This window comes from Dreissena polymorpha, chromosome 5 (genome assembly GCF_020536995.1).
Source record: "Dreissena polymorpha isolate Duluth1 chromosome 5, UMN_Dpol_1.0, whole genome shotgun sequence".
In the NCBI taxonomy this organism is placed as follows: Eukaryota; Metazoa; Mollusca; class Bivalvia; order Myida; family Dreissenidae; genus Dreissena; species Dreissena polymorpha.
The window spans coordinates 126,976,719-127,048,807 of record NC_068359.1 but is presented as its reverse complement, the minus strand read 5'-3'; the positions used below and the strand labels follow the sequence as shown (position 1 = coordinate 127,048,807).

Sequence of the window (72,089 nt, the reverse complement as noted above, 5' to 3'; positions counted from 1 at the left end):
CTATTGAAACTTTAATTAAGTCGAATTCATTTAATTTTTACATGATCTGTGTAATTTTTTTATAAATAATTTCATTTGTGACAATTCTCATCCCCAAAATTAATATATAATGCACAAGACTGGCAAAAGAACTAATTATAATAATATATTAATTTCTTAAATATCCACATTTAGGGATTCGTATTGCATCAATATGTTAAGAAATACCATTATGGACATACGAATATTGCTATATATTTATTTTAATCGCCACATACACAGATGAGAGAGAATATTGGTATTGGGATCGATATACTTGAGACAGCTTTTTAAATATAAGTCCAGAAACGGGACGCTATAACGGACATGTAGCCACCCCAACGTGTGCTGTTAAACTTAATAAATGTTCTAATAATCATTCCATCAATCAACATCATGCGTATACATGTACATGCTGAAAGTCTTATTGTGATTTACGAGACATCTGTGGTCATTCTACATTTTATTAATGTGCACCATATACATTTTTAATCATCTGGGAGCCGTTTCTGGTACAATGCGTAACCTTACGGACGAAAATGTACGTACGTATAAAGTTACGTACGCTTTTCTGAATGCGTAAGTGCGTTTCTATTAACCGAACGTAGCGTAAAACCAAGTTGCTATGTTTGAATAATCTCTAAACAAAAGTCTGGTGATTGCGCGGACCTTAAAGAGAACATTTGAAGAAATTCATAAAGTAGATTTAATTTGCTTTCTCTAACAAACTTTCGGTAGACTAAATATTTATACATTTATCCTTAAGAAGTACCTTATAAAGAGCAAAGTTCTTTCTCTTGTTTGCGAAATTGCGATGAAACAAGGGATCAACTGTAAAAAAGTTCAATCTCTTGATTCTTTTAAAATTAAGTGTGGCCATTCTTTGTTGTGCTGGATATGCTCTTTGTTAAAACAGAAGAGATGATTCTTACTGAAGCAAATCTTTTACGAAGGTTAGTCAGATATATTTCAAACTGGAATTGCTTGGGCAAACTGGAAAAAATGGATGGATAATACTGAGAAGACATGCATGTGTATTGTAGCTTACACATCTGAATTTACAGAAACATAATCAAGGAGTTTCCTGACAGGAATTCAATTTACTGGAAGGGTATCTTTGATTATGTTTAGTGCGTCACTGAATTACAAATGGAATGTCCTATAATGAGAAGAACATCAGCAATGGCCTCAGTAAAGAAGGTAGTATTTTTTTAAATTTCATTTACTGATCAATGATAATGTACAGTAGTACAGTATGGTTTTAGAAGAATTAACAAACTCTGTAGCTTGTATTCACTTGTCGCACTTCTAGATAATTTTATAACAATCAACATCATGTTTTTACCATGTTTATATTTATACTTGTGTGCAAAATATTTTAAAAAACAACAACAGGAGCCGTATTCACCAATGTACGTAAGTCTCAAGTCTGAGTCAAAGTCTGAGTTTGAGTTTAAGTTAGAGTTTATTTTTGGTGAATACGGCTCCTGATTTTTACTCATAAATTCATTTAAAATGATAATCTTTTTTTCTGTGATAAATTAACATTGTCCATGAATGCTTCTATTAATTTGAGACAATAGGTATTTGCAATTATCATAAAGTATGCTTCTTCACATATATAATTATATTATATTTTTTGTTCAATATTTAAAAAAAATGCATGGATTGGTAAAATATATGTCAGGTTATGTACCAGCTGTGATTAGTTCTAAATACAAAATTTGAGAAATTGGGATCCATCCTGGGTCATTGGTATGGGGTAATTGGTATGACAAGCGGGCACTTGTGTAAACCTGAATCACTTTACATGCTTTACCAACACAATGACTGAAATATTTGTGAAAAAATTCAGTCACTCATAATATACTTAAACATAATGCCATTCACTAATGGAAATTAATGCATCAATTTAAATTCATGGAAAAGTTTTACACATCTGGCTAAATGTACATATGAACAAAACACAGGGAGAAAGCAAACCATTTTTAAATGTTCCTATTTTTATGAAGTTAAATTTTACTGGTTGAATCATGTCAGAATGACACAATTTATTCTTGCAAGTTCCTAATAATTATGCTATTAAAAATATGTGTCCATATACTTGATATTAAATTTCTATTACATTTAAAATAATCAGTAAAAATTGTGCTATGGAAATGTTTTTTCATGTGTTTGGGAAAGATACATAATTATGAGAATATGTTAAATCTGTTGGTTTTTTCAGTTCAATTTTTTTTTCAATTTATTTTTGAACACATACACTGATACCATATATGTCCGCAAAAAGCTTTATTTAGTGCAAAACAAACAACTTCTTTTGAATTTATTTTGTCTTATAAGTTATGTTTTTGACAAATAACTTAATGTGAATATTATGCATAACTATGGTGTTAAAAGTGAAGAAACAAAAATGGTATTATTTAAATTATTTGATTGCAATGGTAGTAAATGCTCTTCACAACACAAACATTGTCTATTTTATGTTTCTTATTTATTTGTACAAGTTAATGGATTTAAAACATTAAATAAATACATTTACTTATAATAATAAAGACAGTATACCTTATTCTAATATTTCCCAACAAAAAATGGTATAAAATAACTGAATGTAAAAAATGAGAAAATTCGCAGCATTGCTTTGTGATAAAATAAAGTCGGTTTTGCAATGTTTACAGCATTATTATAGAACTTTAAATGGTATAAATGGACATTACAGTATGTACAAAAACACAGTATAGAGTTTAAAGAAATGTGTTCAAAGATATTGGAAAAACAATTGATTGTTGATAGTTTTCTGTCAATCTGTGTGACCACCTATAAAGAAAAAAGGTTCTAAATAACTTCTTATGACATAACAATTTTATTTGAACATATAAATCAAACAGCATTTAATGTGTCCATATGAAAACTAATAAATAATCTTAAAATTAGTAATTAAATATTTCAGACAGTAAAGATTAGCAATGACCTTAGTTAAAATTTGACACTTCTTCTTCATAGCAACTGCGTTTAAAATAATAAAATTAAAGATTTTGAATGTTGATGATACCATATATAAAACAAAATGAAATGATTTTGTATTGTTCCCATGGTTTGTGTTCTAAAATTTCTTTGTAAAAAACTTAAAAACTCAGAAAAAATGATTGTAAAGCATACAGCAACAACAACGTTTTGCCATCAATATGATATTAATATGATTGATTACCGATGAAATCTGATAATAAACAAGAGCACCGCATATCTGGTGCCACGCTGGGCTGTGAAAGCTTGTCAGAATTTTATATTTTTGTAGAGGTCACAGTGACATTGACCTATAACCTAGTGACCCAAAAAGGCTGTGGCGTTTAGAACTCATCAAAGTGCATCTACATATGAAGTTTCAAAGTTGAAGGTGGAAGCACTTTGATTTTAGAGCCAAATGTTAAGGTTTTTACACATTGCCTACAGCGGACTGGCGGACGTTGGACAACTAGCTGGCTATGACAATAGCTCGGGTTTTCTCTCTCCGAAAACAGCCTCGCTAAAAATACAACTCTGAGCATCTTACAATTGTTACTTACCAAAAACAAATCTCATTGGTTTAAAAGTCATAGTATTTGACAGTTTTTGTATAAAATGACATATTTGGTACATTTCAATACATGTTTTCAGTAAATTTACTTCAACAGTGAAAACTTTTCAAACCTACTTTAAAATTAGCCATTATTAATATTCAGATAACTTAAGTTTTAGTTGTTACAATAACCATTGCGCAAAGTTAGCCAAGTGTGTGAGCCTTGACCTTTACTTCCAGTTAATAATTGCAGCGCTTAAACAACTGAAGCTTGATTGGTCATTGTTGGCCCCGTACTACTTAAAAGTACCCGGGGTACAGAGTTTTATTCCTGCCTAAAATCTGATGTCATCAAACGCACTTCCGAATACGAAACAAAATCCTCTTTGAACAAAACCTAATTCAATATGCTTTTTTGAGTACGAGTTTCGATAATATCATCGTGGAGGCCATTTCACAGAATGTAAACAACAACATTATTAATTTGAAAATAGAGCCAACAACAGCAAATTTAGCCTAAGTATTCCTGGATATGTTTAAGTATATTTTCTGTACCCAGGGTATATTGTAGCATACATAAGAGTACCCAGGGAACTTTCAAGTAGTACCAGAGCTGACAAAGACCAATCTAACTCAACTGAGCTAACATGTCGACAGGTTGTATCTCACAGTCTCCACAGTATATTTTATTTTACGCAGTTTTGACAAAATGATATATGCATGATATTATTTCCAAAGAAATGGATTTTGATGCAGAACTTCTGCTTAAACTGTAAATGTGCAAAATTCAACAATACAGTGACAACCGTATACACATTTATAAGAAGCGCTGTTGACCTATCAATTAAAATTGTATACGGTAATCTACGTTTTTGTAAATAGTTGCATTTATATTATACTGCTGTGTCAATAAATGACAATTATACAGTAATCTGTGCTAAAATTAATTGCATTAATATTAGCACAGACTACTGTATAATTGTCATTCATTGACACAGCAGTATAGAATAAATGCAACTATTTACAAAAACGTAGATTATACAATTCTAATACATAATTCTTACAGAAAAAGTATACTTTTACCCATGTTAACAATGAATCAATTCTATCACTCAGCAAACGTCACATTCGTTGAGTTCAACTTGGCGTCTTGTGATGAATAAAGCCTTGTTCAAAACGAAAGTTGAATGAATTGTTTAAAAGGAAAATCGAACAAATCATAACAACAATCGATTCGAACATGTAAAATTTCCTCTTTTAGCAAAACTCCATTCCATAATCGTACACAATAGATCCTGCACAATCAACGCAGGATTTCCGTTTCAGTATCTTCACATGCCCTACCCACAGGCAGCAGTATCATAAAAAAAATAAAAAAAAAATTGCCCCCCCCCCGGACTATACCAACCCCCCCCCCCCCCCCGTGCTTACCCCAGGGTTTCCAGATTGTTAAATGTACACATATTGTGTATGTTTTAACTTTCCAACAACGAATATTGACAAAAAATAACAGTTTAAAAAAATACCCCTCTTATAGGTATTATATATACACAAGGTATGAAACGCACTATATGCCTATTGCTGAAAGATTGTGGAACACTGGACGTGACCTTTTTCATCGAAAACAAACATGTTCCCATGCAGTTGCCGACAAAATGCAACTGGATTCGTTAAAAGACAGTTAAAGCAACTTGATTACACAACTAACCGATCTCCTGCTCGGCTAATAACTTTAATATTATCTTTAATATACTACTTTAATATATTTTAATATTATTACCCCTGGGGTAAGCTCGGGGGGGGGGGTATGGTCCGGGGGGGGGGATTTTTTATGATACTGCTGCCTGTGGCCCTACCAAGATCTTAATATAGATACAGGTTTAAATTAACTAAAATGATGTTGCGCTCGTAGATTTCATAGTCTACGTTCGGTCAGGGACCTATACAAACTGTGTTTGTATATGTCCCTGGTTCGGTTCTCCGAAATATCGGTGCATACGCCGCCATATTTACGCTAAATTACTGAGTTACGTGAGCCTTTGAGCACACGTAACTTTACGTGCAAAAATACGGTAAACGTAACTTTACGAAGTTTATAGAAACGCTACTAACTGAACGTTTTGCACTTAAGCATGATTTTTGAACGTACGTAGTTTTAAGAAACGGTCCCCTGGAGAATTTTCTAATGCTATGGGCTGTGGCGTGTATGGGTATACATACATGCAAAAGAGCGCTGGCGAAACAATTATTTGATAATAGGAGCTATCTAATTTACGGCCGCGATACGACTGTTATACTGTTAAAAACGGCGAACTGTTAAAACGGCGAAAAATCTAAGTAAAAAAATCTTACAAAGGCACTTTCTGCACATGATGCAGATTAAACTTCTAATACATGCATATTTGAATCTAAATGCCAGTGAAAAATATTAAATATTTGTGCCATCAATTGTCTCTTTTTTCTTTATATTATTAACCTCAATTATGGTTATAAGTAATCGCTCGTTTGTTTTCGTGCATTGCCGTAATGGATGATCTTAAAACGCAAGTAAAGATATAGTGTCATGAACCTGCTTTGCTTTACATGCGTTGCGGCAATTTTTATTTTAAAATTTATAGTTGTTCAACACTTATGATAAGACTGGCTATAAATAGTAGTATAAATAGTTCCAGACTTTATACAATGCGGTCTTTTATATATGGCAAGGAACCAATACTTCTCCAACTGTGGTTAATGACATAATGTTGTTATTTAGTTACTTTCTAGTAAGTATCTGATCAAATTGAAATAATCACGATTTGCTAAAAATGACGTACTGTGTGAAAAAGGGGTTTAAAGGGGCCTTTTCACAGATTTTGGCATATTTTGAAGTTTGTAATTAAATGCTTTATATTGATAAATGTAAACATTGGATCTTAAAAGCTCTAGTAAAAAATCAAGAATAAAATAAAACAAGAGCGCCGCATGACGGAGCAATATACGCCCGATTCGTGTGCCATTGGAGATGATACACTGATGATTGATGTATTTGTTTTGGAAATAAGCAAAAAAAACAACAACTAGAGCTTTGTCACTGAATGTGACTTATACCCCCATACCACTTTGACGCAGGATAAAAAGTTGTTTAAAAGTTTCGGATGAATACAATTTGAATTAGAGTCCGGACAAAGTGGCGCCGTTGAAAATGCACTAATTGACCCTATGACCTAGTTCTTGACCCGACATGACCCATATTCGAACTTGACCTAGATATCAACTAGATGCAACTACTGACCAAGTTTGGTAAAGATCGGATGAATACAATTTGAATAAGAGTCCGGACAAAGTGGCGCTGTTGAAAATGGACTAATTGACCCTATGACCTAGTTTTTTACCTGGCATGACCCATATTCGAACTTGGCCTAGATATCAACTAGATGCAACTACTGACCAAGTTTGGTGAAGATAAGATTTATACAATTTGAATTAGAGTCCGGACAAAGTAAAATGCACTAATTGACCCTTTGACCTAGTTTTTGACCCAGCATGACCCATATTCGGACTTGACCTAGATATCAACTAGATGCAACTACTGACCAAGTTTGGTGAAGATCGGATGAATACAATTTGAATAAGAGTCCGGACAAAGTGGCGCCGTTGAAAATGCACTAATTGACCCTATGACCTAGTTTTTGACCCGGCATGACCCATATTCGAACTTGGCCTATATATCAACTAGATGCAACTGCTGACCAAGTTTGGTGAAGATCGGATGAATACAATTTGAAATAGAGTCCGGACAAAGTGGCCCCTTTGAAAATGCACTTATTGACCCTATGACCTAGTTTTTGACCCGGCATGACCCATATTCGAACTTGGCCTAGATATCAACTAGATGCAACTGCTGACCAAGTTTGGTGAAGATCGGATGAATACAATTTGAATTAGAGTCCGGACAAAGTGATGCCTTCCGCCCGCCGCCCGCCGCCCGCCCGCCGCCCGCCCGCCCGCCAAGGGGTTTCACATAATACGTCCCGTATTTTATACGGGCGTATAAAAAGGAAAAAAAAGTAGCCGGTACCAGGGCTCGAACCAGTGACCCCCATAGTCCTAGAGTAAGTCTGAAGAAAAAACGCATTAACCCTCTCGGCTATTACGCCGGGTATACACAGTTTAAGTATTTTTTACATTATACAAGAAATCTTCGTAGTTTCGTAAATTTAAACGACAACAACAGAACTCTCCAAATTATTCAATCGTTTCGCGTTGCAACGCTTTATAATTTTTAGGTTTTCAAATCGTCAAAACATACATATAATGGCTATATTGGACTATGGTAAATGTTCAGTAATACTGCTTCCTCACAAATATCATAACTAAAACTAAAATTTGCGAATCTGAAACAACTTTTTTCAATTTTGTCAATTTACCAAACCGTGAAAAGTTCCCTTTAAGGTTCATGTAGAGGCTTCATTTTGAAAAATGTGGGACCCCTAGCATTGAACTCAAATTTGCCACATTGAAAATGTATACATATATGCTTTAAAGGATGTTTTTCCTTCAAAAAGCTACCAATTTTGTACATCAACGTATCATAACATCCACAAAATCAATCAAAATACAAAGCGATTTTAACACTAAAATATACATTATTTTCAAAAATCTGAATCATGTTTATTCCACGTATTTCGGCGGAAAATTATATAACTAGTGAATAATATCGACATTGACGAGGGCAAGTTACGCTTAAATAGTAAAAAAAAGTTTACATATCTAGAAATATCAAAACTCGAACACATGTAATTTCATCACCATGGGGGCAGCCATTTTTAAATTAATAAAATAGAAAGAAACATGCTAAAAACTCACTCATCGCCTAATTGACATTCCAAACGGTTGACGATGGCAAATGCATTGGATTGTAATCTTTCCGTTGATGTTTGCAAACTGCACGATAAGACCTCATAAACACTCAAAAGAATAACTATGTAAGAAGCATTTCACCAATGTTTACAGTCGTTGTCGAATCACATGTACTTTATTATTGCGCATAAAATAGTACGCTTACAGACTGACAGAAAGATCGATACGTAACTCCGTTCAATTCATCACGGTATACTATTCTATTGTTAATATATAATTATACATCGCTTTAACAATCTAAAAGTAGAAATAATTCTTTTAAACGGAGTTTTTAATAACGAAAGTGAAAACAACGGAAGTTGGATGGATATTCTGTGAGATGCACTTCGGCTCTAGAAAAACAATACAAATAAACTAAAAAAGACGTGTGGGGGACAATTTTCAGCTGGAAAATATTTGAAATAGGGTAAGTGATGATATCTCTACGTGGTCATTTCTGTTATTTAGTGCGATCTCTTGCTGATTAATGTTAATAGTTGTTTTACTAGTTGCCACCCAACTGTCAAAATAAGTATGTGTTATCTCAGGTATGTGTATACACATACCCGGTTTTTCTCACCACTGCACGTGGTTTCGACCGATTTGTTTTGCACTTTTTTCTACGGATCACAGCGATGGCCACGCTTTCAAAATGGGTAGAAGGAATCGAAATATAAAAGCAATCGTTTTGTCAATTTCTTTATATTCCTTTACAATTTTATATGCCGTCTGCAATCTATTTCAATTTCAGATGGTTTAAAATTTGCAATTTGGTTGAGAGGTAAATAACAAAATTGTTAAGCCTTTAAAATAGAATTGTGACTCTTATTATCCACCATACCTGGATTTTAAAAAAGTAGTTATGTTTTAGTTATTTTTAGAACTTTGTTTAGGATATTTATCCAAAAAAGGCAGTTGAATAAAAACTCATTTGTTGTTTTATGACAATAATTTTCTGTGAAATGTTGCTAACATGACCTTGTATATGTATATAGCTTTGTATTTATTCAACTTAAGAAAGTGCATATCCTTCCTAACTTTAGATTGAGATTTTGTAAATTAGTGTAAAAAGGTATTGGTTTTAAACCAAAATATGAATAAAGCACACAAATATTGAATGTCAAAATGTGTTTATGTTATTCTATCCGTCTTTAGCTTTAAAATGCTATATAGTTTGACCATATTGTACCACATTCAATGAAGAAAACCCAAAGCGAAGTTTCAATGAATTTCCCCCCCCCCCCATGAACCTCATGTGCGTAAATTATCGTCCCAGATTATCGTGTGTAGCCCGCACAGGCTAATCAGGGACGACACTTTCCGCATAAACGTGATTTTTGCTAAGGAGAGACTTTCTTGAAACGAAAAATATTATATAAGTGGAAAGGGTCGTCCCTGATTAGCACGTGAGGACTGCATAGGCTAATCTGGGCCGAAATTTCAAGCACATGTTTTTGCTTTTAATACTAAAGTATCCGTTATCTGGGAATATTGAACATTTTACTTAAAATAACTAACATTCGAATATATATACTACAAAGAAACGTCTGTGAAAATCGTGCATTTGTACCATTACAGTTTCAAATACTATAAAAGCTTAATGCTGTAATTCTTAACAAGTTATTAAGGGCATACCCTTAAGTAAGATAAGGGCAATATAAAATCTGTAGCCATTAAACAAACTACACAAGGTTGGGTTCTATTTGCTTTATGTTCAACAGTAATAACTGATCATCAACTGAATATTTACAAAAATAAAATTTTAAGGTACCAAAGTACCATGATTGTATCGTAAAAAAAATGAAGAAATGAAATCCGTGTATGTGCAGATTCTATTAAAACAAGCTCTATTAACAGTTATAATAAAAGCCAAACTTATCAGAGACCTTTTAATTTACAAGTGGTACAATGTTTTTTTTCTAGTTTTTAACATGGTTGTGAAGCATTTAGCAGTATATTTCACAACTCCTTTATTTGACAAAATCAAGTTAAATTATCAATATCTTTTTAGGAATAGAACAATGAACTGACACGACAGCCTGTTCAAACATTAATAGACGATCAGCAGTGTATTCGGGACAGTGGAATATAACATACATTTCATCTTCAACACTATACGCACAAACATGGGATATTTAATCATGTGCATTTTACGTTAAAGGTTAGATCTAGTTCGATTTTAAGGCATATACATGCTCGTGAAAGTTGAAAAATGCTGTGTGCATGGGAAATCGATCTGTTTCCAGCCTGATTCGTTTTAGTACATCACTTTCACTTTTAGTCTAACTAACTTGGATATCTTTGTATTTTTGTAAAAATGGTGGCATAGATTGTATTTCCAAAGAGAATGTTGTGCCTACTACTTAAATAAAGAGCGCATTGTTTTCAATACGTAGTTTATTATCAGTACACACAATTAATAACAACATAAACGTTTTAAAATGCATTCTCCTACATATAAATGTATTATACTGCCATCTTAAAAAAGTGAACTCAATTAAAAATATAATGATTGAACACTTATTCTAAGTGTTAGCACTTTCTTTATTCGATTGCATGTGCTACACAGTGGACGGAGCCTAAACGTAGGGGCTGCTCGTTACCTCAACGGTCTCTCGAATCCGCAATATAAAATACATTGCTGCACTGATTCAGAGTGATAGAAAAGATCAATTTGACCGAATCCGCGGCGAAATAGAATCTCCTCAAAAGGTCATAATATACTCAATAGTTTCTTATATAATTCAATGTAAAAATGACAAATTTAAGCGAAAATAAATGCATTATTTTGCACATAGAGACCCCCACAACCATTCATTTTCTTAAAGACCATTCTAAGCAGAATCGATTTATGCAATGCAAGAGATATGTCATGTTCAAGCCAAGAAAGAATGTTGACACAAATCCAAATCGACTGTATTTGCATTTTTTCCGGCTGTTTTTTAGTGGAATGTATCATTTTTCAGTGCAATGTTTTACTCTAGTCTCTAAGTTTATCATATTTCTGGGATTTAGTAGTGAACACCTGTTCATGCCCTACCACTTTCTCCACAAGATAAAACTAGAATAATAGTTTTAAGTGTAAAACATGCCTTCGAGTCAACTATTATACTTTTTAGAGAGTACACCCTACCAATCGGGAATCCTCGGACAATTCCGCCATAAGGGCGATCGTCGGTGTGGTGTAGCCCACTGTCCGAAGCGTTCAGAGAGCACACCCTACATGACCAATCGCACATTCTCGACCCTTTCCGTCAAACATCGGATAAGTACCTCGAAGGAGATAGTATGAATACACATTTCGGAAGCGGTATTGCGGTCTAACTACGCGGGCCTACGCGAATCAAAATTACATAGTAAAAACAAACATGGCCGGTTTTGCGAGTTGTTTACATTTTGCAAAGATGAAAATGGGGATTTTCTATGCTCTGAAGGCCAGAGCAAGTACAAACTCTACAGGAATTATGGACGCCATCGTTGTTATTGTTTTTGTTGTTGTAACATTCTTAAAATGGTATCACGTGGGCGGACTACTTTCAACCCGTATTTCGGTTACAATATACTAAATCTTTTTGGAGTGCAATGCTATACTCTCTAAAAACATGAACATCATTTATTTGAAGACACGGTTCTCTGTAGGGTCACTTGCCATGACTTTATTTTAGTATATTTCTGTGTGCATGTGGCAGGGAAAACATTGTTGTTTACTAGAAATTCACTCTTTTATCTGAAGATTGGAGACTACATAAGACTTTGACAGATGGCGGGAAACCCTCATGAACTGGATAGAAGCCGGTAAATAGATGGCCGTAAAACAGTGACTTTTGATTCGTGGCGAGTTCTTTCTTACATGTCGCGTGACCTATCTTTTTTATTGCTTAAATCAATTCGGCTTGGAATGCTCTTCGAGAAAAGGTATGGTTATGAGTGTCTCTATGCGCAAAAGTTTGACTTTATTTTTCGTTAAAGTTATTGCATTTACATTGAATTTGTGTAGGAAATCTTTTACTATATTGTAACCTTTCTCCCGAGTCCGATTATGATAATCTGCGAGGGGTACCGAATGCCTACATGACATGTTATTTAGTATACTGTAACCAAAATAACGGAATTTGACGAGTATATACGATTGCTAATATTCCAGAATGATCACGTGATCAATATGAAAACAGTATTGCTACATTCAGGATATGAAAGGTATGTTCTGATTTTAAATCACTGGTAACACTATATTTGAAAACAACTGGTTAGATAGCCTGTTAATCATGTTGTTGACGTATTTGTATAATATTTTATAGTTAATTTCGCAAATTTCATGACATAGCGTATAATTGGATTTCTACTTTCGATTTAGGTTTGATTGTAATGACGAACTTCCCGAAGCGTATGCCGATGTTTTGATCGTGGAACTTAACATTTATTTATGATAATAGTTTGCCAGATGGTGTTGGTAACCTTGCTTGATTCAATTAACAACAGCGGAAGTCTTATAGTTCAGGAACTATTGCCTAAGAAAATTAATTTGTTTACGCGGGTGCTGGAGGTTTCGGTAAATGACAAGTTCGGTAAATTGATTTATAGAGTAAAAGCCGTGGAGGTTTCGGTAAATTGATTTTATAGAGGAGGTATACCTACAACGAGGTGTTAATGACACCTATTATCGGCTTACAATAACATTAGGGGCATTTATTTGCAAACTGTGGATTAATTTTGAGTAGAGTAATTAATGCTATGCCTGAGGTAAAGAATTAAGGGAAATGAAAATGCAACCTCTGAAAAACGAATTCTGTTAGGAAATTTTTGGTTAATTTTACGATTTAAATAACGCAATACTGTTGTTTGTTTTTTAAATTGGTGCTTTTATTTAAATAACATAATAGTAACATAATAGTAATAAGAAATAATGATTTATGGCGGAATCAATGTAAGCTCTTCAATTAAGTTTAATGCTATTTTAAAAAGTTTCTTGTAAAATATGATTTAATAAAAATGATTTCATGTTGAATTTTATATTTATTTATATGTTTTATTATTTCTTTCTGGTTTCTGGTTGAGAAAAACACAAGAAAAAACAATATATAAAATTTAACTGACAACTAGGAAAAAGAAGCGAGAAATTTATTTATATACGAAACAAACATATTTGATCTTAGTATTTTAAACCACCGAAACTTAACCATTATATAAACATGAGGTAGTTTGCCAACATAATGAATATGTATCCACGTGGAGGCCACCTCTTGTAAGAGCCACATTATTATATTTTTTAACTGATACGCTTTAATTAAGGTTTTTATCAACTAATTGTTTAAAAACATATATAAAATACAAAACGACCATGACCTTAATATATAATTTACCTCCATCGATTAGAATATTTATAGGTTGCAAGCCTGGATAATTAATAATAAAACTTTGCAAACATCTCTAATTTGATAAAATCAAGTCCGTACATTTAAACCGATAAATTAATTAGTGCCAAACAACTCAATTAATGTACATCAAAATTAATCCACAGTTTGCAAATAAATGCCCCTAATGTTATTGTAAGCCAATAATAGGTGTCATTAACACCTCGTTGTAGGTATACCTCCTCTATAAAATCAATTTACCGAAACCTCCACGGCTTTTACTCTATAAATCAATTTACCGAACTTGTCATTTACCGAAACCTCCATAACCCGTTTACGCTAGCGCAAATGTAAGGTCAGAACGGTCCAATTTCATAACGGCCCCTGTCGACTCAAGAAGTTGTTATGAAAGACCACGCTGTCCAAACATTCACTGATTTACACAAATCTATGAAGTAGTTGCCTTATTCTGATATACTTTACTAAGATGTTTTAATTATGTAAATAAACATAGTAATGTATGAAATGGAAAATAGCCCTTTTTCATTTATTAACTAAGTACCAGTTTGGAGTGCTGCGAGTTATAGCAAATTTTATTTAAAGTAGCCATTATATTTATTATTTATGCCAATAGTCGTTCAAATTGATAATTTTGCTTACTTTTATGCTATAAATCTGTTTATTATTTTCAATTTTTTGTCCTTAAATTCATATGTAGTGTGATATGTTTTAAAACATTATAATATGTTGTTGTTTTTTTCCAGCATAATGCAGGATTAACAATATTTCAATAATACAAACATGGCAGAGCAGCTGCAAAACAAATTGAGTAAGTATAAGATTTTTTCACACATTCTTTTGAATTTAATTAAATAATAAACGATCCACGTTATACCGTATTAAGGATACATATTATTTAGCTCTTAGATATAGCATGTGAATCCTTATTATCTGCCATATTGATGTATACACCGAATTTTTGTTAGTGTAAAGATTTCAAAAGTTTTCAAAACACACATGTTTTATATGCTAATCTATAGTTAAATATGTACTCTTTGACATAACAACAAACAATGCGTTTAAATCGGCAATGTTTTGACCCAATACTTGCTAGAATTAGCTCCCCGAAGTAAGCTGTATCATGTACAATGCCTCTAATAGTACCAGTACTTTATTTGCTACTACGCGCATGAGCTTTTTTGTTTTAAATATTTTAACATTATTTCTTAAGTGAGATACCTTTGACACATTTGTTGATTATATTGATAAAACCTAAACACACACATACAAGTGTTTTGGGTTTAAATAATCAGAACATCAGTCTGGAGTTAACATGATCTACCGGTATTTTCCAATGGAAATACAGGGATTTCAATTGAAGCAGAATCTGATGCTTTTTTATGTTAGCCTTTTGCAATATTGTATCTTTTGACTACTCCAAATTATCGACCTTGCATTATTTCGATGCAAATATTACAATGAAACTAACACAAAATGTTTTTTTTTAAACACAAAGTGTTGTTTAGGTTTGTACAGTATTGTAATCACATGCATACACATCAACATTCGTTGAACAATTTACAAAAACTCTTAAACAAAAGATCTACACTTAATTATTATGTCCCTCAGAAATATATTCGACCCAGGCACATTTTTAGCATGGGATCATTTGACTCTTGGTTTCACTTCTTTATATTCGAAAGCTTTTGAAAACCTTGAAACAGGAAAATATAATAATGATCGTCGTAACGTTAATTTAAAAACAGCAAGTACATTACAACTTCTAAAAAAGTAACCATCCACTACTTCTTGATGGCTGTTTAAGTGGACTCGTTAAACTAACAATACAATGTGGAGGACCGGTACGATGAGGATAAGGGTTACTGTCAGAGTTGTGTTGTGAATTGTTTGATGTATAAACATATATTCAAACGCTTCATGAGTTGGGGTCCAACCAGTAATTGGATAGTCTAATTAAGAATTGAATCTTCAGCACCATTAAATTGAAAACTAAACAACCTGAATGTATGGTTCTTACATGCATATCAATAAAAATGAATATACATGTAGAAATGATCAGATAATATTTTAATTTCTTGACTTTGTGTTCATATTGGTATCACAGGTCCGTACTACAATCACCCAAAACCGCATCCATATTCCTCGTAAATATGGATTTTTGGTAGTTAATACAAACATTAAGAAGAAGATCAAACATATTTGCAAATGTAGAACACATATTTCATTCAAGTGGGACTGCGTTATTTTGCCTTATTATGTCAATATTTGAAAATAACCGCCATAGTGGAAGGCCTTATTAAAAAGATATAAACCAGGCAAGCTGATAAAAATGTATAAATATAGTGGCTGATTTCTGCTATATTGATCTGGTATATTTATTTTTCTTTCGTGTTGGGATGTGTCCGCCGACTGTCATCAAATCCGCCTACACGCTGGGATTATATGACAGAGATTAGACACTGTGTTACAAAAACAACCAATTTTTTGCTTACTCTATATTGTAGTTGTTGGTTTCATTTCGTACATTTAGCATTTGCACTTCTGCATAAAACTTTGTAACTAATGTTATATTGCATTCCGAGGCATTCATTAATTTCATGTATAAACACTATTTTACAGAATAGTAAAATAGTATTGGTGTTTGCATTCCATAAAAGCACAACTGGAAAACCATATATAAGTTTTTCTTTGAATATTTAGAACTTTTGTTATTATTGGACTGAAGCATGTCAAAATTGAAACCCTTCAAAATCCTTGTAAAATCCGAATGGCTTTGTTGTTTCCATTTTCCTACGTATGTTGTTTATTAAACTGAATCCCCGTCCAACCCTATTTTCAAAATAATTCATTTGTGTGTGTGTGTGTGTATGTGTGTGTGTGTGTGTGTGTGTGTGTGTGTGTGTGTGTGTGTGTGTGTGTGTGTGCGGTTTTGTACCAATTAACATCTAGTTGCATTTCTTTTATTTACTCAAACAGAGATTTATTACAAAGTCAGTTACCTTATATATGTGTAACACACCAAGGTTATGTAGCCTTACACTTTCTCACTTTGTTCTCTTGTACTTGTAAATTGATTTTCTAATATTGCAATCATGAGTTATTTTTCATCGAGATAGTCCTTTTTTAATGTTGAGTAGTCAGATTGATTCCAATAATGGATGCCATCTTTTTGTGTGTGCCCTTAAGATGAGGACCAGTGTCGTCGTGCCCTTAACAGGGCTCACAAGAAGATCGTTACAGAGATGGATCCGGATGTGATTCTGGTTGCACTGAAGAAGTGTGGATTTCTCAAACAAGAGGAATATGATGACCTGATGGTATAAACCTAAAACAACTCCATATGAGCTTTTGTATTTAATATTTATAGCTCACCTTAGCAAGAAGTTCTCGACAGGCTTTTTGTATTGGGTACCTTCTTGCAGCGTAAGTTGTCCGCTGTCATTAGGCCATCTGAAATTATTTAGCTCAGTACCAGTAAATTAGTTTTAACCAAATTTAACCAAACATGCTTAGTTTGTATATGATAATAACAATGTTGATATTGTTATTGGGCCATTCAGATCACAGAAGTAGAATTAGAATTATTTCTAATTTTCATTCAAATGAGGCAAACATACCCTTTTATGCTCACAAGAGCGCAAAGTTCTCATGGTGAGCTATTGTTGTTCAACCTTTGTCTGGCGTCCGTTGTCGTGCGGTTTGCGTAAAATTTTATCTCGTTTAAATTGTAGAGGTCATATTTTTCATCCAATTTTGAAGGAACTGAATCAGAAAGTTTATCCATACAATAAATAGACCTTGTTCGGGGTCATGTGCGATCAAAAATAGGGTTAACAGGTCAAATATTTGAAAAACCTTGTAACCACTGCAGAGGCCACATGGGTTGCTGAATCTTGATGAAACTTTGTAAAAATGCTTTTTTGGACAATATCTAGCCCCAATTTGAATATCAGTAACTTACGTTTAAAGATTCATAACCACTCAAAATTATCGAATATTTCGTAAAATATTTCGTTAAATAAAGTTAACCCATAAACAAAAAAATAAAGTTAACCCATCAACAAATCAGTGTTCCTTATAGCAATAGCCAAAATTTCAACGCTAGATGTGGTCTGGTAACATTGATTTAACGAGATACAAAACGCTCGTATTTATTTCTTGTGGGAAAATATATTTATCCCACTTTTACAGCGATTTCGGTTGATTAAAGCCCCATTGATTTAATATCATCTATAATCAACGGCAGGAAATGACGTCAATATTCGACGAAATGATGTCATAAATCAGGTGAAATTATCCAATCAAACTAATTTTGTTTAAATAAAAAGGTTTACAAAATAAAAAATGGGATAAATAGAATAATAGATTAGTGTTGATTATAGATCAGGTTTATCATGCTTGGCACGAAAAACGAAAAAGCACTCGCCAAGGCTCGTGCTTTTTGTTTTCTAAGCCTCGCATGATAAACCTGATCTATAATCAACACTAACCTATTATTCTCTATATTCCATTTGAATTTCCCGAAACGATATCCGAATATTTACGAGCCAACCGACCTAATACAAATCTCAGGCGAGTGCGCTCCAAATTAAATATAAAGATAAAGATCCATAAACAAAGTTATCTATTGCCCCACATACACTTTCATTTTTTTGACGCTCCCTTTCCCTTTTCTTGCTGACTCGCTAAGAGCAGGACGTCCATCCTTGAGCTTCACTAATTAATAACATACTGATTATTCATGAGAACTGCGTCATGCTTATGACGAAAACCATAAGAAAATCTTTTTGCCACTGTAGAGGCCGCTTTAATTATTCAATCTAAAGCTTGGTCAAATGTCATGCCTTGACAATATCTAGGTTAAGATTACATCTGGGCTACGTTGGTAAAAAAATAGGACACTTGGTCACATCTTAGAAAAAACTTGTTCCCTAAATGGAGGCCACATTTATGACTCAGTCTTGATGAAAATTAATTAGAATGTTTATCTTGATAATATGAATGCCATTTTTAGCTCATATATTTTTTGAAAAAAAATTATGAGCTATTGTCATCACCTTGGCGTCGGTGTCGGCCTCGGCGTCCGGTTAAGTTTTGCGTTTAGGTCCACTTTTCTCATAAAGTATCAATGCTATTGCATTCAAACTTGGTACACTTACTAACTATCATGAGGGGACTGGGCAGGCAAAATAAGATAACTCTGGCTTGCATTTTGACAGAATTATGTGCACTTTTTATACTTAGAAAATTGAAAATTTTGGTTGAGTTTTGTGTTTAGGTCCATTTTATTCCTTAAGTATCAAAGCTATTGCTTTCATACTTGCAACACTTACTAACTATCATAATGGGACTGTGCAGGCAAAGTTACGTAACTCCTACTGGCATTTTGACAGAATTATGTGCCCTTTTTATACTTAGAAAATTTGGTTAAGTTTTGTTTTTAGGTCCACTTTTTATGCCCCCCTTCGAAGAAGAGGGGGTATATTGCTTTGCTCATGTCGGTCTGTCTGTATGTCGGTCTGTCGATCTGTGGTTGTCAGATGATAATTCAAGAATGCTTGGGCCTAGGATCATGAAACTTCATAGGTACATTGATCATGACTCGCAGATGACCCCTATTGTATTTGAGGTCACTGGGTCAAAGGTCAAGGTCACAGTGACTCAAAATAGTAAAATGGTTTTTGAATGATAACTCAAGAATGCATACGCGGCCAACAGGGCAAACTCTGAACAATATTACTGAAGCAACTGGACTGTAATCCTAAATCTATAATTATCAGTCCAATAAAACATCATCCTTTGATTAAAATAAAGTGGATCAGTAAAAATATTATCAGAATATGAGATTTTTTGTATATTTTGTATATTAAATATTGTGTTAATGTTTAATTTTGTTGAATAATATAAATATAAGCAGGACAGGGGAGGTAATACACTATTATATCTTTCTTAAATACAGGGGAAACAAATGCAATAAGTTTAAATTTCATGTTTTATAAATAGGGGAAATTTGTTCATGTCAGTGTGTGATCATTTGTTATTTTTTATGATCACATTTATTATTACTTTGACAAAACAACACTTACCTGAATACCACAATGGATTCCACCCAAACAATACCCCACGCCCCTACCAGAATCCTTCCCCCCCTAACCTCACCCCCCAATTATTTTTTTAAACATCCCACATGATACCCCCCCCATCACTCCCCCCTCCCCCCCTACCCCCCCAATTTTTTTTCAAACATCTAATAAATTACCACACCCCACATTATACCCCCCTCTCACTCCCAAATACCCCCCCACCCCATCTACCTCCCCCACCCCCCAACCCCCCACCCCCCCATTTTTTTTTTTTAAAACATCTTATAAATTACCACTACCCACATTATACCCCCCTCTCACCCCCCACCCCCCTTTCCCCCCCATTTTTAACCAGGTTTTCCGAAGGAAAAAAACTGGTTATTAGATTGGCGAATGCGGGCGGGCTGGCTGGCGGGCTGGCGGAATAAGCTTGTCCGGGCCATAACTATGTCGTTCATTGTCAGATTTTAAAATCATTTGGCACATTTGTTCACCATCATTGGACGGTGTGTCGCGCGAAATAATTACGTCGATATCTCCAAGGTCAAGGTCACACTTTGAGTTCAAAGGTCAAAAATGGCCATAAATGAGCTTGTCCGAGCCATAACTATGTCGTTCATCGTCAGATTTTAAAATCATTTGGCACATTTGTTCACCATCATTGGACGGTGTGTCGCGCGAAATAATTACGTCGATATCTCCAAGGTCAAGGTCACACTTGGAGTTCAAAGGTCAAAAATGGCCATAAATTAGCTTGTCCTGGCCATAACTATGTCATTCATTGTGAGATTTTAAAATCATTTGGCACATTTGTTCACCATCATGGGACGGTGTGTCCCACGAAAGAATCACGTCAATATCTCCAATGTCAAGGTCGCCACGACTAAAAATAGATTTAAAAAAAAAAAAAAAACTTACAAAGGGGGTTAATTTTTTTTGGTCATTTCAAAAGTTCAGTTTGAGTTTTCTCCCTTTATCAGATTTTTTTTTCACAATGAAAACCTGGTTTTGTGACAATTTTGTCCTCTGTTTTTTAAACGTCTTATAAATTACCCCACCCCACATTATACCCCCCTCTCACCCCCACCCCCTACCCCCACCACCCCCACCCCCCACCCCCCCCCCAAAAAAAATAAAAATAAATTTAAACATGTAATAAATTACCACACCCCACATTATATCCCCCTCTCACACCCAACCCCCCCTCCCCCCCACCCCCCATTTTTTTTTTAACATCTTATTAAATTACCACACACACCCCGAATTATACCCCCCTCTCATCCCCCCACCCCCCCCCTACCCCCCCCCACCCCCAATCTCCCCCCCCAAAAAAAAAGATTTTTTTTAAATCGAATAAATTACCACACCCCAAATAATACCCCCCTCAACCCCCCCATCCCCCCTACCCCCCACCCCCCCCAATTTTTTTTTAAACATCTTATAAATTAACACACCCCACATTATACCCCCCTCTCACCCCCCACCCCCCTACCCCCCCAACCCCCAATTTTTTTTTAAACATCTAATAAATTACCACACCCCACATTATATCCCCTCTCACCCCCTACCCCCCCCATTTTTTTTTAAACATCTTATAAATTACCACACCCCCCATTATACCCCCTCTGACCCCCCACACCCCCTACCCCCCCACCCCCCCCCCTATTTTTTTTAAAACATCTTATAAATTACCCCACCCCAAATTATACCCCCCTCTCACCCCCCACCCCCCAACCCCCTCAATTAATTATTTTTTTTAACATTTTATAAATTAACACACCCCACATTATACCCTCCTCTCACTCCCCCCTACCCCCTCCCCTCGGCCCCCCCCCTCTTAAAAAAAAAAATACCCCCTCTCACTCCCCCCTTGATCATGACTGGCAGATGACCTCTATTGATTTTCAGGTCACTAGGTCAAAGGTCAAGGCCACAGTGACTCGAAATAGTACAATGATTTCCAGATTAAATTACATAAGTTCAAAGGTCAAGGTCACAGTGACAAAAAACGTATTCACACAATGGCTTCCACTACAACTGACAGCCCATATGGGGGGCATGCATGTTTTACAAACAGCCCTGGTTTCCTAAAGTATCAAAGTTATTGCTTTCATACTTTCAACACTTACTTACTATCGTAAGGGGACTGTGCAGGCAAAGTTATGTAACTCTGACTGGCATTTTGACGGAATTATGGGCCCTTTATACTTGAAAAGTTTCGTGTTTTGGTCCACTTTACCCCTAAAGTATCATAGATATTGCTTTCATACTTGGAACACTCGCAAATAATCATAAGGGGACAGTAACGAACAAGTTGCATAACTCTGGTTGTCATTTTTACGGAATTATGGCCCTTTTTTGACTTAGTAACTTTGAATATATGGTTACATTTTATGTTTAGATCCACTTTACTTCTAAAGTATCAAGGCTTTTGCTTTTACATTTCAAATACTTTCATGCTATCATGAGTGTAATGTACCTGGCAAGTTGAATTTTACCTTGACCTTTGAATGGCCTTGACTCTCAAGGTCAAATTATTAAACTTTGCTAAAATTGCCATTACTTCTTTATTTATGATTCGATTTGATTGATACTTTGACAAAACAACTCTTACCTGACATACCACAATAGACTCCACCCAAACCATCCCCCATGCCCCCCAAAAATTCCTCCCCCGAATCCCCCCTCAATCCCCCCCATTATTTTTTTTAATTAAAGAATATGTAATAAATGACCACCACACCCTCATACTATACTCCCTACCCCCACCCCAAAAAAATAATTGTTATGCCCCCGGTAGGGTGGCATATAGCAGTTGAACTGTCCGTCAGTATGTCAGTCCGTCCGTCCGAAAAAAACTTTGTCATTGGCCATAACGTTTTCACTTTTGAAGATAGCAACTTGATATTTGGCATGCATGTGTATCTAATGGAGCTGCACATTTTGAGTGGTGAAAGGTCAAGGTCATCCCTTTAAGGTCAAATGTCAAATTTATGGTGTCTGTCTGTCTGAAAACTTTAACATTGGCCATAACTTTTTCAATATTGAAGATAGCAACTTGATATTTGGCATGCATGAGTATCTCATGGAGCTGAACATTTTGAGTGGTGAAAGGTGAAGGTGAAGGTCATCCTTCAAGGTCGAATGTCAAATATATGGCGTCTGTCCGTCCGAAAACTTTAACATTGGCCATAACTTTTTGAATATTGAAGATAGCAACTTGATATTTGGCATGCCTGTGTATCTCATGAAGCTGCACATTTTGAGTGGTGAAAGTTCAAGGTCAAGGTCATCCTTCAAGGTAAAAAAAAACAAAATAATTTCAAAGCAGCTTGCTCATGAAGCTGCACATTTTGAGTGGTGGAAGTTCTAGGTCAAGGTCATCCTTCAAGGTCAAGGTCATCCTACAATGTAAAAGGTCTTTTTTTATTTCAAAGTGGCGTTCTCGTGAAGCTGCACATTTTGAGTGGTGGAAGTTCAAGGTCAAGGTCATCCTTCAAGGTCAAAGGTCAAAAAGAAATTCAAAGCGGCGTTATCATGAAGCTTCACATTTTGAGTGATGGAAGCTCAAGGTCAATGTCATCCTTCAAGGTCAAGGTCATCCTTTAAGGTCAAAGGTCAAACAAATTATTTCAAAGCGGCGTTATCATGAAGCTGCACATTTTGAGTGGTGGAAGTTCAAGGTCAAGGTCATCCTTCAAGGTCAAGGTCATCCTTCATGGTCAAAGGTCAAACAAAAATATTTCAAAGCGGCGTTCTCATAAAGCTGCACATTTCGAGTGGTTGAAGTTCAAGGTCATCCTTCAAGGTCAAAGGTAAAAAAAACATTTTTTTTTCAAAGCGGCGCAATAGGGGGCATTGTGTTTCTGACAAACACATCTCTTTTTTTTTTTTCAAACATGGTTAAAAAACACAAATATTTATTTTTATTATTTCATTTTTGAAATACCATCCAACCATCCCACCCAAGAATCCTCCCCCCAATTTCTTTTGCATTTTTTTGCATTTTTGGAAGATAATGCAATAAATGACCACACCCCCACACTATACACCCATCTCCACTTAACCCCTCCCTCCTTTGTGATTGAAATTGAGATAGGTCCCTACACCTTTAAAAAGAAAAATAGATGAGCGGTCTGCACCCGCAAGGCGGTGCTCTTGTTGAATATATCCAAGAGAGGTAAAGAATAAGATCAACAGGGCAAGTCTTCAAGAACTTACAGCTATTTACTCAGGCGATGGCTTAAGAGACATAATTGCCATATTGTCGTAACATAATAAAATTGATTCCATTAAATCATTGACAGTTTTTGTATGACTATTAGATGACAACAGATGAATTGTTTGTGTGTACAATCTGGCTTTATCATGTTTTGTTAGTGAAGAAATATGCAAGTATAAAATTACTTTTGATTATAACTTATTTTTTTATTTATTAGCACTTAAAGTCAGTAACCAACTGGCTTTTCAATACTGCACAATATATGGGAATAATAAAACTCCAGCAATTGTTCCAATGCTTTGAACTCAGCTTTTATCGTTGGTTATGTTGTATGTCATGTTGTTTGTACTGTCCTGCATTGTATTGCAAATTGGCCACTTGCCTTAACATGGAAGAGTAGCGTGTGTAAATAATATTTTCTAGAGATAATTTTCCTTGAGCTTCATTATACATATTGAAACGAAAACGGGACTAGGTAACTACCAAACTTCCATTTACTTCCAAAGCGTGAAAATAATTCCACACCCCCAGCAGAAGTCTGCACAACGCAAGGCAATCAAACTCATTTACCCAGATCTTTGCTTTGATCACTTGGCCCAATCAACACTGAATAAGACTTAAATAATTTAGTGGAGGTTCAAACAAGAAAGTTATTATTATTAGATTGATAAAAACAAATGTTTTATCTGGTAAAAATATTTGCCAACACCAAAGTATAATTGATTGATAAATAATGTTTGTTGGTATTATTAATTATTATTAAGGTGCGAACTAAGACTGGTTGCAAAATTCTTCAATGGTTAGTTGAAAATATATGCAAAACATATTTGAGTCAAATCATTCATTGTTTGAGTTGCTTCTATAGAAATATGATTCATTCTTATTACATTCATATGTTTTTTTGTTAACTTTTCTAAACACTGATTGTTGTATGCTACTACAGCTATGCATACGTTTTGTATGTCGTCCACACCCCTTATTTCCACTTACATTTGTTAAATGGTTTATCTTTTTAGAACCTTCTTACCATTCCAATGAAATGTCGCCTTCTAATCAGTAAGATCAGTCAGAGTGGCGAAAAGGCGTACTATGTTTTCAAAAAATGCCTCAGTGATACCAAACATGACAGCTTGGTTAAAGAGCTGGAGGAAAAAGAGAAAGAGCTGATAATCGAGAGTTCCAGATATAAATCATTGACAGATGAGCGACTGCGAACGCAGAAGATTGAGGAAATTAGACGTGCCAGTTCCCAAGGTAAGTTGCATATGAAATAATTGTAAAGATTCCTGTATGCTGTATTGTTCATATACAATTATGGGTTTCAATGCCAGTTGGTGCATGAAGTTGAAATAAACTTTTTCAGTTCATGAGGCCAAATGGGGTGTTTGATCCGTGTATATAAGTAATATTGGAAAAACAAGTCATGTGCAAACAAAGTACCGAAGATGTTATTTAAGAACATAAATTAATTGAGGTAAAAAAAGCTTTCAAAAATCTCATCCTAAGTTGTGACATGCACACACTGTGTAAATATAGTTTACAAATAATTTCTAAATCGGTAGTTTACAATTAGCGATGTAAACGAAATTCAAAGGTTTTTATTTCTTTAACAAGTCATGACAGGAAGGACATGTGAATTTATTTAATGTTACTACTTAGCAGTTCTTGTCTTCGCATGTAACGTGTGTGAGGTTTCGTCTCTACTTTTCTCAAATTTCTTTTAAAGGGACAGGAATCTCCGTGGATGTTAATGTAGATCGAACTCCTTCAGACAAGCAGTTGGTCGATCTAGCAAGCACAATAGGCAACGGATGGGAAATGTTAGCAGCCTATCTCGACATTTCTTCGGCAAGTCTTGACCAGATTAAGGCAGACAATAGCCGACATGTTGAGCGTGTGTATCAAATGTTTCTGCTCTGGAGAAGACGTAAGACAAACAGTGCAACTCTGAGAATGTTACTGAAGAACATGAAGGAATGTGAGGCTGTGGTGGTCGATTGGGAGGGCGTGCGAGAACGTCTTGGATTTGGATTAGGTATTTGTTCAATGATAAATGTTAACAACTCTTTTTCATATAGAACAACATGCTCACGATTCTCTCTCTGTGCTTGCATTGTGGCCTTGTCAGTCGTTTTAAGTCGTGCACCGTTTTCTTATGCATCGTTAACGATATATATTGTAACATTTCTTGCCATATCGTCACCAAACTATCAAAATATGTCCAATTTATATCATTGTTGAATTTAAAACAAGGTGATGTGGTTGAAAAAAATGATGTAGGTCATAAGGTTTGATAGAAGAAAGAGCTTATTAATCAATTTGAAGACATGTAAGACACAGAAGATAGCTGTTAAAACATAGATACTTATTTAAAATAATATTTAAATATAAAAAATCGTATCCTGATATGAATGGAAAACACAAAATAATGTTAGAAAATCATACATATGTCGCAAACTAGCTAGTTGTGTTTATTCATTACATTTTGAAATTTGTCATGAACATCCAGTGTTATACTTCGAAATTTAAAATGCAACCCACTCCATGATGTTTACTAACAATGGCGGACGAGTCTGGGCGATCTGATATTACCGATAACAAAACAATTACGAACGAATGGCGGCAGCAAAATTGTTTTAATCTTCAACAACAAGTATACATGTATTTCTCTTTAATTGGTATTAATATTTTCTAAAGCATTGGACAGAAATGTTGAAAGTTTTTTGCTTTTAATGTAAGGAAGCAAAAATATAAAAACAGCAACTAAACGGTTAGATAACAATTAGGCTTGATTTAATAAGGGAAAGGGTTGAGTTTTTACACTACCAATAAGTGAATTTAATGTACTCTTTTTGCGATAAATAGTTAATTTCGGTGCCCCTATGAATTCGTAGTGTGTGTTTTTCATTTTGCTACGAGCTGACAAGAACAAGTAAGTTTAGAATAGTTTAATAAATTTAACTTTTGTTATTTAAAAAAATGCGTCAAATTACTTAATATAGAACAATCCGAATGTCTGTTAATTTTGGTATTTGAAGTAAATTTTACTACAAGTAAACTTAAAACATGTCCTGTGTATAAATGCCGAAGTATTGTGTGTATAATATCAGTATTATGCACATTAGGGTTTCGAGATAAAATCACAAACACTGCCGCTATCAAATTTTCAGAAAGAAAATACTGTAGGTGTGAATTTGAGTTTAAATATTTTTAATTTACCTAGACTAGTTTCAATATGTTACCACTGGAGTTTAGCTGCTTCTCTTGGTTTGTGACTTCTACATGTTTTGTTTCTGTTCACAGAAGTGATCGATACCTTAAATGACGTTGCACTAAAGAGGTATTGTTACATGTATTTTAAACTATTATAAAAATAATCAATTGTAATGAAACTGAATATACACAGAGCAGAAATGTGGTGTGAATAAGAAATATAACATTAATATTAAATATTGCATAGGCTATATTCAAATAAATACATGCAATATAACTATACATATGACACACGATTCTTATGCAGAAAAAAGCTTCTTACATAAGTGACATTGATTTTTGTTAAAACTTTTAAGTCCATCATTTTTAGCTCGGCGTTTTCGGAGAAAACCCGAGGTATTGTCATAGTCAGCTCGTCGTCCGCCGTCCGCTGTCTGACATCCGCTGTCCGCGTTTTGCTAAAACCTTAACATTGGCTCTAAAGTCAAAGTGCTTCCACCTACAACTTTGAAACTTCATATGTAGGTGCACCTTGATGAGTTCAACACGCTACACCCATTTTGGGGTCACTAGGTCAAAGGTCAAGGTCACTGTGACCTCTTAAAAAAAATGTTACAAGCTTAAGTGTATTCAAAATTGCACCCTTAGCCGAGCGTGGCACCTGTTATGCGGTGCTCTTGTTGGGAACATATACTTGGTATGATCAGTTTCCTAGCATGGGTATATTGAAAACTATTACCAGATTGTGTTAACTTTCTAGAGGGTACTTGAATAGCATGCTTGCTCAGACCTCATGTTAAAATAAGCCGTATTGTCCGAAAATTTCCCTAAGGAATACCCGACAAGTGAAGCTTCTGCATCCGTGTATTCTGATTGGAAGCCATAGTGTCCGCTAATGAGCCCAATACAGATTGTGTTGCTATTTAGTGGACAGAGTACATTCTTACACGATTAATGCGTCGGCTGGTCTTGAGCTACACTGGCCACATTTGGCATAATACCAATTATTGCATGACGCGGCTCAAATGATTGTTCTCATGTTCAAAATATGCGTTACAAGTGTTTAAAACGGATCATTATTTTGTATGGATATATAAATGTTCACTGTTGAAGGAAAATCATTAAAATGATAATACATGTACATCACTTTGATTGTTTTGACTTTTTTTTATAGTTATTGAAGTGTATGTTTGAACCTTTCTTTATTTTTGTCCCCATATAGTAGTTTGTGGCAAGATCACATTTACTTTTCGTGTCAGATTTAGTCCTTTGGTTACAATTATGTTTATTTAGTTAATAAATCTGTGAACGTTATTACAATTATATTGCTATACACCGCATATAATATAAGTTATCTGATCTCTCTGTTTAAATCAGGATTCAGGCTGTCCTTGGAGCTCCTCACCTGAGCATACAACCGCAACTCCAGACACCAGCTTTGCAGGAAAGTGCTTTTAATGTTTTACGTCGTGATACAGTGATAACCACCACAATTCAGAAGGACCTTCATGACGGGAGACTCATTGAGCTGAGCAAGGAAATGGTCGAAGAGTTAAGGAGTCAGGCTGTCAGTGATCCAAAGGACATAATGAGTGGAGCGTTTGGCAGGGTGCACGTATGTAAGTAAAATATTGACAGTACATATAATTGTGTAATAAATATTGCTTGTCACGCTAAAGATGCGAGTAAAACTGTTAAAGGAACAAACACCGAAGTACAAATGCACTAGGGAATAAGGTCTGATATTAACAGCAAATACCGTATGTTAAAAATTTCAATATTTGATAATCTTTCCGTTGTCTTTCCTGCAACTGCCACCTTTATCCGAACCGAAGTTATACAAAAACGGAAACGACAACAACACATCACATTACACTCTAATGAACAAATAAAACAATATCACTGATTCTGATTTTTTAAGCTCATCCATTTAAAAAAAAAAAATTATGAGCTATTGTCATCACCTTGGCGTCGGCGTCCGGTTAAATTTTTGCGTTTAGGTCCACTTTTCTCAGAAAGTATCAATGCTATTGCATTCAAACATGGTACACTTACTAACTATCATGAGGGGACTGGGCAGGCAAAGTAAGATAAATCTGGCGTGCATTTTGACAGAATTATGTGCCCTTTTTAGCTCATCTATTTTTTGAAAAAAAATTATGAGCTATTGTCATCACCTTGGCGTCGGCGTCGGCGTTGGCGTTGGCGTCGGCGTACGGTTAAGTTTTGCGTTTAGGTCCACTTTTCTCAGAAAGTATCAATGCTATTGCATTCAAACTTGGTACACTTACTTACTATCATGAGGGGACTGGGCAGGCAAAGTTAGATAACTCTGGCGTGCATTTTGACAGAATTATGTGCCCTTTTTATACTTAAAAAATTGAAAATTTTGGTTAAGTTTTGCGTTTAGTTCCATTTTTCAGTAAGTATCAATGCTATTGCATTCAAACTTGGTACACTTACTTACTATCATGAGGGGACTGGGCAGGCAAATTTAGATAACTCTGGCATGCATTTTGACAGAATTATGTGCCCTTTTTATACTTAGAAAATTGACAATTTTGGTTAAGTTTTGTGTTTAGGTCCATTTTATTCCTTAAGCATTAAAGCTATTGCTTTCATACTTGCAACACTTACTAACTATCATAAGGGGACTGTGCAGGCAAAGTAATGTAACTCTGACTGGCATTTTGACAGAATTATGTGCCCTTTTTATACTTAGAAAATTGAAAATTTGATTAAGTTTTGTGTTTAGGTCCACTTTATTCCTACAGTATCAAAGCTATTGCTTTCATACTTGCAAGATTTATGAACTATCATAAGGGGACCGTGCAGGCAAAGTTATGTAACTCTGACTGGCATTTGAACGGAATTATGGGCCCTTTATACTTAGAAAATTGAAAATTTGGTTAAGATTTATGTTTTGGTCCACTTTACCCCTAAAGTATCATAGATATTGCTTTCATACTTGGAACACTCACAAACTATCATAAGGGTACAGTAAAAGGACAAGTTGCATAACTCTGGTTGTCATTGTTACGGAATTATGGCCCTTTTTTGACTTAGTAACTTTTAATATATGGTTAAATTTTGTGTTTCGATCCACTTTACTTCTTAAGTATCAAGGCTATTGCTTTCAAACTTCAAATACTTACATGCTATCATGAGGTTACTGTACCTGGCAACTTTAATTTTACTTTGACCTTTGAATGACCTTGACTCTCAAGGTCAAATTATTAAATTTTGCTAAAATTGCCATAACTTCTTTATTTATGATTAGATTTGATTGATACTTTGATGAAACTACTCTTACCTGACATACCACAATAGACTCCTACCAAACCATCCCCCGTGCCCTCCCCTCCCCCCTCCCCCCTCCCCCCCCTCCCCCCCCCCCTATTTTTTTTTTTTTTTTTTTTTTTTTTTTTTTTTAAGATCATCTCACAAATGACCACCACACCCTCACACTATACCCCCCCCCCCACCCCACCCACCCCCCCAATTTTTTTTTTTTTTTTTTTTTTTTTTTTTTTTTTAAGATCATCTCACAAATTACCACCACACCCTCACACTATACCCCCCCCCCCATTTTTTTAAAAAAAATGGTTATGTTTGAAATACCGTCCAACCATTGCACCCAAAACCCCCCCCCCCCCATCGCCCCCCCCAACCCCCCCCCCCCTGATTTTTTTTTTTTTTTTTTTTTTTTCGCTTTTTTGGAAGATAATGTAATAAATGTCCACAACCCCACACTATACACCCCTCTTCACTCCACTCCTCCCTCCTTTGTGATTGAAAATGAGAGTCCCTTCACCTTTAAAAAGAAAATAGATGAGCGGTCTGCACCCGCAAGGCGGTGCTCTTGTTATACTTAGAATATTGAAACATTTGGTTACGTTTTGTGTTTTGGTCCACTTTATTCCTACAGTATCAAAGCTATTGCTTTCATACTTGCAACACTTATTAACTATCATAAGGGGACTGTGCAGGCAAAGTTATGTAACTCTGACTGGCATTTGGACGGAATATGGGCCCTTTATACTTAGAAAATTTAAAATTTGGTTAAGTTTTGTGTTTTGGTCCACTTTACCCCTAAAGTATCATAGATATTGCTTTCATACTTGGAACACTCGCAAACTATCATAAGGGTACAGTAAAGGACAAGTTGCATAACTCTGGTTGTCATTTTTATGGAATTATGGCCCTTTTTTGACTTAGTAACTTTGAATATATGGTTAAATTTTGTGTTTCGATCCACTTTACTTCTTAAGTATCAAGGCTATTGCTTTCAAACTTCAAATACTTTCATGCTATCATGAGGTTACTGTACCTGGCAAGTTGAATTTTACCTTGACCTTTTAATGACCTTGACTCTCAAGGTCAAGTCATTAAATTTTGCTAAAATTGCCATAACTTCTTTATTTTTGATTAGATTTGATTGATACTTTGACAAAACAACTCTTACCTGACATACCACAATAGACTCCACCCAAACCATCCCCCGTGCCCTCCCCCCTCCTCCTCCCGAATCCTCCCCCCCTAATTTTTTTTTTTAAGATCATCTCACAAATGACCACCACACCCTCACACTTTACCCCCCCCCCCCCCCAATTTTTTTTTTGAAAAACACATATATTTATTTTTATTATTTTATTTTTGAAATACCGTCCAACCATCGCACCCAAGAATCCCCCCCCCCCTCACCCACCCCCCACCCACCCCCACACCCACACCCGATTTTTTTTTTTTTGCATTTTTTTTCAAAATTCTGGAAGATAATGTAATAAATGTCCACACCCCACACTGTACACCCCTCTTCACTCCACCCCTCCCTCCTTTGTGATTAAAATTGAGAGTCCCTTCACCTCTAAAAAGAAAATAGATGAGCGGTCTTCACCCGCAAGGCGGTGCTCTTGTTTATAATATGAAATAATCATAAGGATAATAAAGCGTTTCTGTTTATGTTTTCTTTTAAGGTTTTAGAACGCTACGATATTTAGATTTTTGTTTATGGCATATTTCCAATTGCCATGGGTTTGTGAACCTAACATCAAATTTAAAAAATATTGCCGACTAATTAAGGTTTCTCAGACATTATGAGTTGAAAACAATCAACCATATATGCATTTATGTTAGTAAATGAGGTGTAACAAGTGGACTAAAGAAAACTTATGCACAAACGCGTTCTTAGATCTCACCAGAAAACCAGAAAAGAACCAAATTCAAGTCGTAAGTCATTAAATAACATTTGTTAAAAGACAACGGCAAAAGGGAAATACAAAGTAAGGGCAACGGCATGTTGTCTTATATATCCTTGATCGAAAAATTGAAATTAGTTTAGTTTCAACGCAAACATTTTGAGTACAAGTTCACTTGCTTGGTTGTTCTTTTCAGAACAGTTCTCTGAAATTTTGAACTGATAAAAAACATGTTAAAAGTGAACGTTACGATGCAGTGCAGAACTTTATTACATGTTTTGGAGTTATTGCCAATGGCTTTTGTATGTAGAATATTAATACTACTGAAATTGTTTTTGTGCACATTATTACTATATACATATGTAATTGATTTAAATGATGCTTCATATTATGATGGATTTGAGATAAAGTACTGGGTATAAGGATAATTACTATTCATGAGAACAAGGATATTCACTATTTCTTCAATATTTATGGAGTAATTGTCCTTTGGTTTATTTCTGTTCCAATGTGTATTGCAAAACTCTTTAAGGTAGCGCACCTCTAATGATTTCCCGCGATTTCTTCGAAGGCTGAAGAGCCTACTATTAGGTGCCGTAGCCTAGTGGTTAAGGCGATAGACTAGAAATCTTTTGGGATATTCCCGCGCAGGTTCGAATCCTGCCGACTACGTATACTTTTTTGCGACGCGTTTTATTTATTTTCTTACGTAATTTGATTTAATATGGCATATAAGCTATATTTATTGTTAAATATGTTGCCATTTTTATGCACATTCTTCAATTATTAAAATTAAAACAACGTTATGGCGAAATTGGGTGATTTACTGTTGAAAATACGAACCATGCATGTTGCATTTTTATTTTTATTTCAAAAAGTAAACGGTAAATCTGTCTAGTTCTTGGTATTTTTGCTGTATATAGTGTTTCTATAAAAACTGAGTTTAAAATATGACTAAAATGATACTATTTTGAATTTTATGACACTTTGTTTTTAACCGACCCAATTTCTACTTGGCTGAAATCACTTACATTTCATGTCGCTCTTCCATAGATAAAAATTTGTAAAAAATAAATGTCTGTAAAAGAATAATTATTTCATCTTGTTTAAACTTTAAACACCTTTACAGCATCTGTACACACCAACTGCATGCCCATATTTGGAAATTTGAATGAATTATGGAACTTTTATATACCCCAGGGGTGAAAATAAACTGGACAAAAGCCGAGCGTGGGGGTGGTTTTGAAAAAATCGGTATATGTTTTTAAAAAGCATGGAAAGCCTACCTACAAATTTGCATGTAGTTCAGTGAAATGATGCTGATTAAGAAAATAATTAATTAGATTATGTTTGGATATGTGCCCATTAGAGGTGCGCTACCTTAAGGATTTGAAATAAAACCAATTTATTAACAGATATTTAAGGAAAGTTCAGATGAAAAGAAAAGAATCGGCTCTTTAATACTCTCAGTGTTACTGACAAGCGCCTTTAGTTCAAAACTACCAGAGATCTTCTTATCGTAACAGTGCCTTAGTGTTAATATGGGGATTTTTCGATTACATCATAGCACCCGTTACCAGCGACAACTCAATATCCATAATCTAAGTTATGTGCATGAAATCAACCTTAAAGGGGTATAGGTTATTTGGTAGCAGATCGTTGGAATATGTATGGTAATAAAAGGCATACTTACGCAGTAATTAAACCGTTGACCAGTCGGTGTACAACATTTTTCCTGTACTCAAAAAACAGGTATAAAATACATTTGTGATGTTTTACTATTGATTTAAGCTATATTTTGTTACTGTAACACTGATTCACTAATTACATTTTCCACAAACATATGTTAGAGTACGTACATGTACACCAATTCTTGACTTTAGAAATTGTTTTACCTGAATATAATATTTGGTGTTGTAATATGCGTGAAAGTGACAGTCAATATATCATCATTGTCAAAAGGAGCGACCTTTTTATTAGTCGATTCAAGCTAATAACATGAAGTGTGAGCTCACGAAGAGCACAAACTGAGCTATTGTGATCGTCCTATATCCGTCGTAAGACATCGTGCTGTTACATTGTCAACGTTAAGCTCGTTACCACTCTGAATGCCTCATTTTTTCATCAAATCTTAAATCAACTTGGTCAGAATGTTTATCTGGACCATGTTTAGGCTGAGTAATACTTTGGTAATGGACGTTTATAAACATGATCACTAGGTAAACTCATAGAAAAACCCTTTTTCCCACCCTAGAGGTCACATTTAAGACTCGGTTTTGATAACACTCGGTCAGATTGTTTATCTTGACAATATCTAAGCCAAGGTGGAATCTGCGTCACATGCGTCCATACACAAGTTCACCAGGTCAACTTGTAAGAATCCCCTAATAAGAGCTGTTTACTGTAACAGTTTCCTTTTATCAAGTAATTTATTTGAATTACCTCTTACAATTTATTTCCTAAAAATGTTAATCAAAGATTTGAAAGCTTGGTTTGGAAAATTGTGTTTAAATTGTTAAACAAATTAATAACAAAACCCATGCGAAAGGGTTTGTTTAAAAATGTCATCAGGCCTCAGCAATTAGCCAATATAGACCCTGGGATAAACTTTGTGATCGAGAAGTGTCTAAATATATATTATATAAATTATGTTAACTCCTTGATTGATATTCAAATCATGATCTAGGCAGGTTCTTTTGTCAACATGTTGCAAATATAAACCATTTTTAATGATACACGTACAACACATAAGCTAAATATATATTTTGGTATTAATCAAGTGGTGTGTCATGTAAAATAAATATAAATGCAACTATTTCATAAAAATGCTCAATGTCTAAGAGTATTTTTATGTTTTATTTTTCAGCCAGAGAAGCAGTTCCAGGATTCAACCTGAGAGTGGTTCTCAAAGAAATCAACTTAGAGCAGCAACCAGGCAATCAGACAACAAAATTAGCATCTATTACAAATGTATGTAGACTTACTATCTCTATTACATTATGTTATACTGAATATTTGATCTTCAATCATATGATCTGGCAACAACGTTCATGTAAAGTCATTTAATTATAGTAAGCTTATTTCTTAGAGATGGCAATCATTCAAATCTTCATTATAGGAAGAATGAAAATTGACAAAATTTATGTCAGGTAAGTTCACTTCAATGACAGTACATGCAACAAAATACTAAACTTATAAATTATCAATGCTGTCTTTTATGCCTAAGAATGGTCAGTGCAAAGAATTGGGGGTTCTAATCAGTTTGCAGAACCATAACCATATTACAGAATTTATAACAAAACATAACAAACGTCTCTCTTTTATTTGGGAACATTATTATAATTGTTATCATTTTCACTCTCATTACATTTTCAATATTTACATGTATAATTTTTTCAGGAAGGCATTTTGAAATACCAATACTTTGTATTTTCATGAATTTCCTCTCTCAAAAAGATTAATCCTTCTATTCTACTTCACTGTCAATTTTATTATGTCCCCCTTCGAAGAAGAGGGGGTATATTGTTTTGCGCATGTCGGTCGGTCGGTCCGTCCGTCGGTCGGTCCGTGCGTCGGTCCGTCCACCAGATGGTTTCCGGATGATAACCCAAGGAACGCTTAGGCCTAGGATCATGAAACTTCATAGGTACATTGATCACGAATGGCAGATGACCCCTATTGATTTTCAGGTCACTAGGTCAAAGGTCAAGGTCACAGTGACTGGAAACAGTAAAATGGTTTCCGGATGATAAGACAAGAATGCTTTGGCCTAGGATCATGAAACATCATGGGTACTTTGATCATGACTGGCAGATGACCCCTATTGATTTTCAGGTCACTAGGTCAAAGGTCAAGGTCACAGTGACTAAAAACGTATTCACACAATGGCTGCCACTACAACTGACAGCCAATATTTTGGGTAGGACATCATATATAAGTTTTAACGTCCATCTGCGGATTGTACTGTCCCGATTCCTGGCTTGGATGGATTTTTTTGAAGTTTCCGCTTGTTTTTTTCCCGCCTTGCTCAGACAATGTTCCAATTACAATTGTATGTCCCGAAACCACTAGTTTAAATCCAAATAGTGTCGTTTCTGTTGATTAAGTTCTTTTTAAGATTATAATTCCTAAAACGATACAATACATCGCTTACAATGCAAGCATCTCGGTCAAACATCAGGGTAAACATTCAAGGTCAAAAGAAATATTTTTAGGATATTTTTAAAGTAAGTGGAAAAAAAAGTAATGATGATCGTAAAGAGTCTATCACACGTAATGATTAATTTTTTGCTGATAGTTGAAGATACTTGTTGCGGACATACTCTTTGACAGTTCAAATGCGTCCTGGTCATACTTCACACCCTTTTTAAAATGAAACTTTTTTCGTTTCTGTCTTAAATCTAATATATTGAATCAATGACAATCTATTTGAAACATCACGCTTTAGTATACCGGCACATATTGGTAGTTCGTTGTAGTGTCATGGTAATTTCAGGTCTAATTGTCATTTGATAAAAAACAAAGATGCTGTTGCTTCGAAATGAACTATATTATTTTATATAATTTGTTAGATTGCGGCAATGTGAAATTAAACACTATTATCCCTATGTACATTTTCTAGGCCTCAACTTCAGATCAATGGTCAAAATTGATTCTTAATTTGTCTGTGATTTTATTTATTTAACAACTGGATTATACAAATCGAGGTTTAAATGCTTTATAAGTGTATTTGTCGTTGGAATGTTTACTTTTACATCAATTTTACATTTGACACTCGGAATGGTAAACTCAGAAAGACAGCATTCAGTGCATATGAGTGAGGTCTTAATCTCAACTCACAATTATATTTCGAAGATCGAAAAAGATATTTGCTTGTCCCAATTATAACTTGGTCATAGATCTTATTTTTTTTTTGTTTCATATTAGCTGCGATTTAAATCTTGTTTCAAGGGGAATGTTTGGCATTTGTCTGTCTGAGTCGGACATCGTACCTTGGTATTATTAAGAGTTGTGTTTGTCAAGGCTATACTCAAATTTCAAAATAAAATAGAATAGCATCAATATGTTCAAATAAACTTTTACTACCTATTCAAGATATAATCACGTGTGTAGTTGATTTGTGGCATTAATGTTGTACGTGTATTCATGTTTTGTTCATATTGCCTTTAAGGAAAAGATTGCAGCTCGGTTGATGCATTTTGGAATTGTGCCATTGCTAGCATATTATGATGACCACAAAAATCAGTAAGTTTCAAAGAGTGCAAACATATTTTGTAAAAAAACGCTTTACAAAAGTGAAGGTATTTTGTCGTACTTGTGAACTAGGTCATTATTCTATTCAATCGTCCATTTATATTAATTGAGAAGTTCGGATGTGTTTAGAAACATGGCCTAAGGTTAAGGACGAGGTTAATATAAATCGATCATCTTCAACATTATTCTGTGCAGAACGAACAGTATTGAAATTTTTTTATTCACCAACCATAAAACACTAGTTTTTTATACGCCCGTATAAAATACGGGACGTATTATGTGAAACCCCGCGGCGGGCGGCGGGCGGGCGGCGGGCGGAAGGCATCACTTTGTCCGGACTCTAATTCAAATTGTATTCATCCGATCTTCACCAAACTTGGTCAGCAGTTGCATCTAGTTGATATCTAGGCCAAGTTCGAATATGGGTCATGCCGGGTCAAAAACTAGGTCATAGGGTCAATAAGTGCATTTTCAAAGGGGCCACTTTGTCCGGACTCTATTTCAAATTGTATTCATCCGATCTTCACCAAACTTGGTCAGCAGTTGCATCTAGTTGATATATAGGCCAAGTTCGAATATGGGTCATGCCGGGTCAAAAACTAGGTCATAGGGTCAATTAGTGCATTTTCAACGGCGCCACTTTGTCCGGACTCTAATTCAAATTGTATTCATCCGATCTTCACCAAACTTGGTCAGTAGTTGCATCTAGTTGATATCTAGGTCAAGTCCGAATATGGGTCATGCTGGGTCAAAAACTAGGTCAAAGGGTCAATTAGTGCATTTTACTTTGTCCGGACTCTAATTCAAATTGTATAAATCTTATCTTCACCAAACTTGGTCAGTAGTTGCATCTAGTTGATATCTAGGCCAAGTTCGAATATGGGTCATGCCAGGTAAAAAACTAGGTCATAGGGTCAATTAGTCCATTTTCAACAGCGCCACTTTGTCCGGACTCTTATTCAAATTGTATTCATCCGATCTTTACCAAACTTGGTCAGTAGTTTCAAGATAAGTAATATCAGTACAGGAAATACTGCCATTCTATACCTATGTAGGTCTAAACAATTATGATTTAAATATTGTGTTTTAGAGAACAAATGAGACTAAGTGTACACTTATTGATATCAATGCATATATATGAATATATCAGTTATATAAGTTGTTGTTGTTTTTTTTGCTTATTTCCAAAACAAATACATCAATCATCAGTGTATCATCTCCAATGGCACACGAATCGGGCGTATATTGCTCCGTCATGCGGCGCTCTTGTTATGCAGTCAAAAACATATATGTTGTGAAGGTTAATATAGTGCCTCAACCTGATTTTTTTCCATACCATACTAGTGTTATTTATCAACTATGTTATGTTAAGAAAGATGACCTTAAATAATTGGATACATAATGTGATATACCACATTCCAGCATTTAATCTGGGTCAGTATTTTAAAGGGGCCTTTTCACTAATTTGGCAGTTTGTCTTTAAATGCGATATATTGATAAATGTAACATTAAATATAAAAAGCTACAGTAAAAAACAAGAATACAATTAAAAAAAGAAAAAAAGTAACGCTCAACTGGGCTCGAACCACTGAACCCTGGAGTCCTGGAGTAAAAGTCTACCACTAAGGCCACTCGGCCATCCGTGCTCATACAATATGTAATGTATTTCATATATAAGAAATCCTCGTAGTATCACAAAATATAACGACAACAACAGAACTCTCTAAATTATTTGATCGTTTCGCGTTACAACGCTTTATAATTTTCAGATTTTTAAATCGTCAGAAGACGCATATCATGGACATTTTAGAGCATGGTAAATTTTCAGGAGTATTGTTTCTTCACAAATATCATAACTAAAACGAAAATTTGCGAATCTGAAAAAAACTTTTTAAATTTTGTCAATTTGCCAAAAACTTGAAAAGGCCCCTTTCATATCGTGTCTTATGTTTCATATCAATAACATTTAATTGGACATTAAATAAAATAGTAACATCGAATTACCAAGTGCGTATATTAAACCAGGCTTTCAACAAATATACAAAAATCATGGTTATTAGATTGGGATATTGCGCCATGCAGATAATTTCGTTAATGTCAGTATTTGCACTGACTGATCATTATAAGCTTTGGATCAAGCAAGCTTTCTTGAAGAACTAGCTTGGTATTGTATTGAGGGCTAGTCGGATCAATGGCAGAGTCACTGTTTTATATGCTCCCGAAGGATGGCATATAGTTTTTGAACTGTCCGTCAATCCGTCAGTCAGTCCGTCCGTCCGTCCGTCCGAAAACTTTAACATTGCCCATAACTTTTGCAATAATGAAGATAGCAACTTGATATTTGGCATGCACGTGTATCTCATGGAGCTGCACATTTTGAGTGGTGGAAGGTCAAGGTCAAAGGTCAAATATATGGCTTCAATGCGGCGCAGTAGGGGGCATTATGTTTCTGACAAACACATCTATTGTTGAACACAGATTTCGCTCAATTACTTTTGTTAAGATCGATGCATTGCTATTATATTTTGTATGCAGGTAGATGGGATGCATACCTAAGATGAGGGATCATTTTGGGCCTGTCGTGTAAAGAAAAATGTTACTGTTTCTTAAAATAAAATATCTTTTTGCTAAGAAAGGTTGGATAGAGGAATTGGGCTGCAAGTTTGTGTGTAGGTACATGCATTACGTGTATATTTGGCATGGCATTTAATTTGGACCCGTTGTTTCAAGGTTAATAATTGTTACTTGAAAAGAAAAAGTGTTTTTTCTAAATAAGTCAATAAGGATATTGTGTGTGTAGGTAGCTTGTATACAGACATAGCTTGGCATTGCATTTGGAGCCGTTTGGATCAAGGTCGAGGTCACTCTGATTTGTTATGGAAAAAAGCAAGTGTTCCTGTGAATAACCTGAGTTTGGATTGAATGTTTGCATTGTAGTTGTTTGTGTAGATATAAAGCAGTGAAACTCCAGCTGCTGGAACAGTATTGCATTCTCATCATATACAATATGTTGGTTCTTTATTTAAGGCAATTGACAAATTGCCAAAACAGTACGAAACAGCACAATGCGAAACAACATACACACATAGAAGAATAAAGCTGGGGTAACCGCATTGGAACGGTCTATGAAAAGCATATATTATGAAAGTGCTACATCTTAATAATCAAAATCCAAAATTTGAGCATCCAATGCCAAAAATGGCGAAGTTATTCCATTTTTAGCTCGACTATTATATATGAAATATATATAGTGGAGCTATCCTACTCACACCGGTGTCGGTGTTCCGTTCCGTGCCGTGCCGTTAGCGTGAAAATGTTAAAGTTTTCGTACTACCCGAATTATTTTCATTGTCCCTTGACATATTGCTTTCATATTTTGCATACTTGTTACCCAACATGACCCCAACCTATAAACAAGAGCAGACAACTCTATCAAGCATTTTGTCATAATTATGGCCCCTTTTCCACTTAGAATATGCAGCAAATGTTAAAGTTTTCGTACTACCCCATTTATTTTCATTGTCCCTTGACATATTGCTTTCATATTTTGCATACTTGTTTACCAACACCACCCCAACCTATAAACAAGAGCAGACAACTCTATCAAGCATTTTGTCATAATTTTTCCCCCTTTTATACCTAGAATATGCATATTATTGATAAATCTATGTTAAAGTTTGCGTACTACCCCAAATATTTCCTATATTCTTTGACATTTTGCTTTTATATGTTGCATGCTTTTTCACCAACATGATCCCAACCTATAAACAAGAGCAGACCACTGTAACAAGCATTTTGACATAATTATGGCCCCTTTTACACTTAGATAATTGAACATTTTGCTTAACTTGCCATAACTTCTTTATTTATGATAACATTTTATTATTACTTTGACAAAACAACACTTACCTGAATACCACAATGGATTCCACCCTAACAATACCCCACGCCCCTACCCAGATCTCTTCCCCCCCAACCCCCCCCACCCAATTTTTTTTTAAACATCATCTAATAAATTACCACACCCTACATTTTACCCCCTCTCACCCCCACCCCCTACTCCCCCCTACCCCCCTCCCAATTTTTTTTAAAACATCATCTTTTAAATTACCACAACCCACATTATACCCCCCTCTCACCCCCCCTACCCCCCGCAATTTTTTTTCCCTTTTTTTATTTTTGAAAGATCGTCTAATAAATGACCACACACCACATTATACCCCCTCTCAACCCCCCCCCCCCCCCAAAAAAAAAAATTAATTTTTTTTTTCCTTTTTTTATTTTTGAAATATCGTCTAATAAATTATTGAATATGAACAAGTTCCCCATGATGGCTTTCGTTATACTGTCAAGCACTCGAATAGTCGAGCGCGCTGTCCTCTGACAGCTCTTGTTTGTGTATAATGTCACAAACGCCGAATAGCGCTATTTAGTATGCAGCGATGTTTTTGATGGAAACAATTTCTTTTTCATAATAATGACCATTTTAAAGAATTTAAGACAAAATAACAGCAAAACCAACAAAATAAGTTCTAGACAGATATGGAACATGGTAAACATATTCATAATATAAAAAATGTACGCACATTTTTTGGAAATAGGCGTGTATTCAGAAATTGAAAATTTTGTATAGCTTCCAACTTGACACAAACAAGAATAACGGCTCATGATACACATATATATATATATATATATATATATATATATATATATATATATATATATATATATATATATATATATATATATATATATTGGATTTTACATTCCCATTGCCATTTGTATTATTGAGGCTATATAGGAGTCACTTTTCTTTGTCTGTCTCGGTCTGTCGGTCTGTTGTCCCAAAAATTTCATCCGATCTTCACCAAACTTGGTCAGAAATTGTATCTACATGATGTCTAGGTCAAGTTTGAATATGGGTCATGTCGGGTCGAACACAAGGTCACGGGGTCACTTAGTGCGTTCTAAACGGAAAGTTTGTCCGGACCATAACTATGTCATTTATCGGTAGATTTTAAAATGACTTGGTACTTTGATCACCATCATGGGATGGTTTGTCAGGCGAAAGAAGTACGTCAATATCTCCAAGGTCATGGTCAAACCTGGAGTTTAAAGGTCAAAATGCTTGTCCGGACCATAACTATGCAATAATTCGTTAGATTTTTTAATGAATTGGTGCATTTGTTCACCATCATTGGACGGTGTGTCATGCAAATGAAGTACGTCGATATCTCCAAAGTCAAGGTCACACTTTGAGTTTAAGGGTCAAAGATGGCTCGTCCGGGCCATCCATATGTCACTATGTCATTCATTGTAAGATTTTAAAATCATTTGGCACATTTGTTCACCATCATTGGACGGTGTGTCATTTAAAGAATTACGTCAATATCTCCACGGTCAAGGTCGCATTTTGAGTTCAAAGGTCAAAAATGGCCATAAATGATCTCGTCTGGGCCATAACTTTGTCGTTTATTGTGAGACTTAAAAATCATTTGGCACATTAGTTCAATACATTGAACGGTGTGTCATGCCAAAGAAATATGTCGATATCTTTAAGGTCAAGGTCACACTTTGAGTTCAAAGATAAAAAATGTCCATAAATGATCTCGTCTGGGCCATAACTTTGTCGTTTATTGTGAGACTTTAAAATCATTTGGCACATTTGTTCACCATCATCAGACGGTGTGTCATACGAAAGAATTATGTCGATATCTCCAAGGTCAAGGTCACACTGTGAGTTCAAAGGTCAAATGTTGCCATAAATGAGCGTGTCAGGGCCATAACTCTGTCGTTTATTGTAAGATTTTAAAATCATTTGGCACGTTTGTTCACCATTATGGGCGGTGTGTCATGCGAAAGATTAACGTCGATATCTCCAAAGTCAAGGTCACACTTTGAGTTTAAAGGTCAACAATTTGCTTTTCCGGGTCATACCTTTGTCATTCATTTTGAGATTTTAAAATTACTTGGTATATTTGTTCACAATCATTGGACGGTGTGTCATACGAAAGAATTATGTCGATATCTCCAAGGTCAAGGTCACACCTTGAGTTCAAAGCTCAAACATGGCCATAAATGATCTTGTCCGGGCCATAACAATGTCATTTATTGCGAGATTTTTAAATAACTCGGTACATTTGTTCACAATCATTGGACTGTGTGTCATGCATAAGAATTATGTCAATATCCCCAAGGTCAAGATCTCACTTGGAGTTCAAATGTCATAAATGGCCATAAATGAGCTTGTCCGGGCCATAACTATGTCATTCATTGTGAGATTTTAAAATGACTCTGTACATTAATTTTGTTCACAGTTATTGGACGGCGTGTCATGCAAGAATTCAAGAGGTTAAAGGTCAAAATGACCATAAATAAGAATGGCATATTCATTCTTAAAAATCGCCGTAAATAAGCTTCTCTTGTTTTGTGTAGACAGCATACAAAATAGTCTGTGTCAATGCAGCATGTGGAGGTTGACAAAACTCTAGTTTTTGTTCAACGATATATCAAATTTGTGAGACAACATTATTTAAGTTAACAATTGCTATGGAAACAGAAAATTGTCTATTGTATATACATGATATTTGTTATCAACAATGTATTTATAGTCAATATATCGTCAAACTTAGCATAAGTGAAGATAGATAAAAAATCACTCATTGCGTACGAAGAGGTTCAAAAACATACTAAAACAAAATTAAAGCAATAAGCATTACATATTTAATGTCACACGTCATCATAGATTGAACATAACACAACACAGTATTTGTGTACCGGTAAAAAATAATATACACATAACATGAACACATGCATTTACATCACATATCTTGATGTCTATATGAACTACAACAGTATTAGTGATATTTTCAGAACACATACCAGGCATGCAATACAGTGAAGTATTTTGAGGTAAATACTATTTCATAGTGAATATCACTATGAGAGAGGTAATGATCATTAATCATAAAATAGATTTAATGTATCTGACTTAGTGTGCAGAATAAACTAAAATACATACAATGTAAATTTTATTCCATTATAATTAACATACTGTTACATGCTTATAATGTTTTCTTATGGATTAAAGAGTGATTAAAACAGCTCAAGGTACGCATAGTTGATGTTATGTACTACAAATCCATGCATATCAATCAGAATGTATTTGTGTTATTCCTTGATAAAAAAGACGTGTTAAGTCTGGATTAAACAATATCTGTTAACAAAAGTCAATCGCAATACAATATGAACTAAATATATTGTCCATATTATCATCCACACAATGTCCAAACTGACGGTAAGATGCAAACTTGGAAAGCTGAGGTTGCACCAAAATTGTTATAATTCATATTTGAAGATCTGTCATAATAAAATATATATATATATGACTGAGTCCTTTAAAGAAGCCTTCTACAAACCCGTAAAAAATACATCACACAATGGGGATCACCTACTTGTCAACAATGTTTTGCAATTTCAATCAATATGATATACAACCTTTTCCTGTATTGATGTTTTTTTCTTTTCAAACTTGATATGTGTGAAAATAACACAAACAACCATTAATCAATTTATGTTTTCAATTAAAATATTCTTGTTTTATTCAGAATTCACAATGAACCATCCAAATATGCACAGGGAACAGAGCATAGTAAATGTTCTAATGTAAAACATAAATATAAAGTATCATGCTTTTAAATTACTTTACCTTACATGTATTTAATACACGTATTGTAATAATTATGTATGTACGTATTAATTCTATTATTACTTGCCATCACCATAGTATTGAAAACAAGGATTAACTAAGCTGGTTACATTCTAATCCCTTCCTTGGCATAACTGCTTCATCAAGAACGTTAACTGTTGTCCGTTCTGTACCATGATACTTTTTTTAATACATAGTTATGTGTTTTTGACAAAACATTCTCAAAGCTTTGCATAGAATAATCTTTTTTTTTCAAATATAGGATACTCGGTTAAAATGTATTTTCTATTTTATACTCAGCACAACCATTTTATATGGATATCCACAACTTATCATTCTGACAAGAATAGAAACATTAAAATTTATACTCTTAAACATGAACAAATAGAATAAATCACAATGCTGACACTTTCATTGTGTTGTCGCTACGAATGGCAATGTTATTGCTTACATGCCATCGAGGGATTGCTTGGAAATTTATTTGCAAAATAAATTTAATTTTACAACCCTATTCACATCACAGTGTGTCTGCTGTCAACTGATCAACTGTTAAACAGTCATCTTAAATACATAAAGTGAAAATCGAATAGAAAAAATACATGCATAAAACATTATCAACAAAATGTAATTACTGTCATAACTGGAAAGTTCAACAACAAAACATCAAATTACAAGTTTGTTACAACTTTCGCCCAGTTAAGGGTAAGACAGACGCAGAAATATCGTGGTTTTGACAGCCAAAACGACTCATACAGACACCTTGATTGGGTCAATAGATTTATTTTACATTAAATTCCATCCACACAGACAAACTTTTATATTGGTTGATAAAAACACACTTAAAAGCTACGAAAATCCTACCTTGACAAAACGAAGGAATTTTATCCGAAAATTAGCAAATTATTGTCAAATCTGCCATACTGTATTTATTGTAATATAAGCTGAGGTAATTATAAGCAATAAAAAAATCAATAGAAAAACGGTCAATTTTAATACCCCGCACTCAACAATCTTGCTGTAGGACCTGCTTGAAAATAAAATAATTGCTAATTGCTAAAAAATTGGTTGAAAAAGTACACGAAACGGTAGTCACAACTTAAAGTCGTTTTTTTTTCGGAAACGACGTCAGCGCCGGAATTGTCAAAATCGCGTTCCCAGCCACATATACATTTTCTTTAAGATATTAGTTTGCGATCACGCTTCAAAACATCTTTGGCACATTATGATGGGTAGGCAATTCCATTAGTTACATGCCATTTTAAAGAAACATATTTTGAAATTAAATCACCATACACTAAGGGAAATGTAGCGAATTTCGTGGGCTATGATACAAAAACCTTGTTTTAGCAATTTCTTCATTAATATACGATTACGATCATTAAAATCTTTAAGACATAAACATGCTCTTGCGTAACGTACCAACTGCGAAATGTTAATAACATAAGATGGGCCTTTCGGGATGTTACCATCAAGGAACAGAAAATTCACTATTTTAAAGTTAAAGTCGTCCCGTTTGTCGTATGAACTTGTCTTAAGCATATTATTATTGATAGTTAGATGTAAGTCTAAATACGCAGCATCTGTATTGGATTGATACGATCTTTTTAAGACTAGTTCTTTAAGGTATATTTTGTGAATTTATTGTTCAAGTATGGGTTATCAAAATTTATTATGTCATCTATGTATCTACTAGTTAGGTTAAAACGTTGAATCAAATCTAGTTGTTTAGTTTTCGATAATTCTAACATAAAATCGCTTTCACAACAATACAAAAAAAGATCAGCTGTAAGTGGCGCACAATTATTACCCATAGGAACTACGATATTTTGTTTAAATATTTTACCATTTAATCCAACATACAAATTATCCAGAAGAAATTAAAGTGTTGCACTAAAGTCAAGACAAGTCAAAATGTTGTATTATCTTGTATCTGATTAGTAAAACAGCTGTTTAATTGTTTAAAGCAAGATAAGAGCACTTCTGTATTGCATATGGTTTTTTCAATCAAAGAAACGAGTTTGAATGTTATTGAAAAATTGTGAGGAAGCATTGTATATACATGTAGTTTAGAAAAATCATATGTGCTTATTTGTGATACCTTGTATTGTTTCATTTCCATGGTATCAATAACGTTTAAGGAGATTTTTATTGACCAAAATAGGTTTATATTACTATTTTCATAACCTTTATTACAAGAATCTTACTGGTATTCCTAGCTTGGAATTGCACAAGAATGGAAATTAAATGTATAACTACAACCGTTTACAACCTGGTTTTGTTGCGCAGCCATGTTTCTGGTTTTTAATTATTTCAGGAAATACTACTTTGTTTCACCATATTTTGAGAATGGTGACTTGTTTGAAGCGGTAAAAGAAGACACTGACCGTTTGAAACGACGTTTTGATGTTAAAATGGCTTGGAAAACAAGGTTTAAAATCATGTACCAGATTGCATGTGCAATAGACTTTATGCACACTGGAAATAAATTCAGGTGGGTGTCTCTCATTATTGAAAATCTGAAATTAAACAAATTATTATTAAACTGATGAACAGCTTTTCTTTAGAAAGTTCGATTCCTATAGTAAATTGATTTCTTCTGTTACAACGAAGACTAGAGTTTGATTTCTCTTATGATAATGTTTCTTTTTTTTAAATGCTATATTTCAAAAGTTTGGTTCTCCTTCATACATCATGATATAAGTTACTAATACATATTGTAGTTTACATACTGTGTTTTTAAGTTTCTACCACAAACATGTTTACAGAGGTACAATCTTACATATGGATATAAAATCCAAGAACATCGTTCTGGATGCCAAATTCAATGCGAGGTTGATTGATTTTGGACTCGCCAGAGAGTTGAAAGAAGGCGATGAAACCTTGCTGATGACTGTCATGCCTGTGGGTACCCCAGGGTACTTTCCGACTGTTCAACATTGTCTGCTTAAAAAGCAACACGACTATCATAACTTTGGAGTAGGTTAGTATTGTTTTCGTTTCGTTTAATTATCGCGCATTGTTCTTTAATTTGGTGTAATAAATACGCACACACACTATTTTAATGAACGAGATACATACGTGATACTAAAGGGCACTGATGACAATAAATGCGATGTATCTGTCTGTCTGATGTGTACTGCCTTGAATAAGAATTTTAATATATTAATTTATCCTATTACCATCCTATGAAAATCGATAGTATAACAACGATCGTATAAACTTTACCTTTATACTATCGCTATTTTTAGACCATGGTTATCCGATCTCCATCTTAAGAACACTATATGTTTCAATGTGACGTCATAGCAAATGATGACGTTGAAGTAAACAAACACTTCGGAGTCAACTTGGAAAACCAGCCCATTTTCTTTGAATTTTAAAGTATTTGTACTCTTTTTTGAACGATAAACGACCACAAATAATTGGATAAATAGAATATTATGTGAGTTTTGGATAACGATCAAGTTTATCATGCTCGGCACGAACCATGTTAGCGCTCGGCAAGCCTCGCGCTACATCGGTTCTAAGCCTCGCATGATAAACTTGATCTTTATCCAAAACTCACATAATATTCTCTATATATTAATACACATTGAAACATCACACGGAAGTGGGTCATATACATGGTGAAACACGCATACTAAACAGGAAGAGTCCAGCACATTAATAAAGACTGTAAACAAGAAATGACATTTAAGCCTGGGGATTTACAATACAGCGGAAAATTGTCTGGGTAACTTTATATGACCCTGTCCACCTGTTATACATATATACTGTTTGAATAGTATATCAAAATTGGATATTATACGTAAAGTGCGAGTTTAAAGTATACTCTTAGAAATATGAATTTCCTTTTTATTATCAAAGGCGGTTCTATAAATGCTATACTTAAATCATTTATGAATAAATGTAACGCTTGAATTTATTACTAGAATGGCATTTTGTTTCAGTATTACTTGAGTTAATTACCGGTCTTGATCCATCTGCAAATGAGGAAGGGATAGAACTTCGAAGATGGCACAAACATCTTGCAGTGAGGAAAGCACAGGTGAATATTAAATTCAATTAAAATAATGCATTTATTTTCAGCCTACCTGACGACTAAAGGCTTTGTAAGCAAAGAAAGCTTTTGTTAGCTGGACTTTCCTGTTAATCATAAGCAATCACTACTTGTATACACAATATAAATGTTTTTCCTCAAATAATAAGTTTATTCGCTTGACGATACAATGTTCAAGATATAATTTTCGGATTCATTTATATCCGTTTTTCCGTGCACACTATGTATTTTTGCGTGTCTAAGCACTATGTTTTTTATCTATGAACCGAATTAAAATACAATTGTGGCTGTTATTATTGTAATTGTTTTGTAATCGTATAGGGTATATGATTACACTTGAACTATAACATGACTGTTTTTCGTACTCGCTAATTGCATACATAAATGTGTTCAACTTAGATTTGCTAATAAATGATTATTGCAACTTTCTACATATTACTAAACTGCGCCTCCCGTGCTTCTGAAAGATCTTTTTGTCATTAAAAGGCAGCTAATACAATCTTACGACACGACTTTATATTCAGTATACTGTTTACTTGTCGTATTACAAAAATAATTTGTTCAGTTTTAAACCAAGGCTGCTGGGTGGTATAAATTTGGTTATCATGCATGAACACTTAATAATTTTTATTTTCACTTACTCAGGCAACTGCCCATATATATTATCAGTATTATTAAAATGGAATTTTAATTTTTAATCGGCAATTCACTTGTAATGTTCTATCTTGTTTCTTCAAGTTGTTGAATATAATTCTGATTTTCTTATGTAGACGTCGATATGGACGCTTCCAGAGATTGTAGAAGAAACAGTTTGCATTGCTATCAGGTGCATTGAAAGCGTGAAAGACGATGGTGCAGAAAAAAACCTATCATCAAATGCAATTGTCTCCCTTTTGATGGTTTGTTCATATGTATCTTCGGTTTACCTGTGACGCGAATAATTTAGACATTATTAAAAAATGTCACGTGTCCGTCTTTAACATTTCTCGTTCGTGATCAGTATCCTGAAAGTTGATCTCGTGGGCTAAATGTATCCTAATAACAATCGCCTTCTTCATGTTTAATTTTGGTGCTACACAAATGTCATAATATCCATGTCCCACATGTAGAAGTGTTTGATTTCTTTAAATGTTCAGATGAAGTTTTACTAGGATGAATTAAAGTATCCGCCCTACAATTGAAATCTTCAGAATCATTGTTAGAAATTGTCTTATTTATTTGAAGAAAAATATTTTCGGCATGGGATGTATATGAATAATCAACAAACTACATTCGAAATCACCCGGAAAATTATCAATGCAGTTTGTTTCTGATACTAAAGTAGATTTTGGATATTGCTTTATAATAACATTAAGACATGTCCTATTTTTAACCAGGTTTTCCGAAGGAAAAAACTGGTTATTAGATTGGCGAATGCGGGCGGGCTGGCTGGCTGGCTGGCGGGCTGGCTGGCTGGCGGGCTGGCAGAATAAGCTTGTCCGGGCCATAACTATGTCGTTCATTGTCAGATTTTAAAATCATTTGGCACATTTGTTCACCATCATTGGACGGTGTGTCGCGCGAAATAATTACGTCGATATCTCCAAGGTCAAGGTCACACTTTGAGTTCAAAGGTCAAAAATGGCCATAAATGAGCTTGTCCGAGCCATAACTATGTCGTTCATCGTCAGATTTTAAAATCATTTGGCACATTTGTTCACCATCATTGGACGGTGTGTCGCGCGAAATAATTACGTCGATATCTCCAAGGTCAAGGTCACACTTTGAGTTCAAAGGTCAAAAATGGCCATAAATGAGCTTGTCCTGGCCATAACTATGTCATTCATTGTGAGATTTTAAAATCATTTGGCACATTTGTTCACCATCATGGGACGGTGTGTCCCACGAAAGAATCACGTCAATATCTCCAATGTCAAGGTCGCCACGACTAAAAATAGATTTAAAAAAAAAAAAACTTACAAAGGGGGTTAATTTTTTTTGGTCATTTCAAAAGTTCAGTTTGAGTTTTCTCCCTTTATCAGATTTTTTTTCACAATGAAAACCTGGTTTTGTGACAATTTTGTCCCTTGTTTTAAGTATAGCACTATTTCTTACGCATGTTGTAAGTTTAATATCCTCTTCCGGTTAAAAAAAAGTTGCATAAACATGGCGGATGTCCGTCCCTTCGAACGTTACCAAATTTTGTGTACTCCGCTACTCTTTATGTAACTGCCAAGTGGAATTCGCTCAAATAGTACATGTTATTTCTTAGTAGTTTGTAAAGAAAGGAATTTTCGTTTTTCCAGTTTGGGTTGAATAAGGGCCCATTTTCTTTATTTCAATTAATATAAAGTCACATTTTATAAAACCTAATTGTGTAGGTGATATTTAATAGGATATATTAGCTGAATTGTGAATCGTATGATTTTGCACTGTAGAAAATGTTCTAAATTGTGTGGACCCTAACACGCTAAAGCAGGCCGGGCTCGTTAGGAATTTTTTGGCAGCGAGCAATTGTGACAGAGTTATGACCCTTTGTAATTGCACCCACCTCAAATTTGACCCCGCCCCGGGGGTCAATAAATTGAACATATGCTTATATAAAGCCTATTTTGTTCAAACTTCAAAAATCTTCTTGTCCATAACCATTGGACCTAGTGCTACCACATTTGGTATGTAGTGACATTTAATAGTTCTCTACTTTGTTTGTTCACAGTATGCCCCTGGGGTGAAATTTGACCCTGCCTGGGGGTTACAAAAATGATAATATGCTTATATAAAGCCTATTTTGTGCAAACTTTAAAAATCTTCTTGTCAATAACCGTAGGGCCTAGGGCTACCAAATTCGGTATGTAGTGACATCTAATAGTTTTCTACTTAGTTTGTTCAAATTATGCCCCTGGGGTCAAATTTGTTCCTTCCCCGGGGTCGCAAAAATGAACATACAATTTAGTAAGGCCTATTTTGTGCAAACATTAAAAATCTTCTACCAAGTATGTTCAAACTTAGCCCCTGGGATCAAATTCGACCGTTCCCCAGGGTTCACAAAAATCAACATATGCTTATATTGGGCCTATATTGTGTGCAAACTTTAAAAATCTTCTTGTCCATAACCATTGTGCTTATTTCTACCAAATTTGGTATGTAGTGACATCTAATAGTCCTCTACCAAATTTGTTCGAATTATTACCCTGGGCTCAAATTTGACCATGCCCCAGGGGTCACAAGAATGAACATATGCTTAAATAAGATCTATTTTGTGTAAACTTTATAAATCTTCCTGTTCATAATTATAGAGCCTAGGGCTACTAAATTTGATATGTAGTGACATCTAATAGTCCTCTACCAAATTTGTTCACATTATTCCCCTGGGCTCAAATTTGACCCTTCCCCGGGGTCACAAACTGAACATTTGCTTATATAAAGCCTCTTTTGTGCAAACTTTATAAATCTTCCTGACCATAACCATTGGGCATAGGGCTAGTAAATTTGGTATGTAGTGACATGTTAAAGCTCTCTACCAAGTTTGTTCAAATTATGCCCCTGGGGCCAAATTTATCCCTTGAAGGCTCCCATTGAATAGTTGTTCAAGCAAATTTGATTCGTCAAAAACATGACCACATGAAGTCATGTAACGTTGCATGTTTATGCGTTTTTGCTATTTATTCATTATGGGATGAATAAACTATTTTCTTCTCAAACTAAAAGTTTATCAAAACACTTGGAATAACTTTTTAATTGTAAGAGATAGATGCATACATGTCGAGCATGAAAGGTAGACCAACATGTTAACTATCCAAAAATGTTAACCCTTTACCAAACGACACATTTTGGACTGCCTCAAATTACAGGAGATTGCAGACAAGAAATAATATTGTAAAGGACTATTTATAAATTGGCTGGGTGGGTTAGAAATCATTGTGATAAAGGAGAAATTGCTCGTCATGAGCAATTTCTCTTTTTTGAAACCGGAAGTCCTGTTTTCAAAACGAAAACAAACTTTTCAGAAGGAGTTATGGTACTATTAGAAAGTCGAGAATGGCATTTGGTTCTTAATCATCCCATATCTAAACATAAATTTAATTTATAAGCTTTTTTGCCGTTAATATGATAACCCTACAGTTTAAAAGCACGATTGAAAACATTTCTGCATATGCGCGGAACAGTCTTATAATATGTGAAATAGAAAGAACGACAATATCTTTTGGGGAGATAAATGTACCTACCCTATAAGCAAAGGACTGTGCGCATTGCACGCTTTTTTCGCATAAAAAACAGTGGAGCGATACAGGGTCATCATGGCCCTCTTGTTTCATCGATGGGTCTGAAATTTTCGATCTGTACGTACTACGTATGTCTTGGCTATCTGTCATAAAAAAAAATCCTGAGATAAGTGAACAAATACGGTGGCTAGTGTTTAAACACTTGATACTGATGTGAACGGCAATGAACTGTTTTACAAGTACGACATATTTTTTATGGGTAAATACCAGTTGAGTGTTAAAACGAAGGCCCACCTTTAAACTGTATAACTCGAAAAGTAAAGCAGATGTTCTTATAAAACATACGAAGGTTTGTGGTATTATAAAAGACATTTGATTATCAACAGATTATAAAATAACTTAAAGTAAGAAAGAAAATACACTAAATTCTGAAGTCTTTAAGAACAGAAGTCAAAGCTATATGAACATGAAACTAAACTATTTATTTTTCGCTAGAGGTCAAAAGTTTGTTCGACGTTTATTAAATAATAATTTGACTGTATAAGCACATGAACACGGGAATCAACCATTAACTAATTAATTACTCTTGTAGTATGTGAATAAATTCATCGTTTTCATGTATAAACAACTGTCAAGTTACTTTGTCCGAGCTTTTGCCAAGCCATTACCATTTGTGTTAAATCTTATTTTGTAAAGATATATGTTTAAAAATAATATTTTGCTGACAGAGCGTATCGAGCGACAGTTAACTCATATATTGCTTGAAATGTTGTCGACGTGTAGATGATCTTAAACGTGTCTTTTTTGTTTAGCCCATTTGTAGGATGAATTCAGTTCCGAAATGGGAAACCTCAGATGGCGGTCGTTGCGATATTTGCTTGGTGAATAACACCTTAACCGGTATGTTATAATACTCACCCATTGTCCCAACTAAAAGTAGTTGAGTTGCGTACAATTTTTCCATAAGTTCACATATAAAATAGTTAGTGCTTGTTGGACATTGAACTGTGGTTTCCGCTCAATAACTTTAATTTGCACTGTTCAATGTTGATGGGAATGTGGATATAGGAGGCTTGGATGGAGACCTAGCTTGTGATTGAATTGAGGTATTGCACTAAAATTTTGTGTTTCAGAAGCTTAAATGAAAGCTAGCTTGGCATTGCTTTTTGGACCGTTGTGTTAATTCTATTTTAACTAGAAATAGAATTACAGTCGAAAGGCTGTTTCCGGTTAATACTTTAGATTGCATTGACCAATTTAGCTGAAATTGATGTAGCAAGGTTGGATTGATTCCTAGATTTGGATCGTATTTGGGAATATCATGGACATATTGTGCCGGAATTGAAAGTGTTATTAACTACATGCATATCTAACTTGGGATTCCATTTGGGACCGGTTGGGTCAAGGTCAAGGTCATTTTGACTAAATATATATATATATACAAACTGTTTCCGCTCATTAAAATTAGTTTGTATTGAGTTATTGGTCTTATGTTTCGTGAACCTTGCAAGCAGACTTAGCTTGGAATTGTACGTTAATTTTAATACAATTTAAAACGTTAACGTTTCAAATCTAGTTGTGTGTCTTTACCAATTTTCTGTTTTTAGTCGGTTTTGATGTTCATTGCTGTTTTCGACCGATCCACACGTGTTGTTCATGCATGAGGAACTCGTACATTAATCCCGTCAAGTGCCACACTTGTGGAGAGACCATTGAACCCTTCATAAGTATGAATGTTTTTTTCTAAATAATCGACCAGAAAATAAAATGAATACGTAATTTTAGTAAAACACATGTATTGTCTGCAGTAACGCCGAACAAATATAAGATGTTACTATATCCATATATTGTATAATGTCGATACTATTTGCAGATGACAAATGGGGCGCAATCTTAGTAGCAGGATATGATGAAGATGCTGGAAAAGTTTTCCTGGATGAAATAAATACATTTAAGAAAGTGATTACTTCAAAGGTCGTGCCTGCAATGTGCATTAGGTGATTGGAACAAAATATTTGTCTTATTAAAATTTGCTGTTCATTTCAATGAAATCCGTTTGTCTTGGTACGTTATGGTAATAAGTGTTTTTAAACTTCGGGAAAATTTCGCAAAATCGAGAACCATGTTTCAGTACTGTCACTTGTATATACTTAATGGCATTGCTATCGAAAAAAAATTCGAATATCTTTAAAAAAAAATGAACTAGCTTGAAGCGCATGTGTAGCACCTAAGTATAACAGAAAACATAGGGGCCGTTTTCGTATCATAACAATCGTGCGATCACAAAATTGTGTGACTTTATACGTTTGCGTTTAAGGCATTACCAGCACTTATGCATTATACTTGAGGATTTGAACAGACCATTATTCCACACGTTTTCATAAGATATTATGGGCTCTTGATGAGATTTAGGTTTCAACCTGCAATCCGAGCGATTTGTTAATGTACAGGACTGGGCACTTATTTGTGCAGGTGCAACTATTATTAACTTTGTATTAATTAGCACTGAAAGTGTTTTTTTTAATGCAGCCATTTTATGACTTATAAGAGTGATATTTCTCTATTCATGTTATTTGAAGATGTATTATGGGCCAAACCTATAAACTGTGTAAGAGATAACGAATAATTCTTTGTTTATATTTTAATTTTCAAGAAAATACGTCGATGACTTATTGAGCAATTGTGAGAAAAAAAAATGTAACAAGTGTTGCGTTTATAATTTGATTAAGTTTACACTGAACATAATCTTAAAATTAAAAAAAAATATGTTGATGTTAAATATCAGGATCGCTCATACAACATTTTATTGCAAATAAAATTGAGAACTCTTACCGGAACACCATTTTATGTCGGGTTATGAGCATGTAAAAAATACCATTTTCTTGTTGGTGCCTGCTCGCCTTCTCCGTTTCTGAAGTTAAAAAAATAGCCTAAACAATGAATTATGTCAGATTTTCATTTATACTAAAGATGCTCTGATAGGTGTTTTATTGGATGAAAAAAAAACTTGAATAACGTTAAAACAGGCAAACTCCAATCAACATTAATTTGAGATATTATAAAATGCAAAATTCTATTTTTGCAGTTCAGACAATGTGATTGTCATCGAACCGATCCGTACGGATCCGATGACGGATACAGATAATATCAAAACGTTTGAATGTCGGATAAATGAAGCATTTGCTCAGCTCATGAAGAAAAACATCCGGACATTGCTCTTTGTTTACTCTGGACATAAGGACGAAAGTACTAACTTAAGACAGGAGGGACATATTCAAGTTGGCCCACAAGGTTATTATTCATTGAAAAAGTTCAGTGAAACACTTAACGCGTCCAATTTAGAAAAAGTGATTGCTGTTCTTGACTGTTGCTTCTCCGAAAAGTTGGACTTGAAAGGTTCTCTGAAACTCATACAGTTCAACGCAACATCTCCAAATGACGCTGCAAGTGCGAATACAAAGGAGGGAAGTCCTTTTTTGAAGTGCATTATTCAAGCCTTAACAGGTCGCGCTAACGGGGACAAATGCAGGAATGAAACGTGCGAATGCCTTGAGCTTCTTTCTAAAGATTTTATTACTCTTGAAGATTTATGGAAGTATCTTAACATACATCTTAAAGTTGACAGACCACACATGAATACCAAAGACATTCAATTATCAGACACCATATTAGCATATAACTATCAATTTGAAGTAAAGTTTGAATTTAAATTACACTTCCCTGGAATTATTGAACATTCAACGAGTATTCATGTTCGCCCACGAGAGTTTAATGAATTTGAACAATTGAAGCTAATATTGGCTACAGAAGTTATGAGTGAGTTTGTTTTCTTACATATATCAGGAGTAAAAGGAGTTATATTTGTAATTAACTAATATTGACGTGAACAAATCAACACACATTCTTGTAAGCATAACTTATCGCTGTCGTTGTCGGATCCTTGTTATTTGGATGTTTTCCGCAATTTGGAAAAATCAACTTATTACGTCGTTGAAGTTTTAATTATAAAACATTGTTCCCATTCATACGCGCTCATTTGACACGTTCAATTATAACGCAGATGTTTGATAAATAACATGTATACAGTACAGGAAATTTGAATTGTTTTGCTGTCGAGGTATATTTAGTCTTTGATATTGTGTTCTTTTTTTTCCAGAAAATCTGTATGTCTTGGATCCATATAACAATTGCAATGTGTCGAAAGAAGTTGCTGATATCCTGAGTATAGAAATTCATACTGGACCTAAGGCCAAGCACATTCAAGAGATAGATTCTGTAGAAAAGCTTTTGTCAGCTTGGAACTCGAAGCGACTGTTACGCTGCACAATACGTCCATTGCAGAATATGGGCGTGGGTAAACCTGTAGGGAAGTGCTTGAGGAACGTTCCAAACATCCGAGATGTCCATCAGGCTGTTCTCCAGAAATGCAACATAATGGTATATTCAGTGACAAACGACTGCTAGTTCACAATTACACAACCGTAGGGTTGCAAGACAGTAACAATGTTTATTTTTATGACCCCGAAGGAGGGCATATAGTGATCGGACCGTCCGTCCGTCTGTCCTTCCGTCGCACTTTGCGTTTAGGTTTCTCAAAATGCTCCTAACTTCTATGTTACTTGAGATATAACATATTTGGTATGCATGTGTATATGGACAAGGTCTTTCTATACGCACACAAATGTTGACCCCTGTGACCTTGACGTTCAACTTAGGGTCCGCGTTTAGGTTTCGAAATGTGCGTTAAGGTTTCAAAAATGCTCATAACTTCTATGTCTCTTGAGATATAACCTTCATATTTGGTATTCATGTGTATATGGACAAGGCTTTTTCATACGCAGAAAAATGTTGACCTTTGTGACCTTGACCTTGAAGTAAGGGTTGCGTTTAGGTTTCAAAATCTGCGTTAAGGTTTCGAAAAATGCTCAAAACTTCTATGTCCCTTGAGATATAACCTTCATATTTGGTATGCATGTGTATATGGACAAGACTTTTCTACACGCACACAAATTTTGACCCCTGTGGCCTTGACCTTGAACTTAAGGTCCGCGTTTAGGTTTTAAAATCTGCGTTTAGGTTTCGAAAAATGCTCATAACTTCTATCATAGCGTTTATAGGGAGCATATGTCATCCATTGGTGACAGCTCTTGTTTATGATAAACAAATTGCATATTTGTTTAACCGCGAATGCCTTTGTTAATTATTTTGAAGTAATTTATTTATCATTTTTAGCTCATCTATTTTTTGAAAAAAAATTATGAGCTATTGTCATCACCTTGGCGTCGGCGTCTGCGTCGGCGTTGACGTCCGGTTTAATTTTGCGTTTAGGTCCACTTTTCTCAGAAAGTATCAATGATTTTGCATTCAAACTTGGTACACTTACTTACTTTCATGAGGGGACTGGGCAGGCAAAGTTAGATAACTCTGGCATGCATTTTGACAGAATTATGTGCCCTTTTTATACTTAGAAAATTGAAAATTTTGGTTAAGTTTTGTGTTTAGGTCCATTTTATTTCTTAAGTATCAAAGCTATTGCTTTCATACTTGCAACACTTACTAACTATCATAAGGGGACTGTGCAGGCAAAGTTATGTAACTCTGACTGGTATTTTGACAGAATTATGTGCCCTTTTTATGCTAAGAAAATTGAAAATTTGGGGACAGTAAAAGGACAAGTTGCATAACTCTGGTTGTCATTTTCACGGAATTATGGCCCTTTTTTGACTTAGTAACTTTGAATATACGGTTAACTTTTGTGTTTCGATCCACATTACTTCTAAAGTATCAAGGCTATTGCTTTCAAACTTCAAATACTTTCATGCTATCATGAGGTTACTGTACATGGCAAACTCTCGAGGTCAAATTATTAAATTTTGCTAAAATTGCCATAACTTCTTTATTTATGATTAGATTTGATTGATACTTTGACAAAACATCTCTTACCTGACATGCGCTAATAGACTCCACCCAAACCACCCCCCACGCCCTCTTCCCCCCCGAATCCCCCTCCATTTTTTTAAAGATAATCTCACAAATGACCACCACACCCTCACACTATACCCCCCCACCCCCCCCCCCCCCAATTTTTTTTTTGAAACGGTTAAAAAACACAAATATTTATTTTTATTATGTTATTTTTGAAATACCGTCCAACCATCGCACCCAAGAATCCCCTTTACCCCCAACCCCCCCCCCCCCCCCGAAAAAACAATTTATTTTTTTTTGCATTTTCGTTCGCATTTTTGGAAGATAATGTAATAAATGACCACACCCCCACACTATACAGTCCTCTTCACTCCACCCGTCCCTCCTTTGTGATTGAAATTGGGAGTCCCTTTGCCTTTAAAAAGAAAAATAGATGAGCGGTGTGCACCCGCAAGGCGGTGCTCTTGTTATGCTGCCCCATATTTTTTGGGGGAGCATATAGTCGCCGCTTGGTCTGTCCTTGCAATTTTTGTCCGTGCTATTTCTCAGCAATTAATGACCGGAATTCATATAAACTTTATGGGAAGCTTCACTACCAAGAGGAAATGTGCATATTACCAGCGGGTTCTAGTCAGATGATTATTTACAGAGTTATGACCCTTTGAAATTTTCCATAAACTGTACATATAGTGCAATTGTTGTCCGGGCTATTTCTCAGCAAACTAATGGCCGTGATTCAATGAAACTTTATGGGAAGCTTCACTACCAAAAGGAGATGTGCATAGTATCAGCCAGTTATGGTCCGATGATTTCTCACAGACTTATGGCCCTTTGAAATTTTCCATTAACTGTACATATAGTTCAATTCTTGTCCGGGCGATTTCTGAGCAACTAATGACTGGAATTCAATGAAACTTTATGGGAAGCTTCACTACCAAGAGGAGATGTGCATTTTATCAGCCGGTTCTGGTCGGATGATTTTTCACATACTTATGACCCTTTGAAAATTTCCACTGTACATAAATTATAGTGCAATTCTTGTCCGGGCTATTTCTCCCAAACTACTGACTGGAATTCAATGAAGCTTTATGGGAAGCTTAAATACCTTGAGGAGATGCGCATGTTATTTGTGGGTTCTGGTTAAATGATTTATTTAGAGAGTTATGGCCCTTTGAAATTTTTAAGTTGCTAAACCATCCATCGTATTATATTGTCCAAAGTTATGCCCCTCAAGACGTTCCATTTTATCTGAATATTTAGTGCAATATTGTGACAAAAATACCTTTGGGGGGCATCACTCGTCTCCGACGGTTTCTTGTTATATCTAGGGGTATAGGCCAGTTCATTGTTATTGTTTTGATTCCCGATTTTCGCGCATGCGCAATGCACTGGTAGTCAAAAGCATTGCTTACAGCTAACGCAAAGCATATGGATAACGAGACTTGTTTAGTCAATACATCGAAAAGAAACTTAAAAAACAACACCTAAATAATATTTAAAAAATATTATGTTCAGTGCCAAAAGAATGCATTAACACATTTATTTGCATTTTAAAAGAACGCGTCATTAGCATAAAAGTAATTAAGATTGTCTGAAGACTGAACGACAGACAATTCGACGCAACAAAGAGCTCTATGCATTAGCCGTATAATTATTTGCAGAAAAGCTTCAATAAAAATAATGATACATCTAATTATAAAATTATAATTATCAATTGCATGCGTAAACTAGAATGTGTAAGTGTTTCATTGAAAATAAACGTACTACAAAGCCCTATTAAAAGCGAAGTTCATGACGGTATTTACATGTTATTTTAATTTGGATGGGTGTTGTTCAGAGAATGACTTGAGGAATATTAACATTTAACTGAAAAACATAACCTCACATGATGCAAATTGAACTGTGTATTCATGTATTTTGTAAACTCGTTACTAGTGATCAAGTATGAGTGACAACTATCTAACATTTAACACACACGCACAAACACACACACAACATAATATATATACCTATATATAATATAATATATACACATTGTTTCATTATTATTTACCCCCATTGATGTCAAACGTAATTTCTTGTTTTTATGATGTATTTCGTGCATTGCCGTAACATTACATCTTCATACTGAATGACGTATTTATAATTAACCGATGCCCGCTAAATACGTTAAATATTTTTTATTTACATTTTATAATTCATAAATACTTTATTTTTTTTTATAAATAAAACGGGCCTTTTTCTTTACCGTGTTCAATTTCTGATAATCTATAGACTTCAAATTTGTACAATAATTATGTAACATATCTAATTTAAGCAACTGTTAAGTATGTCGGTGGTAAATTTATTCAACCAAATGCCTAGTTACTTAATACTACCAGAATGAAGACATGGTGGCATCATCAATTGCGTTTAATGACCAGACTGTCATCTGCCACCTAGTGTGATTTATGACACCATGTTGTTAGTTAGGTCTGGACAATATCTGATCAAAACGAGATAATCGGATTAGGCAGAACAAAGGGGCAATAAAACACCGGTATACAAAGGCTTAAACGATTTTAAGATTGATGCAAACAATCAAATGAAAACTATTGCATTTAATTTAATTAAATGTTTATTTAATGTGTCAACATGTTAGTTTTCCCGGACCAGGGTAAAGGTCCCTGCCCAGACATTATGGTTAATTTGTAAATGTTTTTTATTTAAATTTGATCTATTTATTCATTGTGTTCAATCTTATTTGTTTCAGTTACGTAGAACAACTTGTTGGCATGTTGAAAAATAAAATCTAAATATAATCGTTTAAATTTAACCGATCACGCTCTATTTCTCCCCATTGATTGTATCTTTCTTTTGACTACCAATATAGCCCGGATGTAAACACGCAGGTGCGCGTGACGTCACGCGTGAACTGGTCTATTCTTTGACGAAGTCTGATCTTAAAAAGTATGCAGACCGATTGATCGACACATACAAGGATGCTACAGGACATCTGAAAGAGTATTCTATGTTTCTGGACATACTTAGTCATCAACATAAAGAGAAGGTAAATATTATAATAGCCATTGTATTATTCTTTAAAAAGAACACTTTAAGAATATAGTTTATTATTTAGTAACTTGTTATTGTTTTTAATTTAGCTTATGCGTATTAAAAATACAACATATTCATTCTTGATTTAAAATAAAGAACATTACACACACACACACACACACGCACGCACACACACGCGTACGCACACACACACGCACACACACACACGCACATATATAAATAAATAAATATATATATATTAGGGATGACAACGGTTAATCGGTTAACCGGTTATCCGTTTCTTAAGGAGGTTAACCGATTACAAAATTAATATTCGGTTACTTTTGCAGAAAACGCATTTTTGTTGTTGAACGAAATTAATGCTCAAATCGTAAGTTTTGTTTTTACTTCATTTCACTGTATTGGCTAATCCGCTAATCTGATCGCAAATTATCGGCAATAAGCACCCCGTGATGCCCCCCTGTGGATCGAAAGCGATTAGAGTTGTAAACCATCGGGGTGCAGCGGTATCATGAGCAGGCACAGGAGCACCTACTATGCAGTGTGTTTGTTTAGCACTTAACAGTCTATTGCGTTTCAATTATTCAAATATCGATAAATTTAAATTATAAACCGACCAATTACGCTTGTCAATTAGCACATTGGACTGCGATATGTCCTATTTTTTATATAAATAGAACATCAACGTGAATATCCAGTATAAAGTCGGTAAAGCTTGATCAGATAGCCCGTATTTAAAAAGTTAAGTGACTATAATCATGCCTCTATCATCGGATGCCTGGACATTTTTCAAACGGGCTGCTGACAAGAAATCAGCTACATGCATACTATGCCCAACGACACTGTCGTTGCAGGGGGGTACATCCAAGCTCCGTAGTCACATTAGATTAAAACACCCCGCTGAATTTCGATGTGAGCCATCTCCAGTAAAGCTGACATCACTGGACTGCTATGTAAATACTCCGAAAAAGATGACTGGCTCAGAAAGAGAGTCAATTACACTATTTTTTTGCATGATATGATATGTCACAATTTACACGTGCCGTGAAGTATGCCATTGTTTTGACTACCATTTCTTGATAAAAATCAATAAAGCGTGACACTGATTACACCCGATCACTTTTGTTTTAACATCTATTGCAGTGCCTTCCCCAGGAATTTTTTCAGGCGCCCCGGGGCCGATCGGGGGTGGGATCGGGAGGGGTCCCCTCGCGAAGTTGATTTTTTTTTTAATTTAACGTGTCAATTCACGTTCTGTGGTGCGTTATAACTCAAAGAAAAACAGCGTCAAAAGACGTCATTTGTTGCGCTATGACTCTCAAAAAAATCCCCCAGTCATTTAAAAATATTTTTTTTTTATTGTTTAATTGTTTTAAAACTTTTCCGCACAGATAGTAAAATCCCGACTCGAACGATTCCCCAATACATCCGTTTCAACCCGACTCTATTACTGTATACTTACTATTTTTCAAGTTTCTATTTATTACCCGATAATCCCGTTTATTCCGTTTTTATCAATCTCTTTCTGGTAAATATTTACGATAAACGCTTTCAGTTATTTCTTTAACACAAACCTTGCCATTTTTTAAGTGACTATTTATAGATTTTATGAAATATTGCCTCTGAATATGCGTCAATCCCCTGACCTGTTGTGTGCTTGTTAAAACGCTCAATACACGCCATTTGTATGCAATAGACGCGACGTTGTACATGCTGCATAATTTTCGCGCTCTTTTTAATTGAGAAAAAGATTCGACACAAAATAAATTTGCACTGCTAATTTGAAGCAAAAATATTTAACGTTGCGGTTACATTTACATTCGGAAGTGTGTTTCGGATTAAAAACGCGTTAACATCGACTTACGGGAATGGGTTTCGGATTACAAATTTAATTATTCCGATTTGAGATTTCAACAAATATTAACTGTTGCGTTATAAATTCAACGATAATTTGTTTAAACACTTTACGAGTCGAATAAATGTTTTGACGGAATTATGCATGAAATTCACGTTGTCCACGAGGATCACGGCCGGTTGCCATCATCAGTCTTCTAACTATCGATTATCGGACGAAACATTCACAAATGTGCGTAATTAATTCAACGAAAATTTGTTAAAGCGCATTACGTGTCGAATAAATGTCAGAAAAACGAGGTTAATCAGTTCTATAAATGGACATGTTGAAATATACATGTACTGGAATTAAATAAATTGTTATCACATAATTGTAACCGGGAGTCATTTGCACAACTTACTCGCTAAAATAATTAATTGTTTACCACTTGCAATTAATTTCTCGTATTTATTATGAGTCATAGGTTACACTTGTTTACAGTAAAAAGGTGTGATGATGATGCCCTAAACCGTCTTAAATGTTCTGTACTGTACTAATTACCGGTTTATATTACTCAAATGGTACAACTTCTTACTAATCAAGCTGCGATAAACTCTTACTTCATGCCCGACGTCAATAAAAAATAATGGTCGATAGTTAACCCCGCCCTCATAAGCATTCGCGTAACCGATTGGACGATGAACTTCACAGTTTGACGACTGGAAAGTTACCAGATACATCCTTGTCAGCATTTAAATGACCGTGTAATGTGGCTAGAATAATCGATACGCGCGTCATGCTATTCTCTTATCAGTGGATTATCCATTACCCCATGTGGTGTTTATGGCGATTACTTGTGAAAGTAGGTACCGAGTGCTCTTTTAAAACAGGGAATATTGATACACTGATAGGGAAACCATGATTTTTTTGGACAATCTCCACTTTCTTTTACTGAAGAATACACTGATCGGAAAATTTCAAGCGCCCCGGGGACTCTGATTTCGAAATTCAAGCGCCCCGGCAAGGGGCGCTTAAATGGCCTGGGGAAGACCCTGTATTGCAAACTTTAACGATTTGCCTGTTGCAAAATATATTTACGCTAATTGACAATTGTTATTAATAAGCAAACTGTTAATGCATGTAATTCTTAAAGGATAATGGCTGTTAATAAAACACAACACAATTCAAATTATGCACTAGCTTTTATTGATCGAGATGTAGAACAATCATTATGTGTAAATGACGTGAAGCTTATATTACAACAAAGAAATATCACAGTTTACCGACAAGCATATGAAACATTGTTTATAAACTCATACGTTTTTCGGATGTTGTTTTTTATTTATGTGGTACAAAGACAGGCGGTTAACCGGTTAACCGCTCGAATATCAAAACAGGTTAACCGGTTACGGATTTGCTTAGGTTTGCCATCCCTAATATATATATATATATATATATATATATATATATATATATATATATATATATATATATATATATATATATGGACTTTTGTGTTGATTTCGCAGAGATACGTTAGGGATTATATACACCGAATTGTAATGTGTGTTTCAGGAAGGAGACGTTCGTTTCGACATTTCATTCTTTGACTTGTCAAGTAGCTACACCGTTGCCATCATGAGTCTTGTACAGACAACCGGTGTCACAGAAAGCATGCAGGAGTAGAGATGATGTCCTTGTCGCATTGCGTTTGGCAACACACTGTGTGGTGCGTGATGTATCTAATTTATATTGGATTCAAATGTTGCAAAATGGAAAGAATAATAGCGTAAAAAACATAACTTGTAACAAGGATGAGCATTTAGTCATTGATGTTGCTTGAACTTGTGTTTGAATTTAAAGCTATTTGCTTATGTACGCAGATGAGATTTTGTGAGCAGCTTTTCTTTATCTGTCGTCAACATTTTCCTTTTTAACATTCTAGAGGCAACATTTATTTTCCAATATTCATAAAAAGTAGTTAGAACGTGCCTCAATGATAGTTCATCCGAGTTCAAAACTTGGTCTCATTGGGGTAAGAACCGAGGTCATTTAGTAAACTGAAAAAAATAATCTTGTGAACAGTCGCAATGCTTCCAAATCATCATGAAAATTGCGCTGCACCCTTATTCAAATAATTACTTTATTTAAAGTGGTTCCTTTCCGAAAAAAAACATGGTTGACGAGAGGCAGGTCAATTTTTCCAATATGGCCATAGTAAAAACTTGCGAACTTTCTAATCGTGTTAGATCAACCGACCACAACGCGCACTGTAAGCCTTTGGGATTCCCTTTGCTCTTCGTGTGTCCTACGTCCTGCATATATTTCGTCGTATGTCATCAATATTTGCATTTTCATGCTCTAAAGACCACAGTTATTGTTCAATGTTCATGAAACTTGGTCAGACCATTTGTTGTGATACTATCTCGGCGTTGTTCGAACTTGGTAACGTAAGGCCAAACACTAGGTAACCAGTCCAAATTAAACATTTTTCGTTTAATGGCCATAGTGAAACCGTTCCTAACACAAAAGTCTAGAGTCACATCTTGTGTCCAGTCATCAATTTACTTACTCAGAACCTTTGTTCAAATGTGATCTCGGTACAGTTTAAAATGGTTGACAAGAAGGCGTCCAGGGGAAAAGAAATTCATCTTGTATGGCTGTATCGCAAGCTTGTTATTTCTTTAAAAATCAGCGTTTGGTCCTATGATCACGAAAATTACAAACGTTTTTATGCTTTATTGTACAAACTCTTTAATTCAACTAGTTTGTTCAATCTTTATGAAACTTTTTGGGAATATTTTTTTTATCTGAGCCGAGTTTGAAATTGGTTCCGGTTCCGGTTCTTTGAAAAAACATGTCCGCCATGGGGCGAGGTAATTTAGCTTGTATGGCAACAGTGAAACCTTTTGAACACTCAATAAGTGTAACTTGAGTTCAATGTTTAAGAAACTTATACAGAACTGTTGTGTAAGGTATCTTGGTCGAGTTTATAAATTGGTACCGTTTCGTTTACATGTCGGGGGTAGGATGGCAACGTTTTTAGATGACTATGGTGAGACAATACCAGCTCAAAACAGTTCAGATCATTTGGGTCTCAACGCGGGGCCTTGCTTTTACATTTATTTAACATTAATGTTTTGCGAGAGCCTCCGTTCACTCGGATAATTTATTCAGTATAAAAGAACTTACTGCAAAGTACTTGTTTGCGGTATGTTTTGTTTGTTTCTTTTCACTTCATTTTTGACTTGTTTAACCTGCGATATATGGAAGATAGTCATCGAAACGATTATAGCTGCCTAGTATGTTATTTAAATGCTTTGCATGGCCACATTTATAATCGGTCAATTCCTGAATTTGATCACATTTTTTCATTAATAATGACTAGTTAACCTACACCTATCTTTAAATTTTTCTTCAAGAAGCTGCATAATTCGTATAGGGACACTTTTTTTCGTGGTGCTGTTAGTCACAAAAAATAAAGTAGCTTGAACTATCTACATATACAGAAATTCAATATTTAACGCTGTATAACGGTTAAACAGAATTTTCAAAATTTATATGTAATTGTTTCAAATGTACTTATAATTCAATTTGTTTTGATATGTATCATATCTTTTACATCCATTGCATATCACGTCTCTGTTTATATTATAAACATATATGATGCTTTTTGTCGAGAATTACAAACTATGCGTGAACGCGTTTGCAATTTCCATTTCATTATGCCCCCCCCCTTCGAAGAAGAGGAGGTATATTGCTTTGCACATGTCGGTCTGTCCGTCCACCAGGTGGTTTCCGGATGATAACTCAAGAACGCTTGGGGCTAGGATCATGAAACTTCATAGGTACATTGATCATGACTTGCAGATGACCCCTATTGATTTTGAGGTCACTAGGTCAAAGGTCAAGGTCACGGTGACCCGAAATAGTAAAATGGTTTCCGGATGATAACTCAAGAATGCATACGCCTAGGATCATGAAACTTCATGGGTAGATTGATCATGACTCGCAGATGACCCCTATTGATTTTGAGGTCACTAGGTCAAAGGTCAAGGTCACGGTGACCCGAAATAGTAAAATGGTTTCCGGATGATAACTCAAGAACGCATACGCCTAAGATCATGAAACTTCATGGGTAGATTGATAATGACTCGCAGATGACCCCTATTGATGTTGAGGTCACTAGGTTAAAGGTCAAGGTCACGGTGACCCGAAATAGTAAAATGGTTTTTGGATGATAACTCAAGAACGCATACGCCTAGGATCATGAAATTTCATAGGTACATTTATCGTGACTCGCAGATGACCCCTATTGATTTTCAGGTAACTAGGTCAAAGGTCAAGGTCACAGTGACAAAAATAGTATTCAGACAATGGCTTCCACAACAACGGACAGCCCATATGCATGTTTTACAAACAGCCCTTGTTATATTTAAATTGCGTGTTTCTTGTTCATAGTTTGACGCCTGTTTTGAAGTTCATTTCATGTAAATACTTTGTACTTAATTTGTGTATTTCACCACTAAGGGTATGATACGTGTCTGTGTTCATAATGCTCTTCAGTTTCTGCTATGTTTCTGCTATGTCACAAGCCTTATCATAAGAGTAAGTAATAATGGCAAAATCATTTATTGTCCCCTACCGGTGAAACCTATGGTTTGCACTCTGTTTGTCAGTCTGCCTTTCAGTCAGTCCGTCACACTTTTCTGGATTCTGCGATATCTTTAAAAGTTCTAAATATTGTTTCATGAAACTTGAAACATGGATAGATGGCAATATGAAGATTATGCACGTCATTTCATTTTGTTCCTACGTCAAGAATTCTGGTTGCTATGAAAACAAATATAATTTTTTTTTACTAACAATGGTGGAGTTTCACCGGTAGGGGACCATATTGCTTGGCAATCTCTTGTTCTTACTAAAATAGTTAACTTTGATATATTTTCATCAACTGTTTGTTTTTAATTTCAATGTATATGTAAGTATTTTTTAATGGTAAACATGAATGTAAATACAATTGTACATATGTGAACATGCATTGATGATTTGTTAATTATGGTACGATCCATCATCATTGGGTCGTGTCTTATCAAAGGTATACGATAATATTAAGTCACTACTATACTGGGCTACTATACATTATGTTTTTAAAACCAAGATGTGATGAGTATCAATGAAAATATTGAGAAAAAATATTGACATACTGTTATTATGGGGTTGACGTTTGACGCTATTTCTCATTTGACTTAGTATCACAGTGTATATATTTCCTACCATGTTAATTAACACGGAGCCCTGTATAAGCTTTCTACGATATTCCTACCTACGTAGAACAAGTGATGTCCTGACTCCTTGATTGCAGTCTGACATGCGGAAATGTATTAATTCGCAATACAAATGAAAATGAACAATTGCCATTGTTCGATTGTATTATTGTGTAAGTTTATGAAATAAAATAATCATCTTTTTATTCGTCAATTCGGACATGTACGGTGTCTGGAATGACGGATACATGTAAAAAAATTGTTTAATTAATTTTTCAAATGCTATTAATATGTTCAGATGGATTACAACAACATTTTTGCATGCTTTATCATTCATTGATAACTGATTGCGACTAATTATATTCGTTGGGTATATGTAAACATCTTCTCTCGACTGTTTTTGTTTGGACGGTGGGCTTTTCAACCATTATAACAATCTTGGACCATTGTAAACGACTTTGTTGTATTGAGAAATTCAATAAGCGGCAATTTGTAAAAGCTGTTCTTTATTAGTTGAAATCAGCCGCATGACATTGGATGTTCAGTGTTATTTACATTGTTCTTTCAACCAAGGTACACCATACATTTTAACGTAGTTTTGTCTTCATGGGAATGTTGTAGTTTCAATGTACGTAATTTTGTAATCTAATTACCAAATAGTTTGAAACGAAGATATTGGATCATACTTTATAGAAAAGAGAAATGATGTCACGAATGGCACAGCCAAATGCAAATGCACCTGCGTGTTGCATTTGTATCAATTGCACTTGTGTGTATGCCACTTATATTTGTATAAAACATTCGACAATAATTGTATAACTCCGATTGTTTGTTTGAAGCATGACATTTGTCTTAAGGATCATTATACTCAATATTGTTTGTTTAAACGTTTTTCCATATTTTATTTAATATATTGTGTCTTACCATGTTACTTTGGCTAGCTTAGTATGACATTGAAATCATGCGTCACTGGTAATTTTAACATTATTATGTTTTAATATCCCTGTAAATCGTATGGTATATACTGTATATCACGTGACGTGACTTTCCAACGTTAAATATTAATCTACCAACCCATGCCTTATTTTAATGTGGGATGAACTTGGAACTTAAAATTACCAGATCTGGTTCAAATTTTTAGAATGCGAAGCTAAATGGGCTAAACATAGTAACAAAAGGTTTTCCGACATTTTCCCTTAGTCTCATACTCGGATAGGCGCTTAAAAACATGTATAAAATTACAAAATGTTAAAAAGCCCCTATAACATCGACACATGTGATCTGTTTGTCATTTAAACATGTGCAAATAAATATGATTAACTTTCGTAATTTATTTAATATAGCACGCCTCGAAGAATAATGTCCACTTGGGTCTATGTAGACATCTCTATATTCCTTAACTGCGTATGATTTTAATATAAATTGTGTATGGCATTTTTTTCACAATACTGTCATATTTTATCGATACTGTTATTTAAAATAAATTCAAACGAAACACCTCACAATTATTTGGGTACCTAATATATAGTCGTAACGCCATTCCCGTAACTCAGAAAGAAACGCCATGGGACAACTGGTGTATAAACATAAATAATAAAATGTTTATGGAATTATCTGCTTAGAAACAGTATATGTTGTTTTCATCATGCAGTTTTATTGTTATATTTGAAAATGATCATTTGCTTCATGTATCTCTTATGGCAGAACTATTATATTTTCCTTGATCTGATTGAGATTTTGGATGATTCGAACAATATAACGGCATTAGACGTGTATTTACATCTGTTAATGTTGTTATTTATATGACAATTGGCCGATTTAACAAGATGAATAATTTCTTTTTGTAACACGAATACCGAACCTAATTGAGCTTTTTATGCCCCCTTCGAAGACGAGGGGGTATATTGTTTTGCACATGTCGGTCTTTCGGTCGGTCCGTCGGTCGGTCGGTCCGTCCACCAGATAGTTTCCGGATGATAACTCAAGAACGCTTAAGCCTAGGATCATGAAACTTAATAGGTACATTGATCATGACTGGCAGCTGACCCCTATTGATTTTCAGGTCACTAGGTCAAAGGTCAAGGTCACAGTGACTCGAAATAGTAAAATGGTTTCCGGATGATAAGTCAAGAATGCTTAGGCGTAAGATCATGAAACTTCATAGGTACATTGATCATGACTGGCAGATGACCCCTATTGATTTTCAGGTCACTAGGTCAAGGTCAAGGTCACAGTTACTC

General features: G+C 34.8%; 1 protein-coding gene and 2 long non-coding RNA genes across 3 annotated transcripts; 2 read left to right on the top strand and 1 right to left on the bottom strand.

Moving 5' to 3' along the window:
- Positions 1 to 6,716: 6,716 nt before the first annotated feature.
- LOC127832158 (uncharacterized) lies at positions 6,717 to 7,529 on the bottom strand. The gene is made up of 2 exons (XR_008026716.1): positions 7,122 to 7,529; positions 6,717 to 6,819 (listed from the first exon to the last, which is right to left on the bottom strand). It is a non-coding gene; the product is annotated as an uncharacterized LOC127832158 (long non-coding RNA).
- Positions 7,530 to 12,594: 5,065 nt separating this feature from the next.
- Positions 12,595 to 58,570, top strand: LOC127832150 (uncharacterized). The gene is made up of 18 exons (XM_052357456.1): positions 12,595 to 12,652; positions 14,571 to 14,635; positions 17,014 to 17,144; positions 25,149 to 25,386; positions 25,859 to 26,167; positions 27,436 to 27,472; positions 28,723 to 28,964; positions 35,410 to 35,513; positions 37,714 to 37,787; positions 47,819 to 47,995; positions 48,270 to 48,484; positions 49,455 to 49,552; positions 50,335 to 50,463; positions 54,579 to 54,666; positions 55,374 to 55,493; positions 55,640 to 55,763; positions 56,852 to 57,582; positions 57,923 to 58,570. The coding sequence occupies exons 2-18, from the start codon at positions 14,608 to 14,610 to the stop codon at positions 58,228 to 58,230; spliced, it is 3,153 nt and encodes a 1,050-aa protein (XP_052213416.1). The 5' UTR covers positions 12,595 to 12,652; positions 14,571 to 14,607; the 3' UTR covers positions 58,231 to 58,570.
- LOC127832159 (uncharacterized) lies at positions 38,093 to 38,956 on the top strand. The gene is made up of 2 exons (XR_008026717.1): positions 38,093 to 38,243; positions 38,400 to 38,956. It is a non-coding gene; the product is annotated as an uncharacterized LOC127832159 (long non-coding RNA).
- Positions 58,571 to 72,089: the final 13,519 nt, after the last annotated feature.

Excerpts from the sequence above, each read along its gene's own strand:
- LOC127832150 (XM_052357456.1), top strand. The coding sequence starts at position 14,608 with ATGGCAGAGCAGCTGCAAAACAAATTGA. Across the intron at positions 25,387-25,858 it reads TAGACGTGCCAGTTCCCAAG|GGACAGGAATCTCCGTGGAT; the intron begins GTAAGTTGCATA and ends TTTCTTTTAAAG. Across the intron at positions 57,583-57,922 it reads ATTGGCTACAGAAGTTATGA|AAAATCTGTATGTCTTGGAT; the intron begins GTGAGTTTGTTT and ends TTTTTTTTCCAG.